This window comes from Eleutherodactylus coqui, chromosome 13, assembly GCF_035609145.1.
Source record: "Eleutherodactylus coqui strain aEleCoq1 chromosome 13, aEleCoq1.hap1, whole genome shotgun sequence".
NCBI classification, from domain to species: Eukaryota; Metazoa; Chordata; class Amphibia; order Anura; family Eleutherodactylidae; genus Eleutherodactylus; species Eleutherodactylus coqui.
In genome coordinates this window covers 877,539-938,486 of record NC_089849.1, presented here as the reverse complement: position 1 = coordinate 938,486, position 60,948 = coordinate 877,539, and the positions used below count along the sequence as shown (strand labels likewise).

Genomic DNA, 60,948 nt, shown 5'->3' with positions numbered 1-60,948 from the left:
ACACAGGACACCCTTAGTACTTGTCCTAATATATAGGAGACCAGACATGACTACACAGGACACCCTTAGTACTTGTCCTAATATATAGGGACCAGACATGACTACACAGGACACCCCTAGTACTTGTCCTAATATATAGGGACCAGACATGACTACACAGGGCACCCTTAGTACTTGTCCTAATATATAGGGACCAGACATGACTACACAGGACACCCTTAGTACTTGTCCTAATATATAGACCAGACATGACTACACAGGACACCCTTAGTACTAGTCCTAATATATAGGGACCAGACATGACTACACAGGACACCCTTAGTACTTGTCCTAATATATAGCAGACCAGACATGACTACACAGGGCACCCTTAGTACTTGTCCTAATATATAGGGACCAGACATGACTACACAGGGCACCTTTAGTACTTGTCCTAATATATAGACCAGACATGACTACACAGGACACCCTTAGTACTAGTCCTAATATATAGGGACCAGACATGACTACACAGGACACCCTTAGTACTTGTCCTAATATATAGCAGACCAGACATGACTACACAGGGCACCCTTAGTACTTGTCCTAATATATAGACCAGACATGACTACACAGGGCACCCTTAGTACTTGTCCTAATATATAGGGACCAGACATGGCTACACAGGACACCCTTGGTAATTGTCCTAATATATAGACCAGACATGACTACACAGGACACCCTTAGTACTTGTCCTAATATATAGGGACCAGACATGACTACACAGGACACCCTTAGTACTTGTCCTAATATATAGGGACCAGACATGGCTACACAGGACACCCTTAGTACTTGTCCTAATATATAGGGACCAGACATGACTACACAGGACACCCTTAGTACTTGTCCTAATATATAGACCCAGACATGACTACACAGGACACCCTTAGTACTTGTCCTAATATATAGGGACCAGACATGACTACACAGGACACCCTTAGTACTTGTCCTAATATATAGGGACCAGACATGACTACACAGGGCACCCTTAGTACTTGTCCTAATATATAGGGAACAGACATGACTACACAGGGCACCCTTAGTACTTGTCCTAATATATAGGGACCAGACATGACTACACAGGACACCCTTAGTACTTGTCCTAATATATAGGGACCAGACATGACTACACAGGACACCCTTAGTACTTGTCCTAATATATAGGGACCAGACATGACTACACAGGGCACCTTTAGTACTTGTCCTAATATATAGGGACCAGAACGACTACACAGGACACCCTTAGTACTTGTCCTAATATATAGGGACCAGACATGACTACACAGGACACCCTTAGTACTTGTCCTAATATATAGCAGACCAGACATGTCTACACAGGGCACCCTTAGTACTTGTCCTTATATATAGACCAGACATGACTACACAGGGCACCCTTAGTACTTGTCCTAATATGTAGGGACCAGACATGGCTACACAGGGCACCCTTAGTACTTGTCCTAATATGTAGGGACCAGACATGACTACACAGGGCACCCTTAGTACTTGTCCTAATATATAGGGACCAGACATGACTACACAGGGCACCCTAAGTACTTGTCCTAATATATAGACCAGACATGACTACACAGGGCACCCTTAGTACTTGTCCTAATATATAGGGACCAGACATGACTACACAGGGCACCTTTAGTACTTGTCCTAATATATATAGACCAGACATGACTACACAGGGCACCCTTAGTACTTGTCCTAATATATAGGGGACCAGACATGACTACACAGGACACCCTTAGTACTTGTCCTAATATATAGGGGACCAGACATGACTACACAGGACACCCTTAGTACTTGTCCTAATATATAGGGGACCAGACATGACTACACAGGGCACCCTTAGTACTTGTCCTAATATATAGGGACCAGACGTGACTACACAGGACACCCTTAGTACTTCTCCTAATATATAGGGGACCAGACATGACTACACAGGACACCCTTAGTACTTGTCCTAATATATAGACCAGACATGACTACACAGGACACCCTTAGTACTTGTCCTAATATATAGACCAGACGTGACTACACAGGACACCCTTAGTACTTGTCCTAATATATAGACCAGACATGACTACACAGGACACCCTTAGTACTTGTCCTAATATATAGGGACCAGACATGACTACACTGGGCACCCTTAGTACTTGTCCTAATATATAGACCAGACATGACTACACAGGACACCCTTAGTACTTGTCCTAATATATAGGGACCAGACATGACTACACTGGGCACCCTTAGTACTTGTCCTAATATATAGACCAGACATGACAACACAGGGCACCCTTAGTATTTGTCCTAATATATAGGGACCAGACATGACTACACAGGACACCCTTAGTATTTGTCCTAATATATAGGGACCAGACACGACTACACCGGGCACCTTTAGTACTTGTCCTAATATATAGGGACCAGAACGACTACACAGGACACCCTTAGTACTTGTCCTAATATATAGGGACCAGACATGACTACACAGGACACCCTTAGTACTTGTCCTAATATATAGGGAACCAGACATGACTACACCGGGCACGTTTAGTACTTGTCCTAATATATAGGGACCAGACATGGCTACACAGGGCACCCTTAGTACTTGTCCTAATATATAGGGACCAGACATGGCTACACAGGACACCCTTAGTACTTGTCCTAATATATAGACCAGACATGGCTACACAGGGCACCCTTAGTACTTGTCCTAATATATAGGGACCAGACATGGCTACACAGGACACCCTTAGTACTTGTCCTAATATATAGACCAGACATGACTACACAGGGCACCCTTAGTACTTGTCCTAATATATAGGGACCAGACATGGCTACACAGGACACCCTTAGTACTTGTCCTAATATATAGACTAGACATGGCTACACAGGGCACCCTTAGTACTTGTCCTAATATATAGGGACCAGACATGGCTACACAGGACACCCTTCGTACTTGTCCTAATATATAGGGACCAGACATGACTACACAGGACACCCTTAGTACTTGTCCTAATATATAGACCAGACATGACTACACAGGACACCCTTAGTACTTGTCCTAATATATAGGGACCAGACATGACTACACAGGACACCCTTAGTACTTGTCCTAATATATAGGGACCAGACATGACTACACAGGACACCCTTAGTACTTGTCCTAATATATAGGGAACAGACATGACTACACAGGACACCCTTAGTACTTGTCCTAATATATAGGGACCAGAGATCACTACACAGGGCACCCTTAGTACTTGTCCTAATATATAGACCAGACACGACTACACAGGACACCCTTAGTACTTGTCCTAATATATAGGGACCAGACATGACTACACAGGACACCCCTAGTACTTGTCCTAATATATAGGGACCAGACATGGCTACACAGGACACCCTTGGTAATTGTCCTAATATATAGACCAGACATGACTACACAGGACACCCTTAGTACTTGTCCTAATATATAGACCAGACATGACTACACAGGGCACCCTTAGTACTTGTCCTAATATATAGGGACCAGACATGGCTACACAGGACACCCTTGGTAATTGTCCTAATATATAGACCAGACATGACTACACAGGACACCCTTAGTACTTGTCCTAATTTATAGACCAGACATGACTACACAGGGCACCCTTAGTACTTGTCCTAATATATAGACCAGACATGGCTACACAGGGCACCCTTAGTACTTGTCCTAATATATAGGGACCAGACATGACTACAGAGGGCACCCTTAGTACTTCTCCTAATATATAGGGACCAGACATGACTACAGAGGGCACCCTTAGTACTTGTCCTAATATATAGGGACCAGACATGACTACACAGGACACCCTTAGTACTTGTCCTAATATATAGACCAAACATGACTACACAGGACACCCTTAGTACTTGTCCTAATATATAGGGACCAGACATGACTACACAGGGCACCCTTAGTACTTGTCCTAATATATAGGGACCAGACATGACTACACAGGAGACCCTTAGTACTTGTCCTAATATATAGGGACCAGACATGGCTACACAAGACACCCTTAGTACTTGTCCTAATATATAGACCAGACATGACTACACAGGACACCCTTAGTACTTGTCCTAATATATAGACCCAGACATGACTACACAGGACACCCTTAGTACTTGTCCTAATATATAGGGACCAGACATGACTACACAGGACACCCTTAGTACTTGTCCTAATATATAGGGGACCAGACATGACTACACAGGACACCCTTAGTACTTGTCCTAATATATAGGGGACCAGACATGACTACACAGGACACCCTTAGTACTTGTCCTAATATATAGACCAGACATGACTACACAGGGCACCCTTAGTACTTGTCCTTATATATAGACCAGACATGACTACACAGGACACCCTTAGTACTTGTCCTAATATATAGGGACCAGACATGACTACACAGGACACCCTTAGTACTTGTCCTAATATATAGACCAAACATGACTACACAGGACACCCTTAGTACTTGTCCTAATATATAGGGACCAGACATGACTACACAGGGCACCCTTAGTACTTGTCCTAATATATAGGGACCAGACATGACTACACAGGAGACCCTTAGTACTTGTCCTAATATATAGGGACCAGACATGGCTACACAAGACACCCTTAGTACTTGTCCTAATATATAGACCAGACATGACTACACAGGACACCCTTAGTACTTGTCCTAATATATAGACCCAGACATGACTACACAGGACACCCTTAGTACTTGTCCTAATATATAGGGACCAGACATGACTACACAGGACACCCTTAGTACTTGTCCTAATATATAGGGGACCAGACATGACTACACAGGACACCCTTAGTACTTGTCCTAATATATAGGGGACCAGACATGACTACACAGGACACCCTTAGTACTTGTCCTAATATATAGACCAGACATGACTACACAGGGCACCCTTAGTACTTGTCCTTATATATAGACCAGACATGACTACACAGGACACCCTTAGTACTTGTCCTAATATATAGGGACCAGACATGACTACACAGGACACCCTTAGTACTTGTCCTAATATATAGACCAGACATGACTACACAGGACACCCTTAGTACTTGTCCTAATATATAGGGACCAGACATGACTACACAGGGCACCCTTAGTAGTTGTCCTAATATGTAGGGACCAGACATGACTACACAGGACACCCTTAGTACTTGTCCTAATATATAGGGGACCAGACATGACTACACAGGACACCCTTAGTACTTGTCCTAATATATAGACCCAGACATGACTACACAGGACACCCTTAGTACTTGTCCTAATATATAGGGACCAGACATGACTACACAGGACACCCTTAGTACTTGTCCTAATATATAGGGGACCAGACATGACTACACAGGACACCCTTAGTACTTGTCCTAATATATAGACCAGACATGGCTACACAGGGCACCCTTAGTACTTGTCCTAATATATAGCAGACCAGACATGGCTACACAGGGCACCCTTAGTACTTGTCCTAATATATAGGGACCAGACATGACTACACAGGGCACACTTAGTACTTGTCCTAATATACAGGAGACCAGACATGACTTCACAGGACACCCTTAGTAGTTGTCCTAATATATAGGGACCAGACATGACTACACAGGACACCCTTAGTACTAGTCCTAATATATAGGGACCAGACATGACTACACAGGACACCCTTAGTACTTGTCCTAATATATAGGGACCAGACATGACTACACAGGGCACCCTTAGTACTTGTCCTAATATATAGACCAGACATGACTACACAGGGCACCCTTAGTACTTGTCCTAATATATAGGGACCAGACATGGCTACACAGGGCACCCTTAGTATTTGTCCTAATATATAGACCAGACATGACTACACAGGGCACCCTTAGTACTTGTCCTAATATATAGGGACCAGACATGACTACACAGGACACCCTTAGTACTTGTCCTAATATATAGGGACCAGACATGACTACACAGGACACCCTTAGTACTTGTCCTAATATATAGACCAGACATGACTACACAGGGCACCCTTAGTACTTGTCCTAATATATAGGGACCAGACATGACTACACAGGACACCCTTAGTACTTGTCCTAATATATAGGGACCAGACATGACTACACAGGACACCCTTAGTACTTGTCCTAATATATAGACCAGACATGACTACACAGGGCACCCTTAGTACTTGTCCTAATATATAGGGACCAGACATGGCTACACAGGGCACCCTTAGTATTTGTCCTAATATATAGACCAGACATGACTACACAGGACACCCTTAGTACTTGTCCTAATATATAGACCAGACACGACTACACAGGGCACCCTTAGTACTTGTCCTAATATGTAGGGACCAGACATGGCTACACAGGGCACCCTTAGTACTTGTCCTAATATATAGACCAGACATGACTACACAGGGCACCCCTAGTACTTGTCCTAATATATAGGGGCCCAGACATGACTACACAGGGCACCCTTAGTACTTGTCCTAATATATAGGGACCAGACATGACTACCCAGGACACCCTTAGTACTTGTCCTAATATATAGGGACCAGACAAGGCTACACAGGGCACCCTTAGTAATTGTCCTAATATATAGACCAGACATGGCTACACAGGGCACCCTTAGTACTTGTCCTAATATATAGGGACCAGACATGACTACACAGGGCACCCTTAGTACTTGTCCTAATATATAGACCAGACACGACTACACAGGACACCCTTAGTACTTGTCCTAATATATAGGGACCAGACATGACTACACAGGAGACCCTTAGTACTTGTCCTAATATATAGACCAGACATGACTACACAGGGCACCCTTAGTACTTGTCCTTATATATAGACCAGACATGACTACACAGGACACCCTTAGTACTTGTCCTAATATATAGGGACCAGACATGACTACACAGGACACCCTTAGTACTTGTCCTAATATATAGACCAGACATGACTACACAGGACACCCTTAGTACTTGTCCTAATATATAGGGACCAGACATGACTACACAGGGCACCCTTAGTAGTTGTCCTAATATGTAGGGACTAGACATGACTACACAGGACACCCTTAGTACTTGTCCTAATATATAGACCAGACATGACTACACAGGGCACCCTTAGTACTTGTCCTAATATATAGGGACCAGACATGACTACACAGGGCACCCTTAGTACTTGTCCTAATATATAGGGACTAGACATGACTACACAGGGCACGCTTAGTACTTGTCCTAGTATATAGGGACCAGACATGACTACACAGGACACCCTTAGTACTTGTCCTAATATATAGACCAGACATGACTACACAGGGCACCCTTAGTACTTGTCCTAATATATAGGGACCAGACATGACTACACAGGACACCCTTAGTACTTGTCCTAATATATAGGGACCAGACATGACTACACAGGACACCCTTAGTACTTGTCCTAATATATAGACCAGACATGACTACACAGGGCACCCTTAGTACTTGTCCTAATATATAGGGACCAGACATGGCTACACAGGGCACCCTTAGTATTTGTCCTAATATATAGACCAGACATGACTACACAGGACACCCTTAGTACTTGTCCTTATATATAGACCAGACATGACTACACAGGACACCCTTAGTACTTGTCCTAATATATAGGGACCAGACATGACTACACAGGACACCCTTAGTACTTGTCCTAATATATAGACCAGACATGACTACACAGGACACCCTTAGTACTTGTCCTAATATATAGGGACCAGACATGACTACACAGGGCACCCTTAGTAGTTGTCCTAATATGTAGGGACCAGACATGACTACACAGGACACCCTTAGTACTTGTCCTAATATATAGGGGACCAGACATGACTACACAGGACACCCTTAGTACTTGTCCTAATATATAGACCCAGACATGACTACACAGGGCACCCTTAGTACTTGTCCTAATATATAGGGACCAGACATGACTACACAGGACACCCTTAGTACTTGTCCTAATATATAGGGGACCAGACATGACTACACAGGACACCCTTAGTACTTGTCCTAATATATAGACCAGACATGGCTACACAGGGCACCCTTAGTACTTGTCCTAATATATAGCAGACCAGACATGGCTACACAGGGCACCCTTAGTACTTGTCCTAATATATAGGGACCAGACATGACTACACAGGGCACACTTAGTACTTGTCCTAATATACAGGAGACCAGACATGACTTCACAGGACACCCTTAGTAGTTGTCCTAATATATAGGGACCAGACATGACTACACAGGACACCCTTAGTACTAGTCCTAATATATAGGGACCAGACATGACTACACAGGACACCCTTAGTACTTGTCCTAATATATAGGGACCAGACATGACTACACAGGGCACCCTTAGTACTTGTCCTAATATATAGACCAGACATGACTACACAGGGCACCCTTAGTACTTGTCCTAATATGTAGGGACCAGACATGGCTACACAGGGCACCCTTAGTACTTGTCCTAATATGTAGGGACCAGACATGACTACACAGGGCACCCTTAGTACTTGTCCTAATATATAGGGACCAGACATGACTACACAGGGCACCCTAAGTACTTGTCCTAATATATAGACCAGACATGACTACACAGGGCACCCTTAGTACTTGTCCTAATATATAGGGACCAGACATGACTACACAGGGCACCTTTAGTACTTGTCCTAATATATATAGACCAGACATGACTACACAGGGCACCCTTAGTACTTGTCCTAATATATAGGGGACCAGACATGACTACACAGGACACCCTTAGTACTTGTCCTAATATATAGGGGACCAGACATGACTACACAGGACACCCTTAGTACTTGTCCTAATATATAGGGGACCAGACATGACTACACAGGGCACCCTTAGTACTTGTCCTAATATATAGGGACCAGACGTGACTACACAGGACACCCTTAGTACTTCTCCTAATATATAGGGGACCAGACATGACTACACAGGACACCCTTAGTACTTGTCCTAATATATAGACCAGACATGACTACACAGGACACCCTTAGTACTTGTCCTAATATATAGACCAGACGTGACTACACAGGACACCCTTAGTACTTGTCCTAATATATAGACCAGACATGACTACACAGGACACCCTTAGTACTTGTCCTAATATATAGGGACCAGACATGACTACACTGGGCACCCTTAGTACTTGTCCTAATATATAGACCAGACATGACTACACAGGACACCCTTAGTACTTGTCCTAATATATAGGGACCAGACATGACTACACTGGGCACCCTTAGTACTTGTCCTAATATATAGACCAGACATGACAACACAGGGCACCCTTAGTATTTGTCCTAATATATAGGGACCAGACATGACTACACAGGACACCCTTAGTATTTGTCCTAATATATAGGGACCAGACACGACTACACCGGGCACCTTTAGTACTTGTCCTAATATATAGGGACCAGAACGACTACACAGGACACCCTTAGTACTTGTCCTAATATATAGGGACCAGACATGACTACACAGGACACCCTTAGTACTTGTCCTAATATATAGGGAACCAGACATGACTACACCGGGCACGTTTAGTACTTGTCCTAATATATAGGGACCAGACATGGCTACACAGGGCACCCTTAGTACTTGTCCTAATATATAGGGACCAGACATGGCTACACAGGACACCCTTAGTACTTGTCCTAATATATAGACCAGACATGGCTACACAGGGCACCCTTAGTACTTGTCCTAATATATAGGGACCAGACATGGCTACACAGGACACCCTTAGTACTTGTCCTAATATATAGACCAGACATGACTACACAGGGCACCCTTAGTACTTGTCCTAATATATAGGGACCAGACATGGCTACACAGGACACCCTTAGTACTTGTCCTAATATATAGACTAGACATGGCTACACAGGGCACCCTTAGTACTTGTCCTAATATATAGGGACCAGACATGGCTACACAGGACACCCTTCGTACTTGTCCTAATATATAGGGACCAGACATGACTACACAGGACACCCTTAGTACTTGTCCTAATATATAGACCAGACATGACTACACAGGACACCCTTAGTACTTGTCCTAATATATAGGGACCAGACATGACTACACAGGACACCCTTAGTACTTGTCCTAATATATAGGGACCAGACATGACTACACAGGACACCCTTAGTACTTGTCCTAATATATAGGGAACAGACATGACTACACAGGACACCCTTAGTACTTGTCCTAATATATAGGGACCAGAGATCACTACACAGGGCACCCTTAGTACTTGTCCTAATATATAGACCAGACACGACTACACAGGACACCCTTAGTACTTGTCCTAATATATAGGGACCAGACATGACTACACAGGACACCCCTAGTACTTGTCCTAATATATAGGGACCAGACATGGCTACACAGGACACCCTTGGTAATTGTCCTAATATATAGACCAGACATGACTACACAGGACACCCTTAGTACTTGTCCTAATATATAGGGACCAGACATGGCTACACAGGACACCCTTGGTAATTGTCCTAATATATAGACCAGACATGACTACACAGGACACCCTTAGTACTTGTCCTAATTTATAGACCAGACATGACTACACAGGGCACCCTTAGTACTTGTCCTAATATATAGACCAGACATGGCTACACAGGGCACCCTTAGTACTTGTCCTAATATATAGGGACCAGACATGACTACAGAGGGCACCCTTAGTACTTCTCCTAATATATAGGGACCAGACATGACTACAGAGGGCACCCTTAGTACTTGTCCTAATATATAGGGACCAGACATGACTACACAGGACACCCTTAGTACTTGTCCTAATATATAGACCAAACATGACTACACAGGACACCCTTAGTACTTGTCCTAATATATAGGGACCAGACATGACTACACAGGGCACCCTTAGTACTTGTCCTAATATATAGGGACCAGACATGACTACACAGGAGACCCTTAGTACTTGTCCTAATATATAGGGACCAGACATGGCTACACAAGACACCCTTAGTACTTGTCCTAATATATAGACCAGACATGACTACACAGGACACCCTTAGTACTTGTCCTAATATATAGACCCAGACATGACTACACAGGACACCCTTAGTACTTGTCCTAATATATAGGGACCAGACATGACTACACAGGACACCCTTAGTACTTGTCCTAATATATAGGGGACCAGACATGACTACACAGGACACCCTTAGTACTTGTCCTAATATATAGGGGACCAGACATGACTACACAGGACACCCTTAGTACTTGTCCTAATATATAGACCAGACATGACTACACAGGGCACCCTTAGTACTTGTCCTTATATATAGACCAGACATGACTACACAGGACACCCTTAGTACTTGTCCTAATATATAGGGACCAGACATGACTACACAGGACACCCTTAGTACTTGTCCTAATATATAGACCAGACATGACTACACAGGACACCCTTAGTACTTGTCCTAATATATAGGGACCAGACATGACTACACAGGGCACCCTTAGTAGTTGTCCTAATATGTAGGGACCAGACATGACTACACAGGACACCCTTAGTACTTGTCCTAATATATAGGGGACCAGACATGACTACACAGGACACCCTTAGTACTTGTCCTAATATATAGACCCAGACATGACTACACAGGACACCCTTAGTACTTGTCCTAATATATAGGGACCAGACATGACTACACAGGACACCCTTAGTACTTGTCCTAATATATAGGGGACCAGACATGACTACACAGGACACCCTTAGTACTTGTCCTAATATATAGACCAGACATGGCTACACAGGGCACCCTTAGTACTTGTCCTAATATATAGGGACCAGACATGACTACACAGGACACCCTTAGTACTTGTCCTAATATATAGGGACCAGACATGACTACACAGGGCACACTTAGTACTTGTCCTAATATATAGACCAGACATGACTACACAGGGCACACTTAGTACTTGTCCTAATATACAGGAGACCAGACATGACTTCACAGGACACCCTTAGTAGTTGTCCTAATATATAGGGACCAGACATGACTACACAGGACACCCTTAGTACTAGTCCTAATATATAGGGACCAGACATGACTACACAGGACACCCTTAGTACTTGTCCTAATATATAGGGACCAGACATGACTACACAGGGCACCCTTAGTACTTGTCCTAATATATAGGGACCAGACATGGCTACACAGGGCACCCTTAGTATTTGTCCTAATATATAGACCAGACATGACTACACAGGGCACCCTTAGTACTTGTCCTAATATATAGGGACCAGACATGACTACACAGGACACCCTTAGTACTTGTCCTAATATATAGGGACCAGACATGACTACACAGGACACCCTTAGTACTTGTCCTAATATATAGACCAGACATGACTACACAGGGCACCCTTAGTACTTGTCCTAATATATAGGGACCAGACATGACTACACAGGACACCCTTAGTACTTGTCCTAATATATAGACCAGACATGACTACACAGGGCACCCTTAGTACTTGTCCTAATATATAGGGACCAGACATGGCTACACAGGGCACCCTTAGTATTTGTCCTAATATATAGACCAGACATGACTACACAGGACACCCTTAGTACTTGTCCTAATATATAGACCAGACACGACTACACAGGGCACCCTTAGTACTTGTCCTAATATGTAGGGACCAGACATGGCTACACAGGGCACCCTTAGTACTTGTCCTAATATATAGGGACCAGACAAGGCTACACAGGGCACCCTTAGTAATTGTCCTAATATATAGACCAGACATGGCTACACAGGGCACCCTTAGTACTTGTCCTAATATATAGGGACCAGACATGACTACACAGGGCACCCTTAGTACTTGTCCTAATATATAGACCAGACACGACTACACAGGACACCCTTAGTACTTGTCCTAATATATAGGGACCAGACATGACTACACAGGAGACCCTTAGTACTTGTCCTAATATATAGACCAGACATGACTACACAGGGCACCCTTAGTACTTGTCCTTATATATAGACCAGACATGACTACACAGGACACCCTTAGTACTTGTCCTAATATATAGGGACCAGACATGACTACACAGGACACCCTTAGTACTTGTCCTAATATATAGACCAGACATGACTACACAGGACACCCTTAGTACTTGTCCTAATATATAGGGACCAGACATGACTACACAGGGCACCCTTAGTAGTTGTCCTAATATGTAGGGACCAGACATGACTACACAGGACACCCTTAGTACTTGTCCTAATATATAGACCAGACATGACTACACAGGGCACCCTTAGTACTTGTCCTAATATATAGGGACCAGACATGACTACACAGGGCACCCTTAGTACTTGTCCTAATATATAGGGACTAGACATGACTACACAGGGCACGCTTAGTACTTGTCCTAGTATATAGGGACCAGACATGACTACACAGGACACCCTTAGTACTTGTCCTAATATATAGACCAGACATGACTACACAGGGCACCCTTAGTACTTGTCCTAATATATAGGGACCAGACATGACTACACAGGACACCCTTAGTACTTGTCCTAATATATAGGGACCAGACATGACTACACAGGACACCCTTAGTACTTGTCCTAATATATAGACCAGACATGACTACACAGGGCACCCTTAGTACTTGTCCTAATATATAGGGACCAGACATGGCTACACAGGGCACCCTTAGTATTTGTCCTAATATATAGACCAGACATGACTACACAGGACACCCTTAGTACTTGTCCTTATATATAGACCAGACATGACTACACAGGACACCCTTAGTACTTGTCCTAATATATAGGGACCAGACATGACTACACAGGACACCCTTAGTACTTGTCCTAATATATAGACCAGACATGACTACACAGGACACCCTTAGTACTTGTCCTAATATATAGGGACCAGACATGACTACACAGGGCACCCTTAGTAGTTGTCCTAATATGTAGGGACCAGACATGACTACACAGGACACCCTTAGTACTTGTCCTAATATATAGGGGACCAGACATGACTACACAGGACACCCTTAGTACTTGTCCTAATATATAGACCCAGACATGACTACACAGGACACCCTTAGTACTTGTCCTAATATATAGGGACCAGACATGACTACACAGGACACCCTTAGTACTTGTCCTAATATATAGGGGACCAGACATGACTACACAGGACACCCTTAGTACTTGTCCTAATATATAGACCAGACATGGCTACACAGGGCACCCTTAGTACTTGTCCTAATATATAGCAGACCAGACATGGCTACACAGGGCACCCTTAGTACTTGTCCTAATATATAGGGACCAGACATGACTACACAGGGCACACTTAGTACTTGTCCTAATATACAGGAGACCAGACATGACTTCACAGGACACCCTTAGTAGTTGTCCTAATATATAGGGACCAGACATGACTACACAGGACACCCTTAGTACTAGTCCTAATATATAGGGACCAGACATGACTACACAGGACACCCTTAGTACTTGTCCTAATATATAGGGACCAGACATGACTACACAGGGCACCCTTAGTACTTGTCCTAATATATAGACCAGACATGACTACACAGGGCACCCTTAGTACTTGTCCTAATATATAGGGACCAGACATGGCTACACAGGGCACCCTTAGTATTTGTCCTAATATATAGACCAGACATGACTACACAGGGCACCCTTAGTACTTGTCCTAATATATAGGGACCAGACATGACTACACAGGACACCCTTAGTACTTGTCCTAATATATAGGGACCAGACATGACTACACAGGACACCCTTAGTACTTGTCCTAATATATAGACCAGACATGACTACACAGGGCACCCTTAGTACTTGTCCTAATATATAGGGACCAGACATGACTACACAGGACACCCTTAGTACTTGTCCTAATATATAGGGACCAGACATGACTACACAGGACACCCTTAGTACTTGTCCTAATATATAGACCAGACATGACTACACAGGGCACCCTTAGTACTTGTCCTAATATATAGGGACCAGACATGGCTACACAGGGCACCCTTAGTATTTGTCCTAATATATAGACCAGACATGACTACACAGGACACCCTTAGTACTTGTCCTAATATATAGACCAGACACGACTACACAGGGCACCCTTAGTACTTGTCCTAATATGTAGGGACCAGACATGGCTACACAGGGCACCCTTAGTACTTGTCCTAATATATAGACCAGACATGACTACACAGGGCACCCCTAGTACTTGTCCTAATATATAGGGGCCCAGACATGACTACACAGGGCACCCTTAGTACTTGTCCTAATATATAGGGACCAGACATGACTACCCAGGACACCCTTAGTACTTGTCCTAATATATAGGGACCAGACAAGGCTACACAGGGCACCCTTAGTAATTGTCCTAATATATAGACCAGACATGGCTACACAGGGCACCCTTAGTACTTGTCCTAATATATAGGGACCAGACATGACTACACAGGGCACCCTTAGTACTTGTCCTAATATATAGACCAGACACGACTACACAGGACACCCTTAGTACTTGTCCTAATATATAGGGACCAGACATGACTACACAGGAGACCCTTAGTACTTGTCCTAATATATAGACCAGACATGACTACACAGGGCACCCTTAGTACTTGTCCTTATATATAGACCAGACATGACTACACAGGACACCCTTAGTACTTGTCCTAATATATAGGGACCAGACATGACTACACAGGACACCCTTAGTACTTGTCCTAATATATAGACCAGACATGACTACACAGGACACCCTTAGTACTTGTCCTAATATATAGGGACCAGACATGACTACACAGGGCACCCTTAGTAGTTGTCCTAATATGTAGGGACCAGACATGACTACACAGGACACCCTTAGTACTTGTCCTAATATATAGACCAGACATGACTACACAGGGCACCCTTAGTACTTGTCCTAATATATAGGGACCAGACATGACTACACAGGGCACCCTTAGTACTTGTCCTAATATATAGGGACTAGACATGACTACACAGGGCACGCTTAGTACTTGTCCTAGTATATAGGGACCAGACATGACTACACAGGACACCCTTAGTACTTGTCCTAATATATAGACCAGACATGACTACACAGGGCACCCTTAGTACTTGTCCTAATATATAGGGACCAGACATGGCTACACAGGGCACCCTTAGTATTTGTCCTAATATATAGACCAGACATGACTACACAGGACACCCTTAGTACTTGTCCTAATATATAGGGACCAGACATGACTACACAGGACACCCTTAGTACTTGTCCTAATATATAGACCAGACATGACTACACAGGACACCCCTAGTACTTGTCCTAATATATAGGGACCAGACATGACTACACAGGACACCCTTAGTACTTGTCCTAATATATAGACCAGACAGGACTACACAGGACACCCTTAGTACTTGTCCTAATATATAGACCAGACAGGAGTACACAGGACACCCTTAGTACTTGTCCTAATATATAGGGACCAGACATGACTACACAGGACACCCTTAGTACTTGTCCTAATACATAGACCAGACAGGACTACACAGGACACCCTTAGTACTTGTCCTAATATATAGGGGACCAGACATGACTACACAGGACACCCTTAGTACTTGTCCTAATATATAGGGACCAGACATGACTACACAGGGCACCCTTAGTACTTGTCCTAATATATAGGGACCAGACATGACTACACAGGGCACCCTTAGTACTTGTCCTAATATATAGGGACCAGACATGACTACACAGGGCACCCTTGGTACTTGTCCTAATATATAGACCAGACATGACTACACAGGGCACCCTTAGTACTTGTCCTAATATATAGGGACCAGACATGGCTACACAGGGCACCCTTAGTACTTGTCCTAATATATAGGGACCAGACATGACTACACAGGACACCCTTAGTACTTGTCCTAATATATAGACCAGACATGACTACACAGGACACCCTTAGTACTTGTCCTAATATATAGACCAGACATCACTACACAGGACACCCTTAGTACTTGTCCTAATATATAGGAGACCAGACATGACTACACAGGACACCCTTAGTACTTGTCCTAATATATAGGAGACCAGACATGACTACACAGGGCACCCTTAGTACTTGTCCTAATATATAGACCAGACATGAATACACAGGACACCCTTAGTACTTGTCCTAATATATAGGGACCAGACATGGCTACACAGGACACCCTTAGTACTTGTCCTAATATATAGACCAGACATCACTACACAGGACACCCTTAGTACTTGTCCTAATATATAGGGACCAGACATGACTACACAGGACACCCTTAGTACTTGTCCTAATATATAGACCAGACATCACTACACAGGACACCCTTAGTACTTGTCCTAATATATAGGAGACCAGACATGACTACACAGGACACCCTTAGTACTTGTCCTAATATATAGGAGACCAGACATGACTACACAGGGCACCCTTAGTACTTGTCCTAATATATAGACCAGACATGAATACACAGGACACCCTTAGTACTTGTCCTAATATATAGGGACCAGACATGGCTACACAGGACACCCTTAGTACTTGTCCTAATATATAGGGACCAGACATGGCTACACAGGGCACCCTTAGTACTTGTCCTAATATATAGACCAGGCACGACTACACAGGGCACCCTTAGTACTTGTCCTAATATATAGGGACCAGACATGGCTACACAGGACACCCTTAGTATTTGTCCTAATATATAGGGACCAGACATGACTACACAGGACACCCTTAGTACTTGTCCTAATATATAGGGACCAGACATGACTACACAGGACACCCTTAGTACTTGTCCTAATATATAGGGACCAGACATGACTACACAGGGCACCTTTAGTACTTGTCCTAATATATAGGGACCAGACATGACTACACAGGACACCCTTAGTACTTGTCCTAATATATAGGGGACCAGACATGACTACACAGGACACCCTTAGTACTTGTCCTAATATATAGGGACCAGACATGACTACACAGGACACCCTTAGTACTTGTCCTAATATATAGACCGACATGACTACACAGGGCACCCTTAGTACTTGTCCTAATATATAGGGACCAGACATGGCTACACAGGGCACCCTTAGTACTTGTCCTAATATATAGGGACCAGACATGACTACACAGGACACCCTTAGTACTTGTCCTAATATATAGGGACCAGACATGACTACACAGGACACCCTTAGTACTTGTCCTAATATATAGACCAGACATGACTACACAGGGCACCCTTAGTACTTGTCCTAATATATAGGGACCAGACATGGCTACACAGGACACCCTTAGTACTTGTCCTAATATATAGACCAGACATGACTACACAGGACACCCTTAGTACTTGTCCTAATATATAGGGACCAGACATGACTACACAGGACACCCTTAGTACTTGTCCTAATATATAGACCAGACATGACTACACAGGACACCCTTAGTACTTGTCCTAATATATAGGGACCAGACATGACTACACAGGACACCCTTAGTACTTGTCCTAATATATAGGGACCAGACATGACTACACAGGACACCCTTAGTACTTGTCCTAATATATAGGGACCAGACATGACTACACAGGACACCCCTAGTACTTGTCCTAATATATAGGGACCAGACATGACTACACAGGACACCCTTAGTACTTGTCCTAATATATAGGGACCAGACATGACTACACAGGGCACCCTTAGTACTGGTCCTAATATATAGGGACCAGACGTGACTACACAGGACACCCTTAGTACTTCTCCTAATATATAGGGGACCAGACATGACTACACAGGGCACCCTTAGTACTTGTCCTAATATATAGGGGACCAGACATGACTACACAGGGCACCCTTAGTACTGGTCCTAATATATAGGGACCTCTGTTCCTGCTGCTCTGCTATGTTCCACTTCTCTTCTTGGTGTTGCCTCCGATGCTCCCAGCAAGGATGTCTTCTACCTACCTTGTACGAGGATCTCCTATATGTGCCATACGCAGCCCCTTACGTACGGTCGCACTAGTCTGCTGGATGTATGCGGCATTCTGTGCCTCTCAGCCTACAGCTCTCTGAGAAGGGACATGAATAGGATTTCAGTGGAGCAATAAGTAGTGGCATGTGGAGCCCACGCAGTTTTGGGATTGTGTCACGGCCCACGGTATACACGACTGCAACCGACCGCAGGTACTGGGCCATTTCCACCGAACGGTTATCGCTCCTTCTCGCTACATGTGACCGCGTCAGCCTGAGTGAAGGGAACACAAGTCAGACAGATGGGATCCCCTTCCGCACATCCTAAAATACAGACCCCCCCCCCCCCCACTAGCGGGAACCCCTGAGCACAGCCCTGTGGCCAGGAGGCGCTGGTGGGATCTGACACTAGATTAGTCAGCATCTTGTCAGAAGCCACTGCCATCCTGGCAAGTAGGTGCTCCAACCTTGTTGCACCGCAGGTATGCCACTGCCAGGAACGGTGGGCAGCTGGCAGGTACCCGCATTGTGTCAGGTGGAGTCCACACTCCATGTTAGATGTATGAAATGGCACCTACAGCATGGGCATCAGTACCTGCCCAGGACACACGGCCATGATGACTGGCACACGCACAGGCAAAGCGGAAAACAGAGAGCGCCTCTGATGTAGGAGCTGCGGAGTCCTGTGCAGTAAATGCCAGCGCGGGTGGTGCCCGCTCTTGTGTTACAGGGCATCCAAAGCCAGTTTTATATCTTCTGCACAATCTTTTCACTTCCTCACATTCCCCCACCCAATCAGAGAAGCAGCGGCAGGCTGGCACCAGGCTCACAGCAGATAAGCACAGCGCTGTTACAGACTAGCCCCTTCAACACGATGAGCGGAGTGATAACGAGCTGGCATCCAATCACCCCTATCAGAGGGGCAGATTCCTGGCTGCTGCCATATGTCGCACCCTCAGAGGAGACCCCCTATAAACAGCACATGGTCGAAGCCTCCCAGCATCTGCACCATGCAGCCATGGCAGCGCCACTCCACCATCACCCAAGAGGTCACCACTCACCCCTCCCATCCCCGACACACAGGTACAAGAAGGACAGAGGCAGCAAAATCCCTCGTTTATTAACCCAACAGAGTCCCCACCCCCTCCGGCACCCCCTCGCAGGGAGCAGCAGGTAGTCGGCACCCCCTCGCAGGGAGCAGCAGGTAGTCAGCCTCCGGGTTTGTGGCCATCAGTTGTGCAGTCAGTGGGCTGGAGTTTCATTCTTCACCTCGTCCCCCTATCAGACGGACACAGGCTATGACGGGCTGCAGACGTCCCCCAGCGCTACGGCACTACTCAGCGTAACAGACCGCACGGGGTTAAGATCGATCCGCTGGGGAAAAAAGAACTTCAGTCATCACCTACGACAAGCAGAGCGGGCCCCCACAACAACGGCCAGGGCCCAATCCCGCAGCGCATCAGACAGACTGGCTAATTAGCGAGAATCATCAGGGTCGTTCTGATGGGGAAAAAAGTTCTGTCATCATGTACAGCGGCTGAAGCGTGCAACTCCACCCCCCCCCCCCCCCCCGGCTAACTTCTCCCTCGCCCCCCCATAACAGCTAACGACTCCCGCTCCCCCACCCCCCATAACAGCTAACGACTCCCGCTCCCCCACCCCCCATAACAGCTAACGACTCCCGCTCCCCCACCCCCCATAACAGCTAACGACTCCCGCTCCCCCAGCCCCCATAACAGCTAACGACTCCCGCTCCCCCACCCCCCATAACAGCTAACGACTCCCGCTCTCCCCCCCCCCCAAACAGCTAACGACTCCCGCTCTCCCCCCCAGCTAACGACTCCCGCTCTCTCCCCCCCAGCTAACGACTCCCGCTCTCTCCCCCCCAGCTAACGACTCCCGCTCTCTCCCCCCCAGCTAACGACTCCCGCTCTCTCCCCCCCAGCTAACGACTCCCGCTCTCTCCCCTCCCCAGCTAACGACTCCCGCTCTCTCCCCTCCCCAGCTAACGACTCCCGCTCTCCCCCCAAACAGCTAACGACTCCCGCTCTCCCCCCCCCCAAACACCTAACGACTCCCACTCCCCCCCCAATAACAGCTAACAACTCCCGCTGACAGCAAACCCAGCACTCACCTGCTCTTGTCTATAGCTCCGCCCTCCAGGTCACTAGCTCCGCCCACCAGATGAGACGCCATCACTGACAATAAAACAGAAACAAGAGTCATGTACAAGTTCCTGCGTGGCCCCAGAACCACCAGGGCCGAATCCCGCAGCGCATCAGACAGACTGGCTAATTAGCGAGAATCATCAGGGTCGTTCTGATGGGGAAAAAAGTTCTGTCATCATGTACAGCGGCTGAAGCGTGCAACTCGATCCGCCCCCCCTGGCTTAATCCTCCCACCCCACCCCCCATAACAGCTAACGACTCCAGCTCCCCCCCCCCCATAACAGCTAACGACTCCCGCTCCCCCCCCCCATAACAGCTAACGACTCCCGCTCCCCCCCCATAACAGCTAACGACTCCCGCTCCCCCCCCCCCATAACAGCTAACGACTCCCGCTCCCCACCCCAAACGGCTAACGACTCCCGCTCCCCACCCCCCATAACAGCTAACGACTCCCGCTCTCCCCCCCCCCATGACAGCTAACGATTCCCGCTCTCCCCCCATGACAGCTAACGACTCCCGCTCTCCCCCCCCATGACAGCTAACGACTCCCGCTCTCCCCCCCCATGACAGCTAACGACTCCCGCTCTCCCCCCCCCATGACAGCTAACGACTCCCGCTCTCCCCCCCATGACAGCTAACGACTCCCGCTCTCCCCCCCCCATGACAGCTAACGACTCCCGCCCCCCGACAGCTAACGACTCCCGCCCCCCCCGACAGCTAACGACTCCCGCCCCCCCCGACAGCTAACGACTCCCGCCCCCCGACAGCTAACGACTCCCGCCCCCCCGACAGCTAACGACTCCCGCCCCCCCGACAGCTAACGACTCCCGCCCCCCCGACAGCTAACGACTCCCGCCCCCCCGACAGCTAACGACTCCCGCCCCCCCGACAGCTAACGACTCCCGCCCCCCCGACAGCTAACGACTCCCGCCCCCCCGACAGCTAACGACTCCCGCCCCCCCGACAGCTAACGACTCCCGCCCCCCCGACAGCTAACGACTCCCGCCCCCCCCGCCAGCTAACGACTCCCGCTCTCCCCCCCCTATGACAGCTAACGACTCCCGCCCCCCGCCAGCTAACGACTCCCGCCCCCCCGCCAGCTAACGACTCCCGCCCCCCCCGCCAGCTAACGACTCCCGCCCCCCCGCCAGCTAACGACTCCCGCTCCCCCCCGCCAGCTAACGACTCCCGCTCCCCCCCGCCCAAACAGCTAACGACTCCCGCTCCCCCCCAAACAGCTAACGACTCCCGCTCCCCCCCCATAACAGCTAACGACTCCCGCTCCCCCCCCATAACAGCTAACGACTCCCGCTCCCCCCCCCCATAACAGCTAACGACTCCCGCTCCCCCCCCCATAACAGCTAACGACTCCCGCTCTCCCCCCCATAACAGCTAACGACTCCCGCTCCCCCCCCCCATAACAGCTAACGACTCCCGCTCTCCCCCCCATAACAGCTAACGACTCCCGCTCTCCCCCCCATAACAGCTAACGACTCCCGCTCCCCCCCCCATAACAGCTAACGACTCCCGCTCTCCCCCCCCCCCCATAACAGCTAACGACTCCCGCTCTCCCCCCCCATAACAGCTAACGACTCCCGCTCTCCCCCCCCATAACAGCTAACGACTCCCGCTCTCCCCCCCCATAACAGCTAACGACTCCCGCTCTCCCCCCCATAACAGCTAACGACTCCCGCTCTCCCCCCCCATAACAGCTAACGACTCCCGCTCTCCCCCCCCCATAACAGCTAACGACTCCCGCTCTCCCCCCCCATAACAGCTAACGGCTCCCGCTCTCCCCCCCCATAACAGCTAACGGCTCCCGCTCTCCCCCCCCATAACAGCTAACGGCTCCCGCTCTCCCCCCCCCATAACAGCTAACGGCTCCCGCTCTCCCCCCCCCATAACAGCTAACGGCTCCCGCTCTCCCCCCCCATAACAGCTAACGACTCCCGCTCTCCCCCCCCATAACAGCTAACGACTCCCGCTCTCCCCCCCCCATAACAGCTAACGACTCCCGCTCTCCCCCCCCATAACAGCTAACGACTCCCGCTCTCCCCCCCCATAACAGCTAACGACTCCCGCTCTCCCCCCCCATAACAGCTAACGACTCCCGCTCTCCCCCCCCATAACAGCTAACGACTCCCGCTCTCCCCCCCCATAACAGCTAACGACTCCCGCTCTCCCCCCCCATAACAGCTAACGACTCCCGCTCTCCCCCCATAACAGCTAACGACTCCCGCTCTCCCCCCCATAACAGCTAACGACTCCCGCTCTCCCCCCCCCCATGACAGCTAACGACTCCCGCTCTCCCCCCCCCCATGACAGCTAACGACTCCCGCTCTCCCCCCCATGACAGCTAACGACTCCCGCTCTCCCCCCCCATGACAGCTAACGACTCCCGCTCTCCCCCCCCATAACAGCTAACGACTCCCGCTCTCCCCCCCCCCATAACAGCTAACGACTCCCGCTCTCCCCCCCCATAACAGCTAACGACTCCCGCTCTCCCCCCCCATAGCAGCTAACGACTCCCGCTCTCCCCCCCCATAACAGCTAACGACTCCCGCTCTCCCCCCCATAACAGCTAACGACTCCTGCTTCCCCCCCCCAAACAGCTAACGACTCCCGCTCTCCCCCATAACAGCTAACGACTCCCGCTCCCCCCATAACAGCTAACGACTCCCGCTGACAGCAAACCCAGCACTCACCTGCTCATGTCTATAGCTCCGCCCTCCACATCACTAGCTCCGCCCACCAGATGAGCCGCCATCACTGACAATAAAACAGAAACAAGAGTCATGTACAAGTTCCTGCGTGGCCCCAGAACCACCAGGGCCGAATCCCGCAGCGCATCAGACAGACTGGCTAATTAGCGAGAATCATCAGGGTCGTTCTGATGGGGAAAAAAGTTCTGTCATCATGTACAGCGGCTGAAGCGTGCAACCCCACATCCCCCCCCCCCCCGGCTAACTTCTCCTTCCCCCCCAAACAGCTAACGACTCCCGCTCTCCCCCCCCCCCCAAACAGCTAACGACTCCCGCTCTCCCCCCCCCCCAAACAGCTAACGACTCCCGCTCTCCCCCCCCCCCCCAAACAGCTAATGACTCCCGCTCTCCCCCCCCCAAACAGCTAACGACTCCCGCTCCCCCCCCCCAAACAGCTAACGACTCCCGCTCCCCCCCCCCCCCAAACAGCTAACGACTCCCGCTCTCCCCCCCCCAAACAGCTAACGACTCCCGCTCTCCCCCCCCAAACAGCTAACGACTCCCGCTCTCTCCCCCCCCAAACAGCTAACGACTCCCGCTCTCTCCCCCCCAAACAGCTAACGATTCCCGCTCTCCCCCCCCCAAACAGCTAACGATTCCCGCTCTCCCCCCCCCAAACAGCTAACGATTCCCGCTCTCCCCCCCCCAAACAGCTAACGACTCCCGCTCTCCCCCCCCCCCAAACAGCTAACGACTCCCGCTCTCCCCCCCCCCAAACAGCTAACGACTCCCGCTCTCCCCCCCCCAAACAGCTAACGACTCCCGCTCTCCCCCCCCCCAAACAGCTAACGACTCCCGCTCTCCCCCCCCCCAAACAGCTAACGACTCCCGCTCTCCCCCCCCCAAACAGCTAACGACTCCCGCTCCCCCCCCCCAAACAGCTAACGACTCCCGCTCTCCCCCCCCCCCAAACAGCTAACGACTCCCGCTCTCCCCCCCCCAAACAGCTAACGACTCCCGCTCTCCCCCCCCAAACAGCTAACGACTCCCGCTCTCCCCCCCCCAAACAGCTAACGACTCCCGCTCTCCCCCCCCCAAACAGCTAACGACTCCCGCTCTCCCCCCCCCAAACAGCTAACGACTCCCGCTCTCCCCCCCCCCAAACAGCTAACGACTCCCGCTCTCCCCCCCCCCCAAACAGCTAACGACTCCCGCTCTCCCCCCCCCCCCAAACAGCTAACGACTCCCGCTCTCCCCCCCCCCCCAAACAGCTAACGACTCCCGCTCTCCCCCCCCCCCAAACAGCTAACGACTCCCGCTCTCCCCCCCAAACAGCTAACGACTCCCGCTCTCTCCCCCCCCAAACAGCTAACGACTCCCGCTCCCCCCCCAAACAGCTAATGACTCCTGCTCCCGCCCCGCAACAACAGCTAACGACTCCCATTGACAGCAAACCCAGCACTCACCTGCTCATGTCTATAGCTCCGCCCTCCACGTCACAAGCTCCGCCCACCAGATGAGACGCCATCACTGACAATAAAACAGAACCAAGAGTCATGTACAAGTTCCTGCGCGGCCCCAGAACCACCAGGGCCGAATCCCGCAGCGCATCAGACAGACTGGCTAATTAGCGAGAACCATCAGGGTCGTTCTGATGGGGAAAAAAGTTCTGTCATCATGTACAGCGGCTGAAGCGTGCAACTCCATCCCCCCCCCCCCCCCCCGGCTAACTCCTCCCACTCCCCCCCCCGACAGCTAACTCCTCCCGCTCCCCCCCCGACAGCTAGCTCCTCCCGCTCCCCCCCCCCCGACAGCTAACGACTCCCGCTCCCCCCCCCCCGACAGCTAACGACTCCCGCTCCCCCCCCGACAGCTAACGACTCCCGCTCTCCCCCCCCGACAGCTAACGACTCCCGCTCTCCCCCCGACAGCTAACGACTCCCGCTCTCCCCCCCGACAGCTAACGACTCCCGCTCTCCCCCCCGACAGCTAACGACTCCCGCTCTCCCCCCCCGACAGCTAACGACTCCCGCTCTCCCCCCCGACAGCTAACGACTCCCGCTCTCCCCCCGACAGCTAACGACTCCCGCTCTCCCCCCCGACAGCTAACGACTCCCGCTCTCCCCCCCGACAGCTAACGACTCCCGCTCTCCCCCCCGACAGCTAACGACTCCCGCTCTCCCCCCCGACAGCTAACGACTCCCGCTCTCCCCCCCGACAGCTAACGACTCCCGCTCTCCCCCCCGACAGCTAACGACTCCCGCTCTCCCCCCCGACAGCTAACGACTCCCGCTCTCCCCCCCGACAGCTAACGACTCCCGCTCTCCCCCCCGACAGCTAACGACTCCCGCTCTCCCCCCCGACAGCTAACGACTCCCGCTCTCCCCCCCGACAGCTAACGACTCCCGCTCTCCCCCCCGACAGCTAACGACTCCCGCTCTCCCCCCCGACAGCTAACGACTCCCGCTCTCCCCCCCGACAGCTAACGACTCCCGCTCTCCCCCCCGACAGCTAACGACTCCCGCTCTCCCCCCCGACAGCTAACGACTCCCGCTCTCCCCCCCGACAGCTAACGACTCCCGCTCTCCCCCCCGACAGCTAACGACTCCCGCTCTCCCCCCCCGACAGCTAACGACTCCCGCTCTCCCCCCCGACAGCTAACGACTCCCGCTCTCCCCCCCGACAGCTAACGACTCCCGCTCTCCCCCCCGACAGCTAACGACTCCCGCTCTCCCCCCCGACAGCTAACGACTCCCGCTCTCCCCCCCCGGCACCTAACGACTCCCGCTCTCCCCCCCGACACCTAACGACTCCCGCTCTCCCCCCGACACCTAACGACTCCCGCTCTCCCCCCGACACCTAACGACTCCCGCTCTCCCCCCCGACACCTAACGACTCCCGCTCTCCCCCCCGACACCTAACGACTCCTGCTCTCCCCCCCGACACCTAACGACTCCCGCTCCCCCCCATAACAGCTAACGACTCCCGCTCCCCCCCCATAACAGCTAACGACTCCCGCTCCCCCCCATAACAGCTAACGACTCCCGCTCTCCCCCCCATAACAGCTAACGACTTCCGCTCTCCCCCCCCATAACAGCTAACGACTCCCGCTCCCCCCCCATAACAGCTAACGACTCCCGCTCTCCCCCATAACAGCTAACGACTCCCGCTCTCCCCCATAACAGCTAACGACTCCCGCTCCCCCCATAACAGCTAACGACTCCCGCTCCCCCCATAACAGCTAACGACTCCAGCTCCCCCCATAACAGCTAACGACTCCAGCTCCCCCCATAACAGCTAACGACTCCAGCTCCCCCCATAACAGCTAACGACTCCAGCTCTCCCCCCCCCAAACAGCTAACGACTCCCGCTCTCCCCCCCCAAACAGCTAACGACTCCCGCTCTCCCCCCCCCAAACAGCTAACGACTCCCGCTCTCCCCCCCCCCCGACACCTAACGACTCCCGCTCTCCCCCCCCCCCCAAACAGCTAACGACTCCCGCTCTCCCCCCCAAACAGCTAACGACTCCCGCTCTCTCCCCCCCAAACAGCTAACGACTCCCGCTCTCTCCCCCCCAAACAGCTAACGACTCCCGCTCTCTCCCCCCCAAACAGCTAACGACTCCCGCTCTCTCCCCCCCAAACAGCTAACGACTCCCGCTCTCCCCCCCCAAACAGCTAACGACTCCCGCTCCCCCTCCCCAAACAGCTAATGACTCCTGCTCCCGCCCCGCAACAGCTAACGACTCCCATTGACAGCAAACCCAGCACTCACCTGCTCATGTCTATAGCTCCGCCCTCCACGTCACAAGCTCCGCCCACCAGATGAGACGCCATCACTGACAATAAAACAGAACCAAGAGTCATGTACAAGTTCCTGCGCGGCCCCAGAACCACCAGGGCCGAATCCCGCAGCGCATCAGACAGACTGGCTAATTAGCGAGAATCATCAGGGTCGTTCTGAGGGGGAAAAAAGTTCTGTCATCATGTACAGCGGCTGAAGCGTGCAACTCCATCCCCCCCCCTAACTCCTCCCACTCCCCCCCCGACAGCTAACTCCTCCCGCTCCCCCCCCCCCCGACAGCTAACTCCTCCCGCTCCCCCCCCCGACAGCTAACGACTCCCGCTCTCCCCCCCCGACAGCTAACGACTCCCGCTCTCCCCCCCCCCGACAGCTAACGACTCCCGCTCTCCCCCCCCGACAGCTAACGACTCCCGCTCTCCCCCCCGACAGCTAACGACTCCCGCTCTCCCCCCCGACAGCTAACGACTCCCGCTCTCCCCCCCGACAGCTAACGACTCCCGCTCTCCCCCCCGACAGCTAACGACTCCCGCTCTCCCCCCCCCGACAGCTAACGACTCCCGCTCTCCCCCCCCGACAGCTAACGACTCCCGCTCTCCCCCCCCCGACAGCTAACGACTCCCGCTCTCCCCCCCCCCCGACAGCTAACGACTCCCGCTCTCCCCCCCCCCGACAGCTAACGACTCCCGCTCTCCCCCCCCGACAGCTAACGACTCCCGCTCTCCCCCCCCGACAGCTAACGCCTCCCGCTCTCCCCCCCCCGACAGCTAACGCCTCCCGCTCTCCCCCCCCCCGACAGCTAACGACTCCCGCTCTCCCCCCCCCGACAGCTAACGACTCCCGCTCTCCCCCCCGACAGCTAACGACTCCCGCTCTCCCCCCCCGACAGCTAACGACTCCCGCTCTCTCCCCCCGCAAACAGCTAACGACTCCCGCTCTCTCCCCCCGCAAACAGCTAACGACTCCCGCTCTCTCCCCCCGCAAACAGCTAACGACTCCCGCTCTCTCCCCCCGCAAACAGCTAACGACTCCCGCTCTCTCCCCCCGCAAACAGCTAACGACTCCCGCTCTCTCCCCCCGCAAACAGCTAACGACTCCCGCTCTCTCCCCCCGCAAACAGCTAACGACTCCCGCTCTCTCCCCCCGCAAACAGCTAACGACTCCCGCTCTCTCCCCCCGCAAACAGCTAACGACTCCCGCTCTCTCCCCCCGCAAACAGCTAACGACTCCCGCTCTCTCCCCCCGCAAACAGCTAACGACTCCCGCTCTCTCCCCCCGCAAACAGCTAACGACTCCCGCTCTCTCCCCCCGCAAACAGCTAACGACTCCCGCTCTCTCCCCCCGCAAACAGCTAACGACTCCCGCTCTCTCCCCCCGCAAACAGCTAACGACTCCCGCTCTCTCCCCCCGCAAACAGCTAACGACTCCCGCTCTCTCCCCCCGCAAACAGCTAACGACTCCCGCTCTCTCCCCCCGCAAACAGCTAACGACTCCCGCTCTCTCCCCCCGCAAACAGCTAACGACTCCCGCTCTCTCCCCCCGCAAACAGCTAACGACTCCCGCTCTCTCCCCCCGCAAACAGCTAACGACTCCCGCTCTCTCCCCCCGCAAACAGCTAACGACTCCCGCTCTCTCCCCCCGCAAACAGCTAACGACTCCCGCTCTCTCCCCCCGCAAACAGCTAACGACTCCCGCTCTCTCCCCCCGCAAACAGCTAACGACTCCCGCTCTCTCCCCCCGCAAACAGCTAACGACTCCCGCTCTCTCCCCCCGCAAACAGCTAACGACTCCCGCTCTCTCCCCCCGCAAACAGCTAACGACTCCCGCTCTCTCCCCCCGCAAACAGCTAACGACTCCCGCTCTCTCCCCCCGCAAACAGCTAACGACTCCCGCTCTCTCCCCCCGCAAACAGCTAACGACTCCCGCTCTCTCCCCCCGCAAACAGCTAACGACTCCCGCTCTCTCCCCCCGCAAACAGCTAACGACTCCCGCTCTCTCCCCCCGCAAACAGCTAACGACTCCCGCTCTCTCCCCCCGCAAACAGCTAACGACTCCCGCTCTCTCCCCCCGCAAACAGCTAACGACTCCCGCTCTCTCCCCCCGCAAACAGCTAACGACTCCCGCTCTCTCCCCCCGCAAACAGCTAACGACTCCCGCTCTCTCCCCCCGCAAACAGCTAACGACTCCCGCTCTCTCCCCCCGCAAACAGCTAACGACTCCCGCTCTCTCCCCCCGCAAACAGCTAACGACTCCCGCTCTCTCCCCCCGCAAACAGCTAACGACTCCCGCTCTCTCCCCCCGCAAACAGCTAACGACTCCCGCTCTCTCCCCCCGCAAACAGCTAACGACTCCCGCTCTCTCCCCCCGCAAACAGCTAACGACTCCCGCTCTCTCCCCCCGCAAACAGCTAACGACTCCCGCTCTCTCCCCCCGCAAACAGCTAACGACTCCCGCTCTCCCCCCCCCCCAAACAGCTAACGACTCCCGCTCTCTCCCCCCCCGCAAACAGCTAACGACTCCCGCTCTCTCCCCCCGCAAACAGCTAACGACTCCCGCTCTCTCCCCCCGCAAACAGCTAACGACTCCCGCTCTCTCCCCCCCCCAAACAGCTAACGACTCCCGCTCTCTCCCCCCCCAAACAGCTAACGACTCCCGCTCTCTCCCCCCCCAAACAGCTAACGACTCCCGCTCTCCCCCCCCCCATAACAGCTAACGACTCCCGCTCTACCCCCCATAACAGCTAACGACTCCCGCTCTCCCCCCCCCCCCAAACAGCTAACGACTCCCGCTCTCCCCCATAACAGCTAACGACTCCCGCTCCCCCCATAACAGCTAACGACTCCCGCTCCCCCCATAACAGCTAACGACTCCCGCTCCCCCCATAACAGCTAACGACTCCCGCTGACAGCAAACCCAGCACTCACCTGCTCATGTCTATAGCTCCGCCCTCCACGTCACTAGCTCCGCCCACCAGATGAGCCGCCATCACTGACAATAAAACAGAAACAAGAGTCATGTACAAGTTCCTGCGTGGCCCCAGAACCACCAGGGCCGAATCCCGCAGCGCATCAGACAGACTGGCTAATTAGCGAGAATCATCAGGGTCGTTCTGATGGGGAAAAAAGTTCTGTCATCATGTACAGCGGCTGAAGCGTGCAACTCCATCCCCCCCCCCCCGGCTAACTTCTCCTTCCCACCCAAACAGCTAACGACTCCGGCTCTCTACCCCCCAAACAACTAACGACTCCCGCTCTCCCCCCCCCCCCCAAACAGCTAACGACACCCGCTCTCCCCCCCCCAAACAGCTAACGACTCCCGCTCTCCCCCCCCCAAACAGCTAACGATTCCCGCTCTCCCCCCCCCAAACAGCTAACGATTCCCGCTCTCCCCCCCCCAAACAGCTAACGATTCCCGCTCTCCCCCCCCCCAAACAGCTAACGACTCCCGCTCTCCCCCCCCCAAACAGCTAACGACTCCCGCTCTCCCCCCCCCCCAAACAGCTAACGACTCCCGCTCCCCCCCCCCAAACAGCTAACGACTCCATCTTTCCCCCCCCCCAAACAGCTAACGACTCCAGCTCTCCCCCCCCCCAAACAGCTAACGACTCCCGCTCTCCCCCCCCAAACAGCTAACGACTCCCGCTCTCCCCCCCAAACAGCTAACGACTCCCGCTCTCCCCCCCAAACAGCTAACGACTCCCGCTCTCCCCCCCCCCAAACAGCTAACGACTCCCGCTCTCCCCCCCCCCCAAACAGCTAACGACTCCCGCTCTCCCCCCCAAACAGCTAACGACTCCCGCTCTCCCCCCCCAAACAGCTAACGACTCCCGCTCTCCCCCCCAAACAGCTAACGACTCCCGCTCTCTCCCCCCCAAACAGCTAACGACTCCCGCTCTCTCCCCCCCAAACAGCTAACGACTCCCGCTCTCTCCCCCCCAAACAGCTAACGACTCCCGCTCTCTCCCCCCCAAACAGCTAACGACTCCCGCTCTCTCCCCCCCAAACAGCTAACGACTCCCGCTCTCTCCCCCCCAAACAGCTAACAACTCCCGCTCTCTCCCCCCCAAACAGCTAACGACTCCCGCTCTCTCCCCCCCCAAACAGCTAACGACTCCCGCTCCCCCCCCAAACAGCTAATGACTCCTGCTCCCGCCCCGCAACAACAGCTAACGACTCCCATTGACAGCAAACCCAGCACTCACCTGCTCATGTCTATAGCTCCGCCCTCCACGTCACAAGCTCCGCCCACCAGATGAGACGCCATCACTGACAATAAAACAGAACCAAGAGTCATGTACAAGTTCCTGCGCGGCCCCAGAACCACCAGGGCCGAATCCCGCAGCGCATCAGACAGACTGGCTAATTAGCGAGAATCATCAGGGTCGTTCTGATGGGGAAAAAAGTTCTGTCATCATGTACAGCGGCTGAAGCGTGCAACTCCATCCCCCCCCCCCCCCCCGGCTAACTCCTCCCACTCCCCCCCCCGACAGCTAACTCCTCCCGCTCCCCCCCCCGACAGCTAGCTCCTCCCGCTCCCCCCCCCCCCCGACAGCTAACGACTCCCGCTCCCCCCCCCCGACAGCTAACGACTCCCGCTCCCCCCCCGACAGCTAACGACTCCCGCTCTCCCCCCCCGACAGCTAACGACTCCCGCTCTCCCCCCGACAGCTAACGACTCCCGCTCTCCCCCCCGACAGCTAACGACTCCCGCTCTCCCCCCCGACAGCTAACGACTCCCGCTCTCCCCCCCGACAGCTAACGACTCCCGCTCTCCCCCCCGACAGCTAACGACTCCCGCTCTCCCCCCGACAGCTAACGACTCCCGCTCTCCCCCCCGACAGCTAACGACTCCCGCTCTCCCCCCCGACAGCTAACGACTCCCGCTCTCCCCCCCGACAGCTAACGACTCCCGCTCTCCCCCCCGACAGCTAACGACTCCCGCTCTCCCCCCCGACAGCTAACGACTCCCGCTCTCCCCCCCGACAGCTAACGACTCCCGCTCTCCCCCCCGACAGCTAACGACTCCCGCTCTCCCCCCCGACAGCTAACGACTCCCGCTCTCCCCCCCGACAGCTAACGACTCCCGCTCTCCCCCCCGACAGCTAACGACTCCCGCTCTCCCCCCCGACAGCTAACGACTCCCGCTCTCCCCCCCGACAGCTAACGACTCCCGCTCTCCCCCCCGACAGCTAACGACTCCCGCTCTCCCCCCCCGACAGCTAACGACTCCCGCTCTCCCCCCCGACAGCTAACGACTCCCGCTCTCCCCCCCGACAGCTAACGACTCCCGCTCTCCCCCCGACAGCTAACGACTCCCGCTCTCCCCCCCGACAGCTAACGACTCCCGCTCTCCCCCCCGACAGCTAACGACTCCCGCTCTCCCCCCCGACAGCTAACGACTCCCGCTCTCCCCCCCGACAGCTAACGACTCCCGCTCTCCCCCCCGACAGCTAACGACTCCCGCTCTCCCCCCCGACAGCTAACGACTCCCGCTCTCCCCCCCGACAGCTAACGACTCCCGCTCTCCCCCCCCGGCACCTAACGACTCCCGCTCTCCCCCCCGACACCTAACGACTCCCGCTCTCCCCCCCGACACCTAACGACTCCCGCTCTCCCCCCGACACCTAACGACTCCCGCTCTCCCCCCCGACACCTAACGACTCCCGCTCTCCCCCCCGACACCTAACGACTCCTGCTCTCCCCCCCGACACCTAACGACTCCCGCTCCCCCCCATAACAGCTAACGACTCCCGCTCCCCCCCCATAACAGCTAACGACTCCCGCTCCCCCCCATAACAGCTAACGACTCCCGCTCTCCCCCCCCATAACAGCTAACGACTTCCGCTCTCCCCCCCCATAACAGCTAACGACTCCCGCTCCCCCCCCATAACAGCTAACGACTCCCGCTCTCCCCCATAACAGCTAACGACTCCCGCTCTCCCCCCATAACAGCTAACGACTCCCGCTCCCCCCATAACAGCTAACGACTCCCGCTCCCCCCATAACAGCTAACGACTCCAGCTCCCCCCATAACAGCTAACGACTCCAGCTCCCCCCATAACAGCTAACGACTCCAGCTCCCCCCATAACAGCTAACGACTCCAGCTCTCCCCCCCCCAAACAGCTAACGACTCCCGCTCTCCCCCCCCAAACAGCTAACGACTCCCGCTCTCCCCCCCCAAACAGCTAACGACTCCCGCTCTCCCCCCCCCCCGACACCTAACGACTCCCGCTCTCCCCCCCCCCCAAACAGCTAACGACTCCCGCTCTCCCCCCCAAACAGCTAACGACTCCCGCTCTCTCCCCCCCAAACAGCTAACGACTCCCGCTCTCTCCCCCCCAAACAGCTAACGACTCCCGCTCTCTCCCCCCCAAACAGCTAACGACTCCCGCTCTCTCCCCCCCAAACAGCTAACGACTCCCGCTCTCCCCCCCCAAACAGCTAACGACTCCCGCTCCCCCTCCCCAAACAGCTAATGACTCCTGCTCCCGCCCCGCAACAGCTAACGACTCCCATTGACAGCAAACCCAGCACTCACCTGCTCATGTCTATAGCTCCGCCCTCCACGTCACAAGCTCCGCCCACCAGATGAGACGCCATCACTGACAATAAAACAGAACCAAGAGTCATGTACAAGTTCCTGCGCGGCCCCAGAACCACCAGGGCCGAATCCCGCAGCGCATCAGACAGACTGGCTAATTAGCGAGAATCATCAGGGTCGTTCTGAGGGGGAAAAAAGTTCTGTCATCATGTACAGCGGCTGAAGCGTGCAACTCCATCCCCCCCCCTAACTCCTCCCACTCCCCCCCCGACAGCTAACTCCTCCCGCTCCCCCCCCCCCGACAGCTAACTCCTCCCGCTCCCCCCCCCGACAGCTAACGACTCCCGCTCTCCCCCCCCGACAGCTAACGACTCCCGCTCTCCCCCCCCCGACAGCTAACGACTCCCGCTCTCCCCCCCCGACAGCTAACGACTCCCGCTCTCCCCCCCGACAGCTAACGACTCCCGCTCTCCCCCCCGACAGCTAACGACTCCCGCTCTCCCCCCCGACAGCTAACGACTCCCGCTCTCCCCCCCGACAGCTAACGACTCCCGCTCTCCCCCCCCCCGACAGCTAACGACTCCCGCTCTCCCCCCCCGACAGCTAACGACTCCCGCTCTCCCCCCCCCGACAGCTAACGACTCCCGCTCTCCCCCCCCCCCGACAGCTAACGACTCCCGCTCTCCCCCCCCCGACAGCTAACGACTCCCGCTCTCCCCCCCCCGACAGCTAACGACTCCCGCTCTCCCCCCCCGACAGCTAACGCCTCCCGCTCTCCCCCCCCCGACAGCTAACGCCTCCCGCTCTCCCCCCCCCGACAGCTAACGACTCCCGCTCTCCCCCCCCCGACAGCTAACGACTCCCGCTCTCCCCCCCCGACAGCTAACGACTCCCGCTCTCCCCCCCGACAGCTAACGACTCCCGCTCTCTCCCCCCGCAAACAGCTAACGACTCCCGCTCTCTCCCCCCGCAAACAGCTAACGACTCCCGCTCTCTCCCCCCGCAAACAGCTAACGACTCCCGCTCTCTCCCCCCGCAAACAGCTAACGACTCCCGCTCTCTCCCCCCGCAAACAGCTAACGACTCCCGCTCTCTCCCCCCGCAAACAGCTAACGACTCCCGCTCTCTCCCCCCGCAAACAGCTAACGACTCCCGCTCTCTCCCCCCGCAAACAGCTAACGACTCCCGCTCTCTCCCCCCGCAAACAGCTAACGACTCCCGCTCTCTCCCCCCGCAAACAGCTAACGACTCCCGCTCTCTCCCCCCGCAAACAGCTAACGACTCCCGCTCTCTCCCCCCGCAAACAGCTAACGACTCCCGCTCTCTCCCCCCGCAAACAGCTAACGACTCCCGCTCTCTCCCCCCGCAAACAGCTAACGACTCCCGCTCTCTCCCCCCGCAAACAGCTAACGACTCCCGCTCTCTCCCCCCGCAAACAGCTAACGACTCCCGCTCTCTCCCCCCGCAAACAGCTAACGACTCCCGCTCTCTCCCCCCGCAAACAGCTAACGACTCCCGCTCTCTCCCCCCGCAAACAGCTAACGACTCCCGCTCTCTCCCCCCGCAAACAGCTAACGACTCCCGCTCTCTCCCCCCGCAAACAGCTAACGACTCCCGCTCTCTCCCCCCGCAAACAGCTAACGACTCCCGCTCTCTCCCCCGCAAACAGCTAACGACTCCCGCTCTCTCCCCCCGCAAACAGCTAACGACTCCCGCTCTCTCCCCCCGCAAACAGCTAACGACTCCCGCTCTCTCCCCCCGCAAACAGCTAACGACTCCCGCTCTCTCCCCCCGCAAACAGCTAACGACTCCCGCTCTCTCCCCCCGCAAACAGCTAACGACTCCCGCTCTCTCCCCCCGCAAACAGCTAACGACTCCCGCTCTCTCCCCCCGCAAACAGCTAACGACTCCCGCTCTCTCCCCCCGCAAACAGCTAACGACTCCCGCTCTCTCCCCCCGCAAACAGCTAACGACTCCCGCTCTCTCCCCCCGCAAACAGCTAACGACTCCCGCTCTCTCCCCCCGCAAACAGCTAACGACTCCCGCTCTCTCCCCCCGCAAACAGCTAACGACTCCCGCTCTCTCCCCCCGCAAACAGCTAACGACTCCCGCTCTCTCCCCCCGCAAACAGCTAACGACTCCCGCTCTCTCCCCCCGCAAACAGCTAACGACTCCCGCTCTCTCCCCCCGCAAACAGCTAACGACTCCCGCTCTCTCCCCCCGCAAACAGCTAACGACTCCCGCTCTCCCCCCCCCCAAACAGCTAACGACTCCCGCTCTCTCCCCCCCCGCAAACAGCTAACGACTCCCGCTCTCTCCCCCCGCAAACAGCTAACGACTCCCGCTCTCTCCCCCCGCAAACAGCTAACGACTCCCGCTCTCTCCCCCCCCAAACAGCTAACGACTCCCGCTCTCTCCCCCCCCAAACAGCTAACGACTCCCGCTCTCTCCCCCCCCAAACAGCTAACGACTCCCGCTCTCCCCCCCCCCATAACAGCTAACGACTCCCGCTCTACCCCCCATAACAGCTAACGACTCCCGCTCTCCCCCCCCCCCAAACAGCTAACGACTCCCGCTCTCCCCCATAACAGCTAACGACTCCCGCTCCCCCCATAACAGCTAACGACTCCCGCTCCCCCCATAACAGCTAACGACTCCCGCTCCCCCCATAACAGCTAACGACTCCCGCTGACAGCAAACCCAGCACTCACCTGCTCATGTCTATAGCTCCGCCCTCCACGTCACTAGCTCCGCCCACCAGATGAGCCGCCATCACTGACAATAAAACAGAAACAAGAGTCATGTACAAGTTCCTGCGTGGCCCCAGAACCACCAGGGCCGAATCCCGCAGCGCATCAGACAGACTGGCTAATTAGCGAGAATCATCAGGGTCGTTCTGATGGGGAAAAAAGTTCTGTCATCATGTACAGCGGCTGAAGCGTGCAACTCCATCCCCCCCCCCCCGGCTAACTTCTCCTTCCCACCCAAACAGCTAACGACTCCGGCTCTCTACCCCCCAAACAACTAACGACTCCCGCTCTCCCCCCCCCCCCAAACAGCTAACGACACCCGCTCTCCCCCCCCAAACAGCTAACGACTCCCGCTCTCCCCCCCCCAAACAGCTAACGATTCCCGCTCTCCCCCCCCCAAACAGCTAACGATTCCCGCTCTCCCCCCCCCAAACAGCTAACGATTCCCGCTCTCCCCCCCCCAAACAGCTAACGATTCCCGCTCTCCCCCCCCCCAAACAGCTAACGACTCCCGCTCTCCCCCCCCCAAACAGCTAACGACTCCCGCTCTCCCCCCCCCCCAAACAGCTAACGACTCCCGCTCCCCCCCCCCAAACAGCTAACGACTCCATCTTTCCCCCCCCCCAAACAGCTAACGACTCCAGCTCTCCCCCCCCCCAAACAGCTAACGACTCCCGCTCTCCCCCCCCAAACAGCTAACGACTCCCGCTCTCCCCCCCAAACAGCTAACGACTCCCGCTCTCCCCCCCCCAAACAGCTAACGACTCCCGCTCTCCCCCCCCCCAAACAGCTAACGACTCCCGCTCTCCCCCCCAAACAGCTAACGACTCCCGCTCTCCCCCCCAAACAGCTAACGACTCCCGCTCTCCCCCCCAAACAGCTAACGACTCCCGCTCTCTCCCCCCCAAACAGCTAACGACTCCCGCTCTCTCCCCCCCAAACAGCTAACGACTCCCGCTCTCTCCCCCCCAAACAGCTAACGACTCCCGCTCTCTCCCCCCCAAACAGCTAACGACTCCCGCTCTCTCCCCCCCAAACAGCTAACAACTCCCGCTCTCTCCCCCCCAAACAGCTAACGACTCCCGCTCTCTCCCCCCCCAAACAGCTAACGACTCCCGCTCCCCCCCCAAACAGCTAATGACTCCTGCTCCCGCCCCGCAACAACAGCTAACGACTCCCATTGACAGCAAACCCAGCACTCACCTGCTCATGTCTATAGCTCCGCCCTCCACGTCACAAGCTCCGCCCACCAGATGAGACGCCATCACTGACAATAAAACAGAACCAAGAGTCATGTACAAGTTCCTGCGCGGCCCCAGAACCACCAGGGCCGAATCCCGCAGCGCATCAGACAGACTGGCTAATTAGCGAGAATCATCAGGGTCGTTCTGATGGGGAAAAAAGTTCTGTCATCATGTACAGCGGCTGAAGCGTGCAACTCCATCCCCCCCCCCGACAGCTAACGACTCGCGCTCTCCCCCCCCCGACAGCTAACGACTCCCGCTCCCCCCCCGACAGCTAACGACTCCCGCTCCCCCCCCGACAGCTAACGACTCCCGCTCCCCCCCCGACAGCTAACGACTCCCGCACCCCCCCCGACAGCTAACGACTCCCGCACCCCCCGACAGCTAACGACTCCCGCACCCCCCCCGACAGCTAACGACTCCCGCACCCCCCCGACAGCTAACGACTCCCGCACCCCCCGACAGCTAACGACTCCCCGCCGCCCCCCCCCCCAACACAGCCGACGACTCCCGCCGCCCCCCCCCAACACAGCCGACGACTCCCGCCGCCCCCCCAACACAGCCGACGACTCCCGCCCCCCCCCCCCCAACACAGCCGACGACTCCCGCCCCCCCCCCAACACAGCCGACGACTCCCGCCCCCCCCCAACAAAGCCGACGACTCCCGCCCCCCCCCCAACACAGCCGACGACTCCCGCCGCCCCCCCCAACACAGCCGACGACTCCCGCCGCCCCCCCCCAACACAGCCGACGACTCCCGCCCCCCCCCAAACACAGCCGACGACTCCCGCCCCCCCCCCCAACACAGCCGACGACTCCCCCCCCCCCCCAACACAGCCGACGACTCCCGCCCCCCCCCCCAACACAGCCGACGACTCCCGCCCCCCCCCCCCAACACAGCCGACGACTCCCGCCCCCCCCCCCCAACACAGCCGACGACTCCCGCCCCCCCCCCCCAACACAGCCGACGACTCCCGCCCCCCCCCCAACACAGCCGACGACTCCCGCCCCCCCCCAACACAGCCGACGACTCCCGTCCCCCCCCCAACACTGCCCCAATAACAGCTAATGAGGCCCACTGACAGCAAACCCAGCACTCACCTGCTCATGTCTATAGCTCCACCCTCCACGTCACTAGCTCCGCCCACCAGATGAGACGCCATCACTGACAATAAAACAGAAACAAGAGTCATGTATAAGTTCCTGCGCGGCCCCAGACCCACCAGGGCCGAATCCCGCAGCGCATCAGACAGACTGGCTAATTAGCGAGAATCATCAGGGTCGTTCTGATGGGGAAAAAAGTTCTGTCATCATGTACAGCGGCTGAAGCGTGCAACTCCATCCCCCCCCCCCCCCGGCTAACTTCTCCCTCCCAACCCCAAACAGCTAACGACTCCCGCTCTCCCCCCCCAAACAGCTAACGACTCCCGCTCTCCCCCCAAACAGCTAACGACTCCCGCTCTCCCCCCCGACAGCTAACGACTCCCGCTCCCCCCCCCGACAGCTAACGACTCCCGCTCCCCCCCCCGACAGCTAACGACTCCCGCACCCCCCGACAGCTAACGACTCCCGCACCCCCCGACAGCTAACGACTCCCGCCGCCCCCCCCCAACACAGCCGACGACTCCCGCCGCCCCCCCCCCCAACACAGCCGACGACTCCCGCCGCCCCCCCCCCCAACACAGCCGACGACTCCCGCCGCCCCCCCCCCAACACAGCCGACGACTCCCGCCGCCCCCCCCCAACACAGCCGACGACTCCCGCCGCCTCCCCCAACACAGCCGACGACTCCCGCCGCCCCCCCCCAACACAGCCGACGACTCCCGCCGCCCCCCCCAACACAGCAGACGACTCCCGCCCCCCCCCCCAACACAGCCGACGACTCCCGCCCCCCCCCAACACAGCCGACGACTCCCGCCCCCCTCCAACACAGCCGACGACTCCCGCCCCCCCCCCAACACAGCCGACGACTCCCGCCCCCCCCCCAACACAGCCGACGACTCCCGCCCCCCCCCCAACACAGCCGACGACTCCCGCCCCCCCCCCAACACAGCCGACGACTCCCGCCCCCCCCCCAACACAGCCGACGACTCCCGCCCCCCCCCCCCCCAACACTGCCCCAATAACAGCTAATGAGGCCCACTGACAGCAAACCCAGCACTCACCTGCTCATGTCTATAGCTCCGCCCTCCACGTCACTAGCTCCGCCCACCAGATGAGATGCCATCACTGACAATAAAACAGAAACAAGAGTCATGTACAAGTTCCTACGTGGCCCCAGAACCACCAGGGCCGAATCCCGCAGCGCATCAGACAGACTGGCTAATTAGCGAGAATCATCAGGGTCGTTCTGATGGGGAAAAAAGTTCTGTCATCATGTACAGCGGCTGAAGCGTGCAACTCCATCCCCCCCCCGGCTAACTCCTCCCACTCCCCAACCCCCCGACAGCTAACGACTCCCGCTCTCCCCCCCCGACAGCTAACGACTCCCGCTCTCCCCCCCCGACAGCTAACGACTCCCGCTCTCCCCCCCCGACAGCTAACGACTCCCGCTCTCCCCCCCCGACAGCTAACGACTCCCGCTCTCCCCCCCCGACAGCTAACGACTCCCGCTCTCCCCCCCGACAGCTAACGACTCCCGCTCTCCCCCCCCGACAGCTAACGACTCCCGCTCTCCCCCCCCGACAGCTAACGACTCCCGCTCTCCCCCCCCGACAGCTAACGACTCCCGCTCTCCCCCCCCGACAGCTAACGACTCCCGCTCTCCCCCCCCGACAGCTAACGACTCCCGCTCTCCCCCCCGACAGCTAACGACTCCCGCTCTCCCCCCCCGACAGCTAACGACTCCCGCTCTCCCCCCCGACAGCTAACGACTCCCGCTCCCGCCCCCCGACAGCTAACGACTCCCGCTCCCGCCCCCCGACAGCTAACGACTCCCACTCTCCACCCCCCCCCCCCCGACACCACTGACCGCAAACCCAGCACTCACCTGCTCATGTCTATAGCTCCCCCAACACGTCACTAGCTCCGCCCACCAGATGAGATGCCATCACTGACAATAAAACAGAAACAAGAGTCATGTACAAGTTCCTGCGTGGCCCCAGAACCACCAGGGCCGAATCCCGCAGCGCATCAGACAGACTGGCTAATTAGCGAGAATCATCAGGGTCGTTCTGATGGGGAAAAAAAGTTCTGTCATCATGTACAGCGGCCGCGGCGAGCAGCCCCCGGGACCACCACCAGCTCTCCCCCCACCCCCTTCATAATAGCCAACGACTCCAGCTCCCCCCCTCCATAATAGCGAGCAGCTCACGGGACCACCACCACCTACGGCGAGCAGCCCCAGCTCTCCCACCCCCCAACACAGCCAACGACTCCCGCCCGTCCCCCCCCAACACAGCCGACGACTCCCGCCCGTCCCCCCCAACACAGCCGACGACTCCCGCCCGTCCCCCCCAACACAGCCGACGACTCCCGCCCGTCCCCCCCAACACAGCCGACGACTCCCGCCCGTCCCCCCCAACACAGCCGACGACTCCCGCCCCCCCCCCCAACACAGCCGACGACTCCCGCCCCCCCCCCCAACACAGCCGACGACTCCCGCCCCCCCCCCCCAACACAGCCGACGACTCCCGCCCCCCCCCCCCCAACACAGCCGACGACTCCCGCCCCCCCCCCCCAACACAGCCGACGACTCCCGCCCCCCCCCCAACACAGCCGACGACTCCCGCCCCCCCCCCCCAACACAGCCGACGACTCCCGCCCCCCCCCCCCCCAACACAGCCGACGACTCCCGCCCCCCCCAAACACAGCCGACGACTCCCGCCCCCCCCCCAACACAGCCGACGACTCCCGCCCCCCCCCCAACACAGCCGACGACTCCCGCCCCCCCCCAACACAGCCGACGACTCCCGCCCCCCCCCCAACACAGCCGACGACTCCCGCCCCCCCCCCCAACACAGCCGACGACTCCCGCCCCCCCCCCAACACAGCCGACGACTCCCGCCCCCCCCCCCAACACAGCCGACGACTCCCGCCCCCCCCCCCAACACAGCCGACGACTCCCGCCCCCCCCCCAACACAGCCGACGACTCCCCGCCCCCCCCCCCCCAACACAGCCGACGACTCCCGCCCCCCCCCCCAACACAGCCGACGACTCCCGCCCCCCAACACAGCCGACGACTCCCGCCCCCCCAACACTCCCCCAATAACAGCTAATGAGTCCCACTGACAGCAAACCCAGCACTCACCTGCTCTTGTCTATAGCTCCGCCCTCCACGTCACTAGCTCCGCCCACCAGATGAGATGCCATCACTGACAATAAAACAGAAACAAGAGTCATGTACAAGTTCCTGCGTGGCCCCAGAACCACCAGGGGCCGAATCCCGCAGCGCATCAGACAGACTGGCTAATTAGCGAGAATCATCAGGGTCGTTCTGATGGGAAAAAAGTTCTGTCATCATGTACAGCGGCTGAAGCGTGCAACTCCATCCCCCCCCCCCCCCCCCCGGCTAACTTCTCCCTCCCCCCCCAAAAAAGCTAACGACTCCCGCTCTCCCCCCCCAAACAGCTAACGACTCCCGCTCTCCCCCCCCAACAGCTAACGACTCCCGCTCTCCCCCCCCCAAACAGCTAACGACTCCCGCTCCCCCCCCAAACAGCTAACGACTCCCGCTCCCCCCCCCAAACAGCTAACGACTCCCGCTCCCCCCCCAAACAGCTAACGACTCCCGCTCCCCCCCCCAAACAGCTAACGACTCCCGCTCTCTCCCCCAAACAGCTAACGACTCCCGCTCTCCCCCCCCAGCTAACGACTCCCGCTCTCTCCCCCCCCAGCTAACGACTCCAGCTCTCTCCCCCCCAGCTAACGACTCCCGCTCTCTCCCCCCAGCTAACGACTCCCGCTCTCTCCCCCCCAGCTAACGACTCCCGCTCTCTCCCCGCCCCAGCTAACGACTCCCGCTCTCTCCCGCCCCAGCTAACGACTCCCGCTCTCTCCCTCCCCAGCTAACGACTCCCGCTCTCTCCCCCCCCAGCTAACGACTCCCGCTCTCTCCCCCCCCAGCTAACGACTCCCGCTCTCTCCCCCCCCAGCTAACGACTCCCGCTCTCTCCCCCCCCAGCTAACGACTCCCGCTCTCTCCCCCCCCAGCTAACGACTCCCGCTCTCTCCCCCCCCAGCTAACGACTCCCGCTCTCCCCCCCCCAGCTAACGACTCCCGCTCTCTCCCCCCCAGCTAACGACTCCCGCTCTCTCCCCCCCAGCTAACGACTCCCGCTCTCTCCCCCCCAGCTAACGACTCCCGCTCTCTCCCCCCCAGCTAACGACTCCCGCTCTCTCCCCCCCAGCTAACGACTCCCGCTCTCTCCCCCCCAGCTAACGACTCCCGCTCTCTCCCCCCCAGCTAACGACTCCCGCTCTCTCCCCCCCAGCTAACGACTCCCGCTCTCTCCCCCCCAGCTAACGACTCCCGCTCTCTCCCCCCCAGCTAACGACTCCCGCTCTCTCCCCCCCAGCTAACGACTCCCGCTCTCTCCCCCCCAGCTAACGACTCCCGCTCTCTCCCCCCCAGCTAACGACTCCCGCTCTCTCCCCCCCAGCTAACGACTCCCGCTCTCTCCCCCCCAGCTAACGACTCCCGCTCTCTCCCCCCCAGCTAACGACTCCCGCTCTCTCCCCCCCAGCTAACGACTCCCGCTCTCTCCCCCCAGCTAACGACTCCCGCTCTCTCCCCCCCAGCTAACGACTCCCGCTCTCTCCCCCCCAGCTAACGACTCCCGCTCTCTCCCCCCCAGCTAACGACTCCCGCTCTCTCCCCCCCAGCTAACGACTCCCGCTCTCTCCCCCCCAGCTAACGACTCCCGCTCTCTCCCCCCCAGCTAACGACTCCCGCTCTCTCCCCCCCAGCTAACGACTCCCGCTCTCTCCCCCCCAGCTAACGACTCCCGCTCTCTCCCCCCAGCTAACGACTCCCGCTCTCTCCCCCCAGCTAACGACTCCCGCTCTCTCCCCCCCAGCTAACGACTCCCGCTCTCTCCCCCCAGCTAACGACTCCCGCTCTCTCCCCCCAGCTAACGACTCCCGCTCTCTCCCCCCCAGCTAACGACTCCCGCTCTCCCCCCCCCAAACAGCTAACGACTGCCGCTCCCCCCCCAAACAGCTAACGACTCCCGCTCTCCTCCCCTCCCCAGCTAACGACTCCCGCTCTCTCCCCTCCCCAGCTAACGACTCCCGCTCTCTCCCCTCCCCAGCTAACGACTCCCGCTCTCCCCCCAAACAGCTAACGACTCCCGCTCTCCCCCCAAACAGCTAACGACTCCCGCTCTCCCCCCAGCTAACGACTCCCGCTCTCCCCCCCAGCTAACGACTCCCGCTCTCCCCCCCAGCTAACGACTCCCGCTCTCCCCCCCAGCTAACGACTCCCGCTCTCTCCCCCCAGCTAACGACTCCCGCTCTCTCCCCCCCAGCTAACGACTCCCGCTCTCTCCCCTCCCCAGCTAACGACTCCCGCTCTCTCCCCTCCCCAGCTAACGACTCCCGCTCTCCCCCCAAACAGCTAACGACTCCCGCTCTCCCCCCCCAAACACTAACGACTCCCACTCCCCCCCCAATAACAGCTAACAACTCCCGCTGACAGCAAACCCAGCACTCACCTGCTCTTGTCTATAGCTCCGCCCTCCACGTCACAAGCTCCGCCACCAGATGAGACGCCATCACTGACAATAAAACAGAACCAAGAGTCATGTACAAGTTCCTGCGTGGCCCCAGAACCACCAGGGCCGAATCCCGCAGCGCATCAGACAGACTGGCTAATTAGCGAGAATCATCAGGGTCGTTCTGATGGGGAAAAAAGTTCTGTCATCATGTACAGCGGCTGAAGCGTGCAACTCCATCCCCCCCCCCCGGCTAACTCCTCCCACTCCCCCCCCCCGACACCCAACGACTCCCGCTCTCCCCCCCCCCCCCGACACCCAACGACTCCCGCTCTCCCCCCCCCCCCCCCGACACCCAACGACTCCCGCTCTCCCCCCCCCCCCGACACCCAACGACTCCCGCTCTCCCCCCCCCCGACACCACGACTCCGCCTCCCCCCCCCGACACCCAACGACTCCCGCTCTCCCCCCCCCCCCCCGACACCCAACGACTCCCGCTCTCCCCCCCCCCCCCCGACACCCAACGACTCCCGCTCTCCCCCCCCCCCCCCCCGACACCCAACGACTCCCGCTCTCCCCCCCCCCCCGACACCCAACGACTCCCGCTCCCGCTCTCCCCCCCCCCCCGACACCCAACGACTCCCGCTCTCCCCCCCCCCCCCGACACCCAACGACTCCCCGCTCTCCCCCCCCCCCCCGACACCCAACGACTCCGCTCTCCCCCCCCCCCGACACCCAACGACTCCCGCTCTCCCCCCCCGACACCCAACGACTCTCTCCCCCCCGACACCCAACGACTCCCGCTCTCCCCCCCCGACACCCAACGACTCCCGCTCTCCCCCCCCCGACACCCAACGACTCCCGCTCTCCCCCCCCCGACACCCAACGACTCCCGCTCTCCCCCCCCCGACACCCAACGACTCCCGCTCTCCCCCCCGACACCCAACGACTCCCGCTCTCCCCCCCCGACACCCAACGACTCCCGCTCTCCCCCCCCCGACACCCCGACTCCCGCTCTCCCCCCCCGACACCCAACGACTCCCGCTCTCCCCCCCACAACGACTCACAACCCAACGACCACACCCAACGACTCCCGCTCTCCCCCCCACACCCAACGACTCCCGCTCTCCCCCCCACACCCAACGACTCCCGCTCTCCCCCCACACCCAACGACTCCCGCTCTCCCCCCCCATAACAGCTAACGACTCCCGCTCCCCCCCCCCCCATAACAGCTAACGACTCCGCTCCCCCCCCCCATAACAGCTAACGACTCCCGCTCCCCCCCCCCATAACAGCTAACGACTCCCGCTCCCCCCCCCCCATAACAGCTAACGACTCCCACTCCCCCCCATAACAGCTAACGACTCCCGCTTCCCCCCCCCCATAACAGCTAACGACTCCCGCTCCCCCCCATAACAGCTAACGACTCCCGCTCCCCCCCATAACAGCTAACGACTCCCGCTCCCCCCCATAACAGCCAACGACTCCCGCTCCCCCCCATAACAGCCAACGACTCCCGCTCCCCCCCATAACAGCCAACGACTCCCGCTCCCCCCATAACAGCCAACGACTCCCGCTCCCCCCATAACAGCCAACGACTCCCGCTCCCCCCCATAACAGCCAACGACTCACGCTCCCCCCCATAACAGCTAACGACTCCCCGCTTCCCCCCAACGACTCCCGCTCCCCCCCATAACAGCTAACGACTCCCGCTCCCCCCCATAACAGCTAACGACTCCCGCTCCCCCCATAACAGCTAACGACTCCCGCTCCCCCCCATAACAGCTAACGACTCCCGCTTCCCCCCATAACAGCTAACGACTCCCGCTTCCCCCCCCCCCATAACAGCTAACGACTCCCGCTTCCCCCCCCCCCCCATAACAGCTAACGACTCCCGCTTCCCTTCCCCCCCATAACAGCTAACGACTCCCGCTCCCCCCCCATAACAGCTAATGACTCCCACTCCCCCCCCCCTACCCTTCCTAACAGCGAGCAGCTCCCGCTCTGACTCTGCGGCCACCACTGGAAGTATGAGAGGAGAGCAGACTACCGACATGACGTGCAGCCACAGCCGGCGCTGCCTTCCTATCGGGCTGCCGGTCCGACCACTCACCAGCCTGCACGCCGCCCGTACAATGAAAGGCAGCTAGAAGCCGCGCTGGGACTTTTATACCGCTAACTGACACGCATGCGCACTAAGGAGACTCCGCGCTTCCGTGGGCGGGGTCTGCGGGCAGAAAACGCGAGACTTTTACACTCTGAGCATGCGCAGTACTGTTCGCAGTTTCCGCCGCACCTCAGTAGGCATATTTGGTATTTCAGCCGCACTTAAGCGGCGCTGCTGATTAGAGCCACCTGATTAGCTCATCAGCACCACGTGACTACACTGCGTGCATGCCGTGCACTACACGCTACAGTTAAGCAGCCCTGCACAGACCCCCCCTTTGGAGATGTGCACGAGTTCTTCTTAACGAGACCCGCGGGGGGTTAGGGTTTAGGGTTACGTTTAGGGTTAGCACGGCTCATCGTGTAGTGCACGGCTGCTTAAGGCAATCCGCGTGCACGCAGTGTAGTCACGTGGTGCTGAAGAGCCAATCAGGTGGCTCTAATCAGCAGCACCGCTTAAGTGCGTCTGAAATTCTAAATATGCCCGCCGCGGGCATATATCTATATTACACTCAAGTTCGGCAGTAACAACCAATCAGGTTGAATCACAAAACCCAAACAACCAATCAGCTTGCTGGAATTGTGAATCAGAACCAATGAGGTTGGTGGAATTGCTCCATACTGCCGAACTTGAGTGTAATATAGAGTTATTCCCCGCCGCGGGCATATTATCAATTTCTGCGACACTTCTGCCCAACCAACCAATCAGGTTGAATCAGCCAACCAAAACAACCAATCAGGTTGAATCAGCCAACCAAAACAACCAATCAGGTTGAATCAGCCAACCAAAACAACCAATCAGGTTGCTGGAATTGCTGAATACGGCAGAGGTGCTGCAGAAATTGGTAATATGCCCGTAGATCCAGCGATCCTTCCTGAGGGGCGGAGACTGCCGACCTAGGGGGCGTGGTCGCCTTGTGTTTCTTCTTTCGGCTACCTCTGTAGAGGCTCCACCTTGCTGTGGGTGACTGACCGGGGGTCCGCCTTTAGTTAAACGCCTGTAAGAGGTGAACGTCTGGTCAGCGGTCGTAGGGCCGCAGACGCCTCGCCACATGATGGGGTCGCACCCTTCCTGTCTGGTTGGATGTGTAGGTCCGCCATTCTGGGAGCGTAAACTATGCATCTCGCCCACGCTCTATGCGGAAAGTAAAGCGGCACCCCTGGAGGTCACCTCAGATGGGCGCGCAGTGCGGCGGCAGAACCCAACCCGTTAGCCACCTGACCGCGGCTTTGGGGGCGTCATGGGCCATGATAACCTGCTGGGGGAGGATAATGAGGGCAGTGGGCATCCGGGGGAGGATAATGAGGGCAGTGGGCATCCGGGAGAGGCGTGTGGCTGCAACCGGGCAAGCCAATGGGGATCCGGGAGAGGCACGTACCTACAACCGTGGGGGCCAATGGGGATCCGGGAGAGGCACGTACCTACAACCGTGGGGGCCAATGGGGATCCGGGAGAGGCACGTACCTACAACCGTGGGGGCCAATGGGGATCCGGGAGAGGCACGTGGCTACAACTGTGGGGGCCAATGGGGATCCGGGAGAGGCACATACCTACAACCGTGGGGGCCAATGGGGATCCGGGAGAGGCACGTACCTACAACCGTGGGGGCCAATAGGGATCCGGGAGAGGCACGTGGCTACAACTGTGGGGGCCAATGGGGATCCGGGAGAGGCACGTGGCTACAACTGTGGGGGCCAATGGGATCCGAGAGAGGCACGTACCTACAACCGTGGGGGCCAAGGGGATCCGGGAGAGGCACGTACCTACAACCGTGGGGGCCAAGGGGATCCGGGAGAGGCACGTACCTACAACCGTGGGGGCCAAGGGGATCCGGGAGAGGCACGTGGCTACAACCGTGGGGGCCAATGGGGATCCGGGAGAGGCACGTACCTACAACCGTGGGGGCCAATGGGGATCCGGGAGAGGCACGTACCTACAACCGTGGGGGCCAAGGGGATCCGGGAGAGGCACGTACCTACAACCGTGGGGGCCAATGGGGATCCTGGAGAGGCACGTACCTACAACCGTGGGGGCCAATGGGGATCCGGGAGAGGCACGTGGCTACAACTGTGGGGGCCAATGGGATCCGAGAGAGGCACGTACCTACAACCGTGGGGGCCAAGGGGATCCGGGAGAGGCACGTACCTACAACCGTGGGGGCCAATGGGGATCCGGGAGAGGCACGTGGCTACAACTGTGGGGGCCAATGGGATCCGGGAGAGGCACGTACCTACAACCGTGGGGGGCCAAGGGGATCCGGGAGAGGCACGTGGCTACAACCGTGGGGGTCAAGGGGATCCGGGAGAGGCACGTGGCTACAACTGTGGGGGCCAAGGGGATCCGGGAGAGGCACGTGGCTACAACCGTGGGGGCCAATGGGGATCCGGGAGAGGCACGTACCTACAACCGTGGGGGCCAAGGGGATCCGGGAGAGGCACGTACCTACAACCGTGGGGGCCAATGGGGATGCAGGAGAGGCACGTGGCTACAACTGTGGGGGCCAATGGGATCCGGGAGAGGCACGTACCTACAACCGTGGGGGCCAAGGGGATCCGGGAGAGGCACGTACCTACAACCGTGGGGGCCAAGGGGATCCGGGAGAGGCACGTACCTACAACCGTGGGGGCCAAGGGGATCCGGGAGAGGCACGTACCTACAACCGTGGGGGCCAAGGGGATCCGGGAGAGGCATGTGGCTACAACCGTGGGGGCCAATGGGGATCCGGGAGAGGCACGTGGCTACAACCGTGGGGGCCAATGGGGATCCGGGAGAGGCACGAGGCTACAACCGTGGGGGCCAAGGGGATCTGGGAGAGGCACGTGGCTACAACCGTGGGGGCCAATGGGGATCCGGGAGAGGCACGTGGCTACAACCGTGGGGGCCAATGGGGATCCAGGAGTGGCACGTACCTACAACCGTGGGGGCCAATGGGGATCCGGGAGAGGCACGTGGCTACAACTGTGGGGGCCAATGGGATCCGGGAGAGGCACGTACCTACAACCGTGGGGGCCAAGGGGATCCGGGAGAGGCACGTGGCTACAACCGTGGGGGCCAAGGGGATCCGGGAGAGGCACGTACCTACAACCGTGGGGGCCAAGGGGATCCGGGAGAGGCACGTGGCTACAACTGTGGGGGCCAATGGGGATCCAGGAGAGGCACGTGGCTACAACCGTGGGGGCCAAGGGGATCCGGGAGAGGCACGTGGCTACAACCGTGGGGGCCAAGGGGATCCGGGAGAGGCACGTGGCTACAACCGTGGGGGCCAAGGGGATCCGGGAGAGGCACGTACCTACAACCGTGGGGGCCAAGGGGATCCGGGAGAGGCACGTGGCTACAACCGTGGGGGCCAATGGGGATCCAGGAGAGGCACGTGGCTACAACCGTGGGGGCCAAGGGGATCCGGGAGAGGCACGTGGCTACAACTGTGGGGGCCAATGGGGATCCGGGAGAGGCACGTGGCTACAGCCGTGGGGGCCAATGGGGATTCAGGAGAGGCACGTGGCTACAACCGTGGGGGCAAGGGGATCCGGGAGAGGCATGTGGCTACAACCGTGGGGGCCAATGGGGATCCGGGAGAGGCACATGGCTACAACCGTGGGGGCCAATGGGGATCTGGGAGAGGCACGTACCTACAACCGCGTGGACCAGCGGGAATGCAGGAAAGGCACGTGGCTACAACCGTGGGGGCCAATGGGGATCCAGGAGAGGCACGTACCTACAACTGTAGGGGCCAAGGGGATCCAGGAGAGGCACGTAGCTACAACCGCGCGAACCAGCAGGGATGCGGGAAAGGCACGTGGCTACAACCGCGCAGATCAGCGGGATGTGGGAGAGCCGCATAGCTACATGCCGGCCAATGGGGATGCAGGACAGACACGTTGCTACAACCGTGGGTATGCGGGTGAGGCACGTGGCTACAACCGTGCGGGCCAATGGGGATGCAGGTGAGGCATGTGGCTACTACCGCGCGGACCAGCGGGGATGGGAAGATTTAGTGAATCCTGCACTGAGCAGGGGGTTTGACCAGATGACCCTGAAGGTCCTTTCCAACTCTACCATTCTTTGGATGCGGGAAAGGCATGTGGCTACAACCGTGCGGACCAGCAGGGATGTGGGTGAGGCTCGTGGCTACAACCATGCGGACCAGCGGGGATGTGGGTGAGGCATGTGCCTACAACCACGCAGATCAGCAGGGACGCAGAAAAGGCACGTGGCTACAACTGTGTGGGCCAATGGGGATGCAGGTGAGGCATGTGGGAAGTACCGTGCAGACCAGTGTGGATGCAGGAGAGGCACGTGGCTACAACTGCGCGGGCCAATGGGGATGCGCGTGAGGCACGTGTCTACAGCCACGCAGATCAGCGGGGATGTGGCTGAGGCACGTAGCTACAACTGTGTGGGCCAATGGGGATGCGGGACAGACACGTGGCTACAACCGGGCGGACCAGCTGGGATGCGGGTGAGGCATGTGGCTACATCTTTGTGTGCCAATGGGGATGCGGGAGAGGCACGTAGCTACAACCGCGCGGACCGTCAGGGATGCAGGAGAGGCGCGTGGCTACAACCGTACAGGCCAATGGGGATGCGGGTCAGGCACGTAGCTATAACCGCGTGGACCGGCAGGGATGCAGGAGAGGCGCGTGGCTACAACTGTACAGGCCAATGGGGATGCGGGAGAGGCACGTAGCTACAACCGCGCGGACCGGCAGGGATGCAGGAGAGGCGCGTGGCTACAACCGTACAGGCCAATGGGGATGCGGGTCATGCACGTGGCTACAACCACGCAGATCAGCGGTGATGCGGGAAAGGCATGTGGCTACAACTGTGTGGGCCAATGGGGATGCGGGAGCAGCACTTGGCTACAACCTTGTAGGCCAATGGGACGTGGATGAGGCATGTGACTACAACCGCGCGGACCAGTAGGGGTCTGGGAGAGGCACATCGCTACAACCAGCCTAAGAGGGACGCATGGCTGCATAGTGGGAGGTGTCACCACTGGAAAGGGGCAGATTGTGATCCGGCTGTATGGAGACCACATCTGGAATATCGCGTTGAGTTCTGGAGGCCGCCCCTGCAGACCGATAAACTAGAGCAAGTCCAAAGATGGTGCGAGGTCTCAAGAACAAAACTTATCAGTAAAGACTCAGGCCCTGCACACAGCGGGATTTGAATTGAGAAATACACAATTGGCACCCATGCGGACGATCTGCGGTTAAAGTCCCCTATAGGAAAGCATGAGCTTTCGCAGCTCCATGCACATATGTGTCAAACCACCAATCAAAAGATGGCGTCCACCAACCATGTCCGCGCAAGCACAGACCCCTAAGTGTCTAAACCTGGGCGTACATGAGGGGGCAGTATCCCAAACCACCAATCAAAAGATGGCGTCCACCAACCATGTCCGGCAAGCACAGACCCCTAAGTGTCTAAACCTGGGCGTACATGAGGGGGCAGTATCCCAAACCACCAATCAAAAGATGGCGTCCACCAACCATGTCCGCGCAAGCACAGACCCCTAAGTGTCTAAACCTGGGCGTACATGAGGGGGCAGTATCCCAAACCACCAATCAAAAGATGGCGTCCACCAACCATGTCCGGCAAGCACAGACCCCTAAGTGTCTAAACCTGGGCGTACATGAGGGGGCAGTATCCCAAACCACCAATCAAAAGATGGCGTCCACCAACCATGTCCGCGCAAGCACAGACCCCTAAGTGTCTAAACCTGGGCGTACATGAGGGGGCAGTATCCCAAACCACCAATCAAAAGATGGCGTCCACCAACCATGTCCGGCAAGCACAGACCCCTAAGTGTCTAAACCTGGGCCGACATAATGTAACGATATCACAGCACACAATGGCAGGCATCAGCTAACTATATAGGTGGCAATCCATCTGTCCGTAGGCCAATATCCCAGCCGCCATATTCACATGTTCATCCACCCAAAACCATAAAACTACAAAAACATGAAAAATAAATTCATGCCATCTAAATCCCCTTTATAATAAAATTAATGAATTTAAAGGAGTTTTTGCAAAATATGTTTATTTATTCTTATAAATTATATAAAGGAAAAATATTACCGAAAATTATCCGACACAAAAACTAACAATCCCCCAAATTGCCCAAATGTGCAGAATATTCCATTAGAATCCACTTACAACAAAAGGATTCAAAGAAATCTTGGTATTGATATAAATGATTCATTAAGGAATCCCCACACAGCATCTATAATAAGTAGCGGGGAGGGGAAGCACTGGGGGGGGGGGGGGGGGGGGGTCATGTATTCCGAGCCATGGACATACATAACCACAATAATGATGGTGGCATGGAGGGCCGGGCTGGGGAGACGAAAGGAGTAAACAGAGGGCACCCAGTTAGGATCCATATGGAATCCGTATGGACACATGGTACTTACAGTAAGGATCCAGCAGAGTTCCTCCTTCTTGAGTGAAGCCTCCCCGTGGGCGGCCCTCGCTGATGGTGGACAGCACCAATCACACGACATCTACATTGACTGATACTATGCTTCTTCTCATGAATAGGCAGATCTAGGCAGTCAGTCCGAATTGTGCTCTTATGCTTGGTGATGCGGGTTCTCACCTCCATAGCCGTCTCGCCTACATAACCTAGTCCACACGGACAGGTTACAGGTAAACGACATACGAGGAAGCGCGCGTAAAACGTTTCCTGATCTTATATTTTTTCCCAGAATCACCCTTCACCAAATTGCCGCAACAAGAACAACGGAGACCTGGGAAATTCCCGTGTTTCAATGTCGCCAAGAGCCTTTGAGTCTGTTTTTCAACTGGTATGAAATATTTAACAAGCTTGTCGCGTAAATTTGGAGGCCTCCTATAGGCCATGATTGGTTTGTCCACACATTCGGGCAGCTTAGTCCTCTAGTGAGCACAGGCCAGTGTCTGGTAATAGATGATACTTTCCCGCTAAATGTAGAAATAAAGGGTATTCTCTTCCATTTTAACACCTTTGTCTTAGGGGTCAGTAGTTTGTCCCAATCCAATATACGGACCCCTTCAACCGCCTTAGATACAGGGGCTTCTGGATAACCTCTAGATAAAAACCTATTTGCCATTTGTTCCAATCTCCTATGGATGAAGGGATCATGGGTAATCCTGCTTACTGGTAGGGCATTTACAGTGCTCCTTGGGTGATGATGTCATAGTGAAGGATGATGTTCCTATCCGCTGTTTTAATGAACAAGTCTTCAGTTAATCCTTCACCGATAATTAAAGTGTCAAGCAATTCCAAGGATGACTTCAAAGTGAACTGTAACCAGCATACTGGGAGTCCAGTCAGGGGACCGGGGAAAGCAGAAGTCGGGGGTCCATGCAGCATAGCCCACAACCCCCCCTGCCTACTTGTCCCCCTGTGAGTAACAGAAATGAAAAAGGAGGGTGGAGCGAGACCCAGTGAGGGGGCTCGAATATTTCTGGAGTACAAAGTGTTTCCAATGGTGGAGGTGCTGCCAACCAGATGACGCTCCACCAGTGTGGGCGTGAGTGTAGCGAAAAGGATGTGAAAAAAACGGGTATGGAGGCGCAACCCTCCAAGCTACTAGAAGATGAAGATCAAGGTCCAATGTGTGATGTGAAAGCACTTTTTTATTTTTTCACAAATTAAAAACAAGCAATAGAATACGCGTTTCGGGGATGAACCCCTTCGTCAGTTCGGCTTAAGCACTTCTTTCTCCCCTGTTCTCCTGCACACCTCCGACACATCCAATACACCTTTGGAATTGTGTCACTCCCAGGCACCCTGTTGTCCTATCCAGCCGAACTGACGAAGGGGTTCATCCCCAAAACGCGTATCCTATTGCTGGTTTTAAATTTGTAAAAAATAATAAAGAAGTGCTTTCACATCAGACATTGGACCTTGATCTTCATCTTCTAGTAACTTAGAGGGTTGCGCCTCCATACCCGTTTTTTTCACATCCTTTTCACTACTTGTCCCCCTGTGCTAGGCCCCAGGGTGGCAACTGGGCGACGGTCCCTACTCTGAGCTAGGGAACAGACACAGGACCCCACAGTCCCTGGACACAGAACGAGGATACAGACAGGCAAACAACCAGAGCGTAGCACCAAGGGAAATAACAACCAGTCCAGGAGCCAAAGGTCCAAAGCACTAAGTCAGTCCAAGAAGCGCAGTACAGGCAGGGGGAGACGGAGTCAGGTCTGGGGAAAAGCCGAGGTCAATATGCTATCAGTCAGAATAGCAGGGTCTGGAAGGAACTGAGTGTTTATATGCTGTCAGAGCTCCCGCCGCAGCAGCTGATTGGGCCAGAGAGTCAGACAGCAGCAGCAGTAATCACAGAGTGTCGGGCGAACCACCCCCAGCACTAGCAGAACAAACTGAGACAGAGGAGGTGCAGTCGGCTGCCATAGCAACAGGAACGCAGCGCCGGGCAGCAGCCACCGCATCCCGATCACCCCTGCTAGGAGCCACGTGGCCAGGAGTAGTAACCAGTGTCGGGGGTTCCCCTGCGCCGCACACCACCTGCAGGAGCCACAGTACTGGCAGTGCGGGTACGGCGACCCCAAGAGCCATCAACCCTGACATGCATCTTCTGAACCCCTCCATAGGACAAAAATGTAATCTATGAAGCAGAACCAAAGCACCACATTGGGCCAGTACTCAGAGGTACATACATACGTCTCCTCAAAATGACACATATATGTATTTGTGTAAGTGGGTGCGAGATTGGACCCCATGGCGGTGCCCTGCCGCTGCTCATAGTGCACCCTCCTAAAAGAAAAGTTATTCTTTGTGTGGATGAACTCGAGCAGTAACAGGGCAAAATCAACACACCCCGGGGCCCAGTCATACCCGGTAATATCGTGTCTTACTGCTGCTAACCCTTTCTGATGGGGGTATACAAGGATACCACATCAAATGATGCAAGTATCAAAGCGCCCATTGTTTCCACCTACCTCAATTTCTGTAAAAAATCACGGATGTATGAAAAAGCTCCTTTAGCAAAGGGTCGGAGCAATCTATCTAGAAACTTCACAGCTTTATAAAATACCGAATCTCGACCAGAAACAATTGGTCGGCCCAATGGATTCACAAGATCCTTGTGGATCTTCAGTAAGATGTATAATACCACGACCCGGTGATATAACATGTCTAGAAAATGAACCAAGTCCCAGTCGATAAACCCTCCAACCTAGCATCCTCAAGCATGACTCTCAGTTGGATTTGTAACCTCAGTGTTGGGTCAACCTTCAATTTAGTATAGATATTCTCATCATTTGTCTATAGACCTCATTATTGTATTGTTCCGTATTTATAACCACACTTGTTCCCCCCTTGTCGGCCCGTATTATTGTTTTCTTTCTGTCACCAGAGAGAGCTCTCAAAGCAATCCGTTCTTCCCTGCACAAATTATTCCTCCCGTAATCAGGTGAACTCATAGAATATAATCACAATTTCTTAAAATCCTTCTCAACAAATGAGACGAATGTGTCGAGACAGTGGTTAGGCACGGGAGGTTGGTAGTAACTCCTTTGCGCAAGCCAGTGCCCTGAAGGGAAAACCCTTGATGGACACTGGATTGCTCAATAGGTCTAGACACTTGGGAGATTACTGAAAATTGATTCTTCCAACCCAGATTTCTAAAAAGCGTTTGAGATCCAGATCCAACTGAAATTTACACTTGTTTTGGGGCAAAACGACAAACCCTTTGATAATACCTGCACTTCATAATGGGTCAACGTGCTTGTAGAAATAGTCACTACCAATGAGTTTAAAGGGGTTGTCCCGCGCCGAAACGGGTTTGTTTTTTTTCAATAGCCCCCCCGTTCGGCGCGAGACAAACCCGATGCAGGGGTTTAAAAAAAAAAACGTTTAGTACTTACCCGAATCCCCGCGGTCCGGTGACTTCTTACTTACCTTGCGAAGATGGCCGCCGGGATCTTCACCCACGGTGGACCGCAGGTCTTCTCCCATGGTGCACCGTGGGCTCTGTGCGTTCCATTGCCGATTCCAGCCTCCTGATTGGCTGGAATCGGCACACGTGACGGGGCGGAGCTACGAGGAGCAGCTCTCCGGCACGAGCGGCCCCATTCACCAGGGAGAAGACCGGACTGCGCTAGCGTGTCTAATCGGGAGATTAGACGCTGAAATTAGACGGCACCATGGAGACGAGGACGCCAGCAACGGAGCAGGTAAGTGAATAACTTCTGTATGGCTCATAATTAATGCACGATGTATATTACAAAGTGCATTAATATGGCCATACAGAAGTGTATAGACCCACTTGCTTTCGCGGGACAACCCCTTTAAGTCCTCTGTTGCCCTGATGGTATCTGTTGGGCATTGGAACAAGTTTTCATGCTGACTTTGTTTCTTTTGTGTCCTCCTGTGTTTGACACCTCCTCGTCGAAGTCTATGTCGTCCCTATTCTTTTTTTTGCCTGCTTGTCCTTGACCCAAAAAAGAGGGGTTAGAAGCCAAAGAGTCTCTCAATGACTCACTAGTAGAAGCTGAATGAGATCATGAAAAGTCATTCCTGATATGTTGTCTAGGGTGCCTCCTCCTCTATCTACCCCTTAGGGGTCCCCGTTAGAGATGAGCGAACGTACTCGGATAAGCACTACTCGTCCGAGTAATGTGCTTTATCCGAGTACCGCTGTACTCGTCCTGAAAGATTCGGGACGTGCTGCGGAGCGGGGAGCTGCAGGGGAGAGCGGGGAGGAACGGAGGGGAGATCTTTCTCTCCTTCTCTCCCGCCCGCTCTGCCCCGCTCCCCGCTGCGACTCACCTGTCAGCAGCGGAGCGCCCCGAATCTTTCAGGACGAGTACAGCGGTACTTGGATAAAGCACATTACTCGGACGAGTAGTGCTTATCCGAGTACGTTCGCTCATCTCTAGTCCCCGTGGATGCATCCTTTTATTCGGTGCTTTTTGGGTTTGCCAGCTAAAAATGGTGCCGGCAGCGTAGTCACTTTCATCACGCAACCATTTAATCCTTTTTGTATTCTCAATTTCTTTCTTATGCAGTTTCAGAGAATTATCAATCACAGCTCGCCGTTGGTCCCACTTTGTGTCATCTGGCCAAGTATCTCCCGCTCCACTCCTGTACGCTGTTCATGGCATTTGCGTATTTCCATCTGTAGAAACTCATTGTTGAGTATAATAATGTCAAAACATAATCCCTTCAAACTTCTGACAAAACATCGCATTATCAGCCATGAGCGTTGGTCGGGTATGCCGCCTTAAACCTCTATGGATTCGTTTAACTTTGAAATACTCTTTTAGAGTAATCATATGTAGATGGTAAGACATAGCCCAGCGACTTAATGATTCCCATTTCTTAATCAACATATGGATGGTGGGTATATAAAGAAAAGAACCATCATCTGATGTATCTGCCAAAATCCTCTGAGTCTCTTCTTCTGTATAGCAAAACATGGAGCAAGTGGAGGCACCATCCTCCATATCAGCTTGTTCATTAGTACCTCTATTCAGTGCTGGCCGGTGGTCCATAGCAATTCAAAATACGCAGTACAACTTAATCCCGCGGCACTCACTCAGTATGCAGTCCTTAGCGAAGGTATATCTTTTAGTCTTGCAGAGCCCCGTCCCAGGGACCATGGACCTCCAGTCCCCTCTTACATCCAGTCAATCACATAAAGCAGCACAATCAAAGGCTACGTTTCGACTAGCAAGTCTTTCTCAAGCCTGATCACAAATCAGAAATGCTGATCTTTCATCTCATACATAACATACATCACACTCCAAAACCAGAAACCACCCCCACAATTATAATACATAATATCCATCACCTGGCCATCATCAAACCTCAAGGTGCAGTCCATCCCCCACCAGTCGCCATCTCCATGCCATTCCAAAGGTTTCATCAGCGTCTCAATGTTCTCCCAGCGATATCGCCTATGTGTAAAAGGTCTTACTCCTATGAGCTAAAAATGTAGGACCCGCTGCGTCCAGGATGAGAGAGTTGTATTTACCTCTCTCAGCGTTCCTCCATTGTCAGCGTTGGAAACCGCCCATGCAGAACATTGAGAAGAGCTATTATAAAATTAGCATTGCCAGAATACTTCACAGTAGGAGGAGATAAGGGAGAGGAGGACATGACAGAAACCTTTATATATGTTACAGGAGGAGAAAATGGAGAGGAGGACATGATGGAAACCTTTATATATGTTACAGGAGGAGAGAAGGGAGAGGGGGACATGATGGAAACCTTTATATATGTTACAGGGGGAGAGAAGGGAGAGGAGGACATGATGGAAACCTTTATATATGTTACAGGAGGAGAGAAGGGCATGATGGAAACCTTTATATATGTTACAGGAGGAGAGAAGGGAGAGGAGGACATGATGGAAACCTTTATATATATTACAGGAGGAGAGAAGAGAGAGGGGGACATGATGGAAACCTTTATATATGTTACAGGAGGAGAGAAGGGAGAGGGGGACATGACAGAAACCTTTATATATGTTACAGGAGGAGAAAATGGAGAGGAGGACATGATGGAAACCTTTATATATGTTACAGGAGGAGAGAAGGGAGAGGAGGACATGATGGAAACCTTTATATATATTACAGGAGGAGAGAAGAGAGAGGGGGACATGATGGAAATCTTTATATATGTTACAGGAGGAGAGAAGGGAGAGGGGGACATGACAGAAACCTTTATATATGTTACAGGAGGAGAAAATGGAGAGGAGGACATGATGGAAACCTTTATATATGTTACAGGAGGAGAGAAGGGAGAGGAGGACATGATGGAAACCTTTATATATGTTACAGGAGGAGAGAAGGGAGAGGAGGACATGATGGAAACCTTTATATATGTTACAGGAGGAGAGAAGGGAGAGGAGGACATGACAGAAACCTTTATATATGTTACAGGAGGAGAAAATGGAGAGGAGGACATGATGGAAACCTTTATATATGTTACAGGAGGAGAGAAGGGAGAGGAGGACATGATGGAAACCTTTATATATGTTACAGGAGGAGAGAAGAGAGAGGGGGACATGATGGAAACCTTTATATATGTTACAGGAGGAGAGATGGGAGAGGAGGACATGATGGAGACCTTTATATATGTTACAGGAGGAGATAAGAGAGAGGAGGACATGATGGAAACCTTTATATATGTTACATGAGGAGAGAAGGGAGAGGAGGACATGATGGAAACCTTTATATATGTTACAGGAGGAGAGAAGGGAGAGGGGACATGATGGAAACCTTTATATATAAATTATAGGAGGAGAGAAGGGAGAGGAGGACATGATGGAGACCTTTATATATGTTACAGGAGGAGATAAGGGAGAGGAGGACATGATGGAGACCTTTATATATGTTACAGGAGGAGATAAGGGAGAGGAGGACATGATGGAAACCTTTATATATGTTACCGGAGGAGAGAAGGGAGAGGTGGACATGATGGAAACCTTTATATATATTACAGGAGGAGAGAAGGGAGAGGAGGACATGATGGAAACCTTTATATATGTTACAGGAGGAGAGAAGGGCATGATGGAAACCTTTATATATGTTACAGGAGGAGAGAAGGGAGAGAAGGGACATGATGGAAACCTTTATATATGTTACAGGAGGAGAGGAGGACATGATGGAAACCTTTATATATGTTACAGGAGGAGAGAAGGGAGAGAAGGGACATGAT

The 60,948-nt window shown here is 55.3% G+C and overlaps 1 long non-coding RNA gene, 15 other non-coding genes and 1 pseudogene across 17 annotated transcripts; 1 reads left to right on the top strand and 16 right to left on the bottom strand.

Moving 5' to 3' along the window:
* Positions 1-20,428: 20,428 nt before the first annotated feature.
* Positions 20,429-45,175, bottom strand: LOC136587851 (uncharacterized). Of its 2 annotated transcripts, none has more exons than XR_010787507.1 (7): positions 45,110-45,175; positions 42,706-42,769; positions 41,445-41,507; positions 40,621-40,684; positions 39,557-39,620; positions 21,384-21,447; positions 20,429-20,623 (listed from the first exon to the last, which is right to left on the bottom strand). It is a non-coding gene; the product is annotated as an uncharacterized lncRNA (long non-coding RNA). The 2 variants fall into 2 exon arrangements; XR_010787508.1 differs by lacking the exon at positions 39,557-39,620 and adding an exon at positions 24,123-24,186.
* LOC136588906 (small nucleolar SNORD12/SNORD106) lies at positions 20,701-20,787 on the bottom strand. Its single transcript, XR_010787703.1, has one exon. It is a non-coding gene; the product is annotated as a small nucleolar SNORD12/SNORD106 (small nucleolar RNA).
* LOC136588905 (small nucleolar SNORD12/SNORD106) lies at positions 21,520-21,606 on the bottom strand. Its single transcript, XR_010787702.1, has one exon. It is a non-coding gene; the product is annotated as a small nucleolar SNORD12/SNORD106 (small nucleolar RNA).
* On the bottom strand, positions 24,259-24,345 carry LOC136588904 (small nucleolar SNORD12/SNORD106). Its single transcript, XR_010787701.1, has one exon. It is a non-coding gene; the product is annotated as a small nucleolar SNORD12/SNORD106 (small nucleolar RNA).
* Positions 25,722-25,808, bottom strand: LOC136588910 (small nucleolar SNORD12/SNORD106). The gene has a single exon (XR_010787706.1). It is a non-coding gene; the product is annotated as a small nucleolar SNORD12/SNORD106 (small nucleolar RNA).
* On the bottom strand, positions 28,030-28,116 carry LOC136588909 (small nucleolar SNORD12/SNORD106). The gene has a single exon (XR_010787705.1). It is a non-coding gene; the product is annotated as a small nucleolar SNORD12/SNORD106 (small nucleolar RNA).
* Positions 30,981-31,067, bottom strand: LOC136588903 (small nucleolar SNORD12/SNORD106). The gene has a single exon (XR_010787700.1). It is a non-coding gene; the product is annotated as a small nucleolar SNORD12/SNORD106 (small nucleolar RNA).
* LOC136588901 (small nucleolar SNORD12/SNORD106) lies at positions 32,258-32,344 on the bottom strand. Its single transcript, XR_010787699.1, has one exon. It is a non-coding gene; the product is annotated as a small nucleolar SNORD12/SNORD106 (small nucleolar RNA).
* Positions 32,575-38,853, top strand: LOC136587792 (myelin-associated oligodendrocyte basic protein-like; annotated as a pseudogene).
* LOC136588907 (small nucleolar SNORD12/SNORD106) lies at positions 34,595-34,681 on the bottom strand. The gene has a single exon (XR_010787704.1). It is a non-coding gene; the product is annotated as a small nucleolar SNORD12/SNORD106 (small nucleolar RNA).
* On the bottom strand, positions 37,309-37,395 carry LOC136588900 (small nucleolar SNORD12/SNORD106). Its single transcript, XR_010787698.1, has one exon. It is a non-coding gene; the product is annotated as a small nucleolar SNORD12/SNORD106 (small nucleolar RNA).
* On the bottom strand, positions 38,551-38,637 carry LOC136588899 (small nucleolar SNORD12/SNORD106). The gene has a single exon (XR_010787697.1). It is a non-coding gene; the product is annotated as a small nucleolar SNORD12/SNORD106 (small nucleolar RNA).
* LOC136588898 (small nucleolar SNORD12/SNORD106) lies at positions 39,693-39,779 on the bottom strand. The gene has a single exon (XR_010787696.1). It is a non-coding gene; the product is annotated as a small nucleolar SNORD12/SNORD106 (small nucleolar RNA).
* LOC136588897 (small nucleolar SNORD12/SNORD106) lies at positions 40,757-40,843 on the bottom strand. Its single transcript, XR_010787695.1, has one exon. It is a non-coding gene; the product is annotated as a small nucleolar SNORD12/SNORD106 (small nucleolar RNA).
* Positions 41,580-41,667, bottom strand: LOC136588911 (small nucleolar SNORD12/SNORD106). Its single transcript, XR_010787707.1, has one exon. It is a non-coding gene; the product is annotated as a small nucleolar SNORD12/SNORD106 (small nucleolar RNA).
* LOC136588912 (small nucleolar SNORD12/SNORD106) lies at positions 42,843-42,928 on the bottom strand. Its single transcript, XR_010787708.1, has one exon. It is a non-coding gene; the product is annotated as a small nucleolar SNORD12/SNORD106 (small nucleolar RNA).
* Positions 45,176-45,244: 69 nt separating the features above from the next.
* LOC136588895 (small nucleolar SNORD12/SNORD106) lies at positions 45,245-45,331 on the bottom strand. Its single transcript, XR_010787694.1, has one exon. It is a non-coding gene; the product is annotated as a small nucleolar SNORD12/SNORD106 (small nucleolar RNA).
* Positions 45,332-60,948: the final 15,617 nt, after the last annotated feature.